Genomic DNA, 72,089 nt, shown 5'->3' with positions numbered 1-72,089 from the left:
GTAAGTGGTATATCGCGTGGAAATAAAATGGTAAATGGTATTTTTCCAAATCATGTGATTAACCTAAGGTGTTGACACATAGCATGGGAAAACCAATTTTCTCGAGTGCTCTCAACTTGATATTGGTTGTGCAAGAATTCACATGAGATTGTGCGATAACCATTGGATCGAATAGTACAGATTTATGGTGGGGACCATTCGGGCTAGTTGGTATGTGATACGATGCGATATTCGTTGGATATGAAGAAGCCAAATCAACGGTGGAGATTGAAGTGTTTGGGAGTAAGAAGTAAAAGAAAGACCGAAAGTGATTGGTCAGACAAGTGAGACCCTCGGGAGGAAATATAGGTACAATATTTTATTAGCACACAACTGATTGGTTTTGAAGTGAACCATTAGTCTAGTTGTAGACTATCACAACAATTTTGGTAATCATCCACATCATTTTGGTATTACAACAAAGGATTAAGTCTGCTACAGTAAACACGCCACCTAGGAGAGGAGATGGCATAGGTCGGGGGAGACCTGTAGCGAATGCAGTTCTACTGGAAGAGATTCAAAACTTGCACACAAGGATGAAGACAATGCAAACTTCCCAAAGGAGAGCACCTGATGAAGGAGATACTAGTGTTGTAGAAGAATCTTCTGAGGAAGAAGAAGGGGATGAAAGTGAAGCTACCAAAGTTCTCAAGATATTGCCTAAAGCAAGTGTAAGAGAAAAGTTAGAAATATCTTTGAATGACAGGAATCTCATTGTACAATATTTGATGGACTGGATCAATTCATAGGACAAATATTGTGACTATGAGGAGGTTGATGACAAAAAGAAGGTGAAATTTGCATTTACCAGATTGAAGGGTCAAGTAGTTATCTAGTGGGATGAACTACAAACATCCAGAGCAAGAAAGGGGAAGCCCAAGATTAAACAATGGGATAAAATGGTGAGTAGGTTGAAAGGTAAATTTGTGCTAAAATATTATTAGTTAAATCTTTTCAGAAAGTTACAACATTTGAGACAAAAGTGGATGATTGTCAAAGAATATACAAAAGAATTTTATAAGCTAAGCATTAGAGCAGGACATGCAGAGGATGACATAGAAAAGATAGTTAGATACATCAATGGTTTAAGATATGACATACAGGATGAAATCATCTTGCTGATTCTGAAGACAATTGAAGATTCCTATCAAGCAACTTTGAAAGTAGAGGAGAAGATGTTGAGAAAACAAAACTAGAGGAATAGAGGGAAAAGTTCAGCAAGAGGTAGAGGAACTACCAAATCAAGATTTCAGCACCCTCAGGGTGAAGTAGGAGGATCAAGTAATAGATCACCATAAAGAGGAGACTTTATTAGAGGAAACTTTACACCCAGAGGAATAGGCTAAGGAAGAGAAATTCAGTGTTATACATGTGGGGAATGGGGACATGGATCATGGGACTGTCCTCTTAATAAAGCAACAAATCAACAAAATGTGAATGTGGCTGAGGCAAAGGAAGAAAAAGCTCAAATTAAAAATAAGGAAGAATCACCCGAAGTAGGAGAATCTTTATTATTGAAAAGGGTATTGCTTAAAGCAGAGAAAGAGACAGGAGAACCAGCTCAGAGAAAGAGTTTATTTAGGACTACATGCAAGCCCAAAGGAAAGTGTTGTAAAGTGATAATTGACAGTGGAAGCACTAATAACCTGGTTTCTACAGAAATGGTAGATAAGTTGGGATTGGAGAAAAAAGTGCATCCTACTCCTTACAAAGTATCATGGCTGTAAAAACAACATCGGCTTATTGTGACAAAACAATGCAAAGTAGAAATCCATATTGGTACTTATAAGGATGTGGTATTATGTGATGTAATGCCAATGGATATATGCCATGTATTGTTGGGAAGACCTTGGAAGTTTGAGTGGAAAGATATACATGATGGGAGAAGAAACACTTCTACTCTAGAGAAGGACGGGAATAAACATACACTTCTACCATTGAAGAATGAAGCAGACAAAGAAGCACCTGGAAACAATGTTATGATGATAAGTGGGAAATAATTGTTGCGAGAAGTCAAGAAGGATGAACAGATACATTTTTTTATCATAAGGAGACCTAAGGTAATTTTGACCTCCACAAACTTAGATGATTTATCTGAAGAAATCAAAACTCCGTTGAATGATTTTGCTGATATTATTGTGGATGAGCTACCAAATTCATTACCACCAATCAGGAGTATTAGTCATCACATTGATCTAATAGCTGGAGCAAGTTTGCCAAATAAAGCAACATACAAGTTAACTCCACAAGAAAATGCATAAGTTGGATGATAAGTGCAAGAACTAATGGATAAGGGATTAATCAGAGAGAGTCTTAGCCCATGTGTTGTACCAACAATGATGAGCCCAAAGAAAGGTGGTGAGTGGTTCATGTGCACAGACTCTAGATCCATCAACCAAACCACAATCAGGTATCGTTTTACTTTAGCACATATGCATGATTTGATGGATTGTTTAAGTGGGTTAGAGTATTTTACTAAGATAGATCTAGAGAGTGGATACCATCAAATAAGGATTAGAGAAGCAGATGAATGGAAGACTACATTTAAAACAAACATTGGGTTGTATGAGTGGTTAGTGATGCATTTTCCACTCACTAATGCACCCAACACATTCATGAGATTGATGAATGAAGTCTTGAAGGAATATGCAAGAAAATTTGTCATTGTTTATCTTGATGATATTCTAGTTTTCAGTAGAAGCAAGGAAGAACATCTGGAGCATCTTAAGTTGGTTCTAAGAACTTTGCAGAAGGAGAAACTGCTGATAAATCTGAATAAATGTAGTTTCATGAAAGAAGAATTAATCTATTTGGGGTTTGTAGTTTCTAAAGAAGGTTTGAAAATGGTTCCAGAGAAAGTCCTAGGGATTTGGAACTAGCTTATTCCAAGAAACATATTTAAGGTAAGAAGCTTTCATGGTCTTGAATTTTTTTATAGAAAATTTATTAGAAGTTTTAATCAGATTTGTGCACCAATTATTGAAACAATCAAAGAGACTAATCATCCGTTCAAGTGGACAGAAGCAGCAGACCAAAATTTGAAGTTGCTGAAAAGCAAAAACTACATAAAAACCAATTTTAGCTTTGCCTGATTTTGGAAAAAAAATCATGTTGAAATTGATGCTAGTGGAGTTGCAATTGGAGTAGTTTTAAGTCAGGAACAGAGACCAATAGCATACTTTAGTGAGAAACTAAATGAAGCTAAGAAGAAATATTCTTCTTACGATAAAGAATTTTATGGTATTGTGCAAGCTTTAAAAAAATCGAGACCTTATTTACTACCAAAAGAGTTTGTATTGTATTATGATAATCATGCATTACAGTTCATAAACAACCAACCAAAATTAAACTAGATGCATGCCAAGTGGGTAGAGCTTTTACAGAGTTTCACTTTTGCGATAAAACATACAAGTGGTAAGTTGAACAAAGCTGTTGATGCTCTAAGCAGGGTGAATTCCATTGTGCAAGAATTAAGACTTGGTGTTGTAGGATTTGAAGAAATGGTTGATATGTATAAATATGATGCAGATTTCAAAGATATTTATGCACTTGTACAAAATATAGTAGTCCATAATAGAAGCTAGTGGTTAGATTATCATATCCAAGGAGGTTTAATGTTTAAAGGTAAGAAATTTTCCATTCCCAAATGTTCTATGAGGGAAAACATAATCAAGGAGAAACATAGTGGAGGCTTATCTAGGAACTTTGGGAAAGACAAAACCTTTGCTTGGGTAAATTATTTTTATTACTCGCCAAAGATGCAAACTGATGTTAAGAGATTTTTTGAAAAGTTCAGGATATGTCAGCATGCTAAGGGGAGAAGCCAAAAAATAGGATTGTGCCATCCATTACCAATACCAGACCAACCATGGGATGCAGTTAGCATGGATTTTGTTTTGGTATTACCTAGAACCCAAAGAAGAAATGATTCCATCTATGTTGTGGTAGATAGATTTTTTAAAATGGCACATTTCATTGCATGTAGAAAGACTAGTGATGAAACACATATTGCTAATCTATTTTTTTCAAAAGTTGTAATATTATATGGATTCCATATAAGTATTGTGTCTAATAGGGATACAAAGTTTGCTGGGAATTTCAGGAGAACTCTTTGGAAGAAACTAGGTACGAACCTTAGCTTCAGTTCAACATATCACCCTCAAACAGATGGATAGACCGAAGTGGCAAACAAAATCTTGGGAAACATATTGAGAAGTTTAGTGATTCAAAATCCTAAGCAGTGGGATTTAGCACTTGCTCAAGCTGAGTTTGCTTATAATGACACTCCAAACCGAAGTAATGGGATGAGTCCATTTCAGATTATTTTTGGAATGAATCCAAGAGGTGTCTATGAGCTCAGAAATTTGGGCAAAGAGGAGATAAGAAGTGCAAAGGATGAAGAGTTTGTAGAGCAGATACAGAGACTACAAGAAGATGTCAAAGACAGATTGCAGGAAAGCTATGGCAAATACAAGCAGAGAGATGATATGAAGAGAAGAGAAAAAGAATTCCAAGTGGGAGAGTTAGTAATGGTACACTTGAGGAAAGGAAGATTTCCTATTGGGACTTATAATTAACTAAATACTAAAAAGATAGGGCCATGTAGAATTGCAAGAAAGTTTTCGACCAATGCTTATGCAATTGAATTGCCAAAAGGGATTGGAATATCACCTATCTTCAATGTTGCAGATTTATATCCATGCAAAGATAAAGAGTTGGAGCTATAGAAGGAACCTGCAGAAGATGAAGTTTAGACTTCAAATTGGGAAGACAAAATTCCAAAGAGAGTCAAGAAAGAGGTGGAAGTTGTTTTGGAGAAAAGAGTATCCAAAATAACCAGAGGACAAGATTACTTTCAATATCTAGTCAAATGAAAGGGACAACCAATAGAGGATGCCAATTGGTTTACAACAGTTGAATCAGAGAAGTACGGAGTCAATCCTGACAGTTTGATGAATGATTCTTTTCTTCCCTGGAGTCTGATGCAGGAGCATCCAAACTTAGCCAACAATGTGATTGTATGTTCACATGTTGTGGCTAACATGAGATGAATTTCATTGACCTGAGTGGTCAAAATCAGTTTTAATAGAGAGAGTTGGATCTCTTGAATTTATCTTTACTTCAATTGTTGTAATAATTAAACCATTGTATTACTTTTAGAATAGGAGATAAGTTGTTAGGATAGGTGTGTATCAGTGCTTCAGAATAGGGATTTAATAGCTGAGCTCATAAAAATATAGATTGAGTTGTCAATGTTGTTAGGATAAGATTCGATCCATAAAAGAAAGGAAAAAATGTAATGAGAGGGTAAATGGAATAGGAGAGTGAGTAGGTGAAAGATTGAGAGAGAGATAGGGTTTGTGTGTGAAACAGAGGTTAGAAAAATTGTTGTAATCAATACAAGAGGCCAAGACTCTGTAATTTCTATGTTATTTAATAATTGATTAAGTGTGGTGTTGCGTGTTATTCTTGGTGCAAAAATTCTCTTGAATATGTGGATCAACATTCTAGACCCTAATCGGGTATTATTTCCATTTATGTGTTTTATTGTTAATCACTATCAATTAGCGTTAAGGATCTATTTTTTTTTTTTTTTTTCTCGGCAATACTAACTACTATTATATTGATATGTACAGAGAAAACTTTACATCCAAGGAAGCTGGTTGCCCAGGGCCATTTGTGGCTCCATGGGTGGCATTGACCGACTCATGTGATTTCCTCGCAGGGTGATTTTTGCAGAAAGATAAAAAAACACGACACTGAGAGTTTCCAGAGTAACATCGTGACAACCCACGCAGGGGCACCTCAAAAAGGACTTGTGGCCTAACCAAACTATAGAACACGTAAACATAGCTATGAACAGACAAAAAACGATCCACGACATAAACCCCGTATCAAACAGACGACTCCGCACCCACTGTAACTGTGGTGTCCGCAAGCAGGACTTAGTTACATAAAGAACATAGATCATGATATAAAATAGGAAATTGACAAAGACCGGAAACCAGGACTCGACTTGAGAAGACCCAACCTGAAAAAAGGAAGCAAAAGCACGAGAGTGACATTGGGAGCTAGTCCTCTGGCTCTTTTTCCTCACTTCTGCTCCAGCCCTCTCCCTCTGGAACGCCCATGGGATTCCGCGAGGGGGATGGCTGTTCAGGGCCTCGGAATTGGGAGGGGACCTGAGGATGTTCTCTTCCAGAAGTGCCCGCCGCAGTAGACGGCTCCCCCATTGGGAGCTTTCCCTTGCCACTCTCTGAGTTGTCCACTGTTTTTGACGGCTCCCCCATTGGGAGCTTCCCTTTGCCGTGCCCCGTGTTGTCCTCCGCCATGACCAGTGATGACTCCTCTTTGTGTTCCTTTGGAATTTTGGTGAAAAGCACAGATATATGTGCATTAACTCCTGCATTCTCCCTGGAGCTACCCAGTGTGAAGATAACCGAGCCAAATGCTGGGAGCATAGGCTCCCCCTCAGAAGAGCCGCCAACTTCCATGACTTGGCTTGCTGGAATTATGGGTGGCTCCCATTCTTCGGTAACAATAACAGCAACAACAATTGTGATGAATGTCCGCTGCAGGGGGACGGGAGGGTTCTCCATGCCCAGGACCTCTCCTGCAAGGCATTCGTTCGCGCACCATGATATTCCTCCATCCCTCGTACTGTTCACAAGAAGGCCTAAAGAGTATGTTGATCCTTCCCACCGCTTGTTGCTCCCAAAATGTGACTGAGCGGTGTTCAAAAGAGTGTAGACACAGGCCAAGAGGCGCTGGTATGAAGCGAACCTCTCCACAACACTCCACCCCCAAATCATGACATGGACTCTGAACGTGCCATGAATTCTTCTCCAAGCATTGTGCGCCCATCGCAAACCAACGCCCATTCTTATGCTCATACCCAATTCTGATGAAGTGACCTGCATTGAATGCAAATCGCAGGCTAGCCATCACCTCCTCCAGCTCCATTAAGGATGCCCTGAAGCCTCCTCTGGTCCGGTGTATTGATGGCTTGGGGCATTAAAGGCCTCTTCGTTTTCACGTGGCAGCCCGTGCTCGTCATGTGGCACTGCCTTGTTTACTACGGTGACACCCGCATCCGGGAGCGTTAGGGATCTATTTCGAGATTAAACTAAACCTTCATTAAATTGTGGTTCTTAAAGTTATGTATTGAGAACATGAGTGGAATTAAAAAGAGGTAAGTGGTATATCGCGTGGAAATAAAATGCTAAATGTTGTTTTTCCAAATTGTGTGATTAACCTAAGGTGTTGACATGTAGCACAGGAAAACCACTTTTCTCATGCGCTCTCAACTTGATATCGGTCATGCAAGAATTCACACAAGATTGTGCGATAACCGTTGGATCGAACAAGACATATTGATGGTGGAGATTGTCCGAGCTAGTTGGCGCATGATACGACGTGATATTCATTGGATTTGAAGAAGCCAAATCGATGGTGGAGATTGAAGTGTTCAGGAGTAAGAAGTCAAAGTAAGACCGACGGTGATTGGTCAGACAAGCATGACCCTTGGGAGGAAATACACGTACGATATCTTATTAGCGCACATCTGATTGGTTTTGAAATGAACCATTAGTCTAATTGTAGATGATCACATCAATTTTTCTAATCATCCACATCACCTTGTCTATCCTACAATGAATAAAATTATGGTTACTATCCGAATCAATCAACAATATTTCCTTTTTCTTCTTGATATGTCCTTCTATATTGAGAGTTTGAGGAGTGGTAATTCCTATCAATGCATTACAAGATATGGTTAGATTCATTTATTCTTTCTCTAGGGTTGGTTCCTAGTGTATATCCTCTTCTTTTGGCATTTCTTATTCCTTTTCGTCCTCCTCTTCACAATCTATGTAAAATAATTCCTTGTCATCACACTTATTAAATTTAGTGTATATTTGTTATCACAATTGTAATAAAGATTTTTTTTCCATTTTTTCTTCCAATTGTTGTGGTGCCAACATTGTAGGTTGTGGAAGGCTAAGGAAAGTAACACTTCCATATTTATAGTTGTTAGTGGTAGGCTTCCTTATTGCCATAATTTTTCTTTAAATTTTTCTTGCCAACCTGATTCCCTTCTCCAATGAATTAGGTTCCCAAAGGTGAACCTCATGTTGGATGTTATCCTTTAAAGTCCCTATGAACACATCAATCCTATGCTCTTCTAAAATATCATTTACCCTTATATTCAATTTTTGGAATTCCTCAATGTGCTCCACCATTGAACCCTTTTGTTTTAGATTTATCAATTGGCTAAAGAAGGTGTTGCCCTTTGTATCCTCATAATGTGATATCATTTCCTCTGTAAAAATTGACCAGGTAACAATTTGTTTATGAGAGAAAATCCATCGGTACCATAAAAAGTAATTGGGTTCCAAATATAAAGTTTCAATGCATACCTTTTGTGTGTTTTTCACATTATGGAGACCAAAATATTTCTCCATCTATAGACTTATCCATGTTATGAGATCCTTGGCATAAAAATTTCTCATATCGATCTTTGGAATAGGGTGGGTCTTCAATCCAACGTTAGAGTCTATGAAATCATGATTAAAATTTATTTTTTTCTCATCATGCATTTCCTCTACTACCTTTTCGATATTAGAAAGTTTTTGTTGTAGCAACTTTGTCAAACCTTCCATGTTGCCTTTCATTTTTGCTTCTATACGATTGATCTTAGCTTCCATTCCATTATTCAAACCATTAATCTTAGCTTTGATTCCTTTGATCGTATCTTCCATTCCATTCTTCAAACCATCCATCTTAGCTTCAGTTACCTTTTGTGAGAGTGAAATTTATTGCGCTTGGTCTAGTAATTTTGATATACCATGTTGTGTTTCTTCCTCTTGTTCATGTGTCATAGTAGAGATTTTAGATTGCTTACTCGGTGTTTCCATTTTATTCCTTCAGGTCATCAATTAATGATAATTGTGCTTCAAAATTCCCTTTGAATCAATTAAAACTACTTTCTCAAACAAAACTTATGCAAATTTAAAAAAACATTGCACACCTTTGTTTTTTCTTTCTTTGTAGGAGCTCGATATTGGATTTTATGTGTCTATGTAATTTTAGTTCTCCAAGGTCTGAAATTTCATCTGCTATTATCCCTCTAAGTCCTCTCTCCAACCCTAAAAGTATGATCGAGATTGGATTCTCCATGAAATAGTTATGCCCAATATCCCACGATGACCTTATTATAAACTAGTTCAATAGAGAGAAATTGTCTAAAGTTCCACATGTCACTGTTTCGACCTTCGGCTCTAAAAATGATACCCAACAATATAAATTTCATCCTCTTTCTTACACTTCTTACGTAATTTGAATCTGATGCTCAGATAGAATGTTATGATCATTTTCCCAAGATCGCATGTTTGAGATCAAATTCTCGAGCCTACAAAAACCCTAACTTTCTCCAATAATATCTCTGAAAATATAGTAACATAAGATCTGAAATTCGTACACGAGGTTTCCTAAGATTTCAACTCAAATTATTTTTAATTTTATCTCCTGAAACTTCATAGAAAGAAATTTATGGAGAAAATTCCATGATGACATGTTTGAAGCAGGGAAACCCTAGAATCCAAAGCTCTGGTACCAAATGTTACACAACCGGCGCAAAAAATATAATAAGAGATAGATCAACTACTTCAAAATTAGCCTCTTTGAGGGGAAAACCTCCTTTACATTATACAAATGAACAATTATTGGATGAAAAAAATGGCAAAACCTCCTTTCTATATATAGGAGTCTAAGGGGTCACAATATAATCAAAGCCAAAACAACAATAATAATGTAAAGGCACAAAAATAACAATAAGGGGATACAGTGAGAATAATAATTGGGGAATACACTAGTATTATAGCGACCTAACAATCCCATTGGAAATGTTCCTTTTTGGACTATATCAAATTTAATAAATAATTCCAATTAAATAATTAATATGATTTTAAACTGAATTTACTACTTTATACTTTATATTCTTCTTGCATGGAAGGAAGTAGATTCATTTCTCTTCACGTAATGAAAAAATGATTTCTATCACTAGAGAAATCATATAACCATGGTATTTATTAGTTCCTTAACATAACCATATTATAGTAAGCATGTCTTTCAGATTAATCACATCAGTATTATTTGGTCGACGTTTCCAACTAGCTAATGTGGCTCATCCTTAGGAAAAAGGTGAAAAAATCCATAGATCCTAATGAATAAATAGAAAGGATGCATAAGGGATTAGAATTAGTTGTTAGAAATTAACCGTTAGGAAATTAGTTAATTAATCAATACAATTAATATATTTTATATTAAAATTATAGTCAAATGACTAGTTGTTATAAAATTTAACTGTTAATTATAAATATCTAATTATATATATATATATATATATATATATATATATATATATATATATATATATATATATATATATTATTTATTATAATAACCCATTAAGACCAAATCAAGTAAAATGAAACATAAAATATTTTGTTTTTTCATGATTTTAGAATATTATGGCAGTCAAATGATACTTTCCCTTTTACCTCCACACATTCCTGAGTTCTACCTGTTTTTTACTTAATAAGATTTTTCTGCAAAATGAGGGAGATTGTCATTACTGACTTTACACTTAATATTTATATAAATAGCATTGAAAATCCTTCTGAGTTGAATATATCAAATTAAATAGATTATTCCAGTTATATAATTAATGTGAATTTAAATTGAAATTACTACTTTTGTCTCTATGTTTGTCTTACATGCATTGAAATGGCTAGATTTCTCTCCACATAACCCAAAAAGGAATTCTACAACGATAGAAATCATATAACCATGATATTTACTACTTCCTTAAAATATCAATAATATTCCTTATCTTCTCCCAATATGCCAGGTCTAATACCAAACGCAGGAACATTCAACTTTTCATAAAATTCAGCTTTAAGTCATACATATTTCTACAAAATTTGGAACCTCAATAGCTTCTACCCAAATTCATCCTTGATCTAGTATTAATTCGTAGTGGGAATTCTACCCAAATATGCTCTAAATGAATTCTATCAATCTTGTTAATTCCTCTACAACTTCTTACACAGATGAAATGTATTCTAATTTGGATTACATGCACAAATTCCATTATTCAATCAAATAAATTCAAAAATGACTATTCATTGTTCAAACGAACATCTACATGATTGATCAACTCAATCGATTGTTCCATTCCATAATTTCTTGTTGAGATACTGACAATTTCCTTTAAATTTCATTTCCACTCCAATGATTCAACCCTTTTAATTTTACCACACATTGGTCAAGACTTATTTTCTTGCACACATATTGTTATCATCCTCTTTTGGTGTTCGATCATTGCTTGATATAAAGAACCTTGGACAGTGGCCTCACGATGGTTCAATTATTTGTCCTGCAAAACAAATACACATGCACAAATATTCCTTCTCTCATTCACTTAATCATAAATTGTCCATAATATATACCCAAGATTACGTCTTCACATGACATATTTATAGTTTCAGGCTTCACATAGATTTTGAAACTCTATTAATTCCATCTTTGACAAAGAATAGAATTCTTCTAAAGCACATAAACACATAAAAAATTCATGAACACAATAAATGTATGAATAATCCAATCCATTAATTAAAATACCTACACATAGAAATACTCAAAAACTGTCTTCTTCCTCCCTTGGCCTCATTCTACTTTCATTTAGCTATCAACCTTGCCCATGGGCTTACAATGATTCACTGCAAAGTTATAAGAAAATTATATGCATAAATCACTCCCTCACTTATTCCCTAAAATCTCATGATTTATTCCCTAAATCTCTCATTCCTTTCAAGGTAAAATAGGTTTTTCCTTATTCACAAAATCTTTCCAATCCATAGATTTTTTACAACTATTCTATGATAATTAAAATAAGCTAAGAATATCTACAATTAAGGAATTATAATTACTTTACAATATTGAAGCCCTTTTTTTGAGTTTTTCATTAAAAAGATTGATGGCTTGGAAGCTCTAATGCTCCTGAATTAGACTACCAAGGTAGAAAACATTCATGAAATCTTGGTCATGTTTCATTAATGCTTGAATCCTCATGGATCCCAGACTTTTTACTGTAACTGATCACCTTATTCTTCATGTTAGTGCTTTTTTTCGTTGTTTTTGTTTCCATTAACCTTCCAGGTTCCCAAAATTTATATTGTAGTTGTCTACTTTCTTTGTCGATGCACTCTTGTACAATAATTTTCCTTCGCCAATTGAATTCCCTTCTTACATTAGTGGGAAATTTATCATGCACTTTCATCATCAGTATTATCATCTCGTTAATTTCCATGTTTAAATTTTCCTCTTTCTAGGACATGCTATTATCACCACTTACTTGTAACTGAATATATGTTTTTAAATTTTTTATGATCTTAGTGGTCATTTCATTGTTTTCATAACTTCTAAGCTAACACTCTTCATCATCATGCAACTTTTATAAGATGTTTAAGACACTTGAATGTCTGGTCCCATGTTGCTGCTCAATTGATAGAGTATGTTCTTCTTCAGAATTATCAATTATGACTTCATGTTCATTATTGTCTTCAAAGAAAATTCCTTGATTTATATCTTCTTGATGAAAATGAAATAAATTTCATTTTTATACATTTTTTTAAGACAAACGTGTCCCACCTTCCATCATTTTACCTTTTTCTCTATGCATCAGTTGTTATTTTTCATCATCTTCATTTACATCTCTAGATGGAATCTCGGGTTTTTTCAACCACCTTTCCAATAATTTTATTTCCTCCTTAAATTTCATAAACATTGCATCTAAATGTTTTTCTTGATCATCTACTTGATCCTTATTTTCGATTTTTGCATTAGCCAATTTTATCCTATTTCCTACGCTAATAGGTTCCTGCAATTATGCATCATTAACTGTATTTATCCTCTGTGTATGACTTCCACTCTAACTTCCTATATAAAAAAATGTCGTATCATCTTCCCTCATAATAGAAATTTGTTTATGTTCTTCTTTGATGACTTCGGAAACCATATATCCATCATCTTCATCATTCTTCACAATACCTTCAAATGTTTGGATTTCTTCCTTGTCTATGTGTTGTGACCACCAACAACCCCCCTCCTCCTTTAGTATTAGCAATAACGCTAAAGGAGTGGGGACCCTTAGTAATAAAAAATCCAAAAAGTTTTTATAAAAAACAATTTGTATTATACTTCTCAAAGATACATCGCACGGAGAAGAGTCAAGCATTCCTTTATGAGCACATTAAAACAAATGCGAAGAAGTGGCGCAAAATTCATCACATCGCATACATTGAGAAGCGCCCATAAATGACTAATCTCAAGAAAATCTCCGATGGCCGATATGCGATATCGCATATCGCAACGTCGCATAAGCAGCACACGAATAACTTGACAAATTGCAGCAATCTGCGATGCCGTGATACTGCGATAACTGCGATCTGCGATCAATGCGATCTGCAATCTACGAGTCACAGAAATCACCCATCGCAAATTTCCTCGGCTCAGTACCCAAGAAAAGCTGTCCCTAAACCAAAAAAATGAGCGCACAGCTTAAAGAAAATTAATGAATGTATGTCAAGGTATTCATGAAGGACAGTTTTTTGTTTTTCGAAGAGTCAGTTCACTGTGTGTGTCATGATTTTACACATTCGTAGAACTTGAATCTTTCATGTCAATATTTATTATCATTACTTTTTCCTTTGCGTGAACTGTGGGAAACATCTAAGGAAAAAGGGGAAAGCGCCAATGCTCAGAGAACAGAGAAGGGATGCTCTCATACACGGATGCCGCATACAACAGAAATGCAAATTTCAGAGTGTTACTGAATAGATACTAATATCAATAGGTGATTCGACACTCAAGGTTAAGAAACTCACAAAAGCAGCATGTTTACAAAATTCTGAAGCTCATGCCCGGTAAAGGAAAAAGTGCTAAAGGTGGAAAACGCACCAGAAAGGCCTGGATCAAAGAACGGAGGGAGTTTTTCGCTAAGAAAATTGTTCAGAAAGAAAAACCCCTAACTTGCTTAGTCATCCACGAGTCCGGAAGCCGAGATAGCAAAAGCAGAGGCAGTTGAAGAGTAATTTGGGCTATTACCAAGTATACACGCAGTAAATTCGCTCAACCAGAAGATAATTCTCAAAAATATCTTCCAGTTTACTAAACAAAGGTGCCAACGCTTGTCATTTCTATTTTCGTAGCTCAAACAAAAGCAGAAGACGACTAGCCGACTCTTCCCAGGAAAATGTTGCATACTCACAGCACTAAGGAGCAAATGCAGAAATAGTTAGAAATTAGATTCAATTTTTAGAAATAAGGTTTCTTAGATAAAGGGCGGTCATTTTGAACCGTATCCGAAATTTATGTAATTAAGTTGTTTAGTTAGCAGTATTTAAACCCTTCTCATGCATTTGGAGAAGGGTCCGGAAATTTTTCAAAAACTTGTCCTCAGAACATGCACTTCTGCACCCTGAGAGGAGGTTTTGACGAATGAATGGATCAAGGTTTATTAATTTTTGCATTTGATGTCTGCTACTGATGTTGCACTTCTGTACTCTTAGTAGATATTAGAACAAGGAGAGATAAATCATTATTACTTGAAGCTTATGAGTAGGACCAATCATAAATGGTACTTTTATCTCTTGGCCATTTCTGCTTATATTCTTAAAGTGATATACAATTTTTAGTTGTTTATATGTTATTGCATGACTGTGTGAGTTACCATTGGGCACTTTTGTACGGTGGAGTCATTTATTTATGTTTGATATATGAATAACTTATTATGCGATATGCTATTCAAAACAGTTTTTCCTAACGTTTTATGAAAAGTGGTTCATCTTAATTGATTTCAATTCTTATGATAGCTGAATGATCTTTATTACCAGTTATTGTTTTAAATCTCTTTAGATCGCATAATAGAAGAAATACACCCTGGGTTAGCATAGATTAGATGTGTTATTTTCATTAGATTACAATAGCATAGAATTAGATTAAAGTAGCTTAGATCAGAACTCTTAGATTAGCATAATCCAACTCTGCACACACACACCCTTAGATTGGGAAACTGGTCCCATTATCCCCAGTCAGACCCGCTATACCAAACGGATAAGGAGCTGCGAACCAAGGTCTAGACCGGGTGGGTATCCCCCTTGTTGTCGACCCGATTTTTGGGGCTTCAACATATTGGCGCTAGAAGGAGGGCCCGAACTATGAATGTCACTTAAATCTAAATCTAAATACCATTCTGAGAGTAAATCGCCCTTATCATCTCCCCCAACTTCTCCAGTATATTTAAATCCAGAATCAAAAGTCGCTCGAGTATCAATCGCTGTTGCACACCTTGATATTTTAGATCAATTTACCATTAAACCTCCTGGAGTCGAATCTCTAATTCACAAACTTCAGGGATTTTCCATTTCTCCTGAGAGGTCTGATAAATCTCAAAGCAGTGTGACTTCGCAGTACAATCCTGCTCATCCCCTAACCAGATTGAAAAGTGAAAAATTTGGCATCCAGCTGACTGAGTTGCCTCTTCCCACCAGGAAAAGAGCGAGGAAATCACCACAAGGGTCTGACAGTGAGATTCTTTCGTCTACATCACCCATTTCAACTACCTCACTGCGAAGTCAACCACCCACACCTCCATTCCAAACCATCATTCATCCGTCTACCACAATCCCTCTTCAATCATCCACGATCATAGTATCCTCATCTTCCCAACCACAGAGATCATCTCCTGCACTTTTCTCTACTAGCAGCTCAACGATGGCCCAATCTCCATGGAACAACCCTGGGGCAGTCTTGATGCCTGCACCCTTGAGCCCAATACTGGCCCATCCTGAGAAATGGCTGCCTAAATTCAATCCAGAAGCAGGCATGCTAGCAGAAGAACACATAAAAAATTTCATGCTTTCTATCAATCTCAACGAAGTTACTAATGAAGATGTTGTTGTCCGGATTTTCCCCTACACACTACAAGGAACAGCTGGGTAATGGTATTTTTCATTACCTTCCGGGTTTATCACAAGTTGGGATATCTTTCACAATCAATTCCTTATCAAGTTTGGTGATGACAGATCAACAACAACATTAATCAATGACCTATCCAATCTCAAGGCCCAAGCTAAAGAACCTATCAAAGATTTCGATTTACAGTTCAATAAAATTCTCAACAAAATTCCTACTGCTTCCCAACCTAGTGAAGAAGTACGATGTGAATGGTATATTACTGCTTTACCATCAAACATAGCAATCTTCGTGGATAGAGAAAATAAAACAACTTTAGTTGAAAACATGTCAGAGGCGATAGCGGTAGAGAAACGCGTAATAGCCCTGGAAAAGAGATCCGCGATAGAGGAACGAATGTCTAAAAAAATCACCTTCAAGGAAGACCCCAAGAAGAAACAAACAAAAGACCCTTTTGATTTGGAAGGATTGCAGAAAGTATTAAAGACCATGTCTAATGAGATGATTGACATAAAAAAACAAGTAGCAGAAACTTCTTTTAAAAAGCCCTACAAAACTTTTAAAAGAGGTCCTTCAACGAATGCAAAACCACCCAATGCCATCTCCAATGCTGAAACTGAGGAAAAGGAAGAAGAAGAAAGTGCCACTGAAGGGAAAAACGATGGCGAAGAAGTTGTGGAATTACAAGGAATGTGGGATTTCATCCTCCCACAAGAAGAGGATCAAGAAATATTTCCGATTAGCACACGAAGAAAAAATCAGCTTGATCCTCCCAAACTACCCCTAAGAAGAAGGGCGCAAGCCCTACAACAAAAGATAAAGTGGCAACAAAGAAAGCAACAACTAAAGCGACTCAGTCTAGCCCAGTCTGAGCAAATCAAACAACTCCATCAAAAACACTGATAGTGTCGGATGAAATGGAGTACAATATTGTCGATGACATGAAAAAGACTAGGGCTAATATTACCCTTTATGAATTGAGCAAATTGAAGCATCAACAAAAGATAATGATGAAAGAATTACATTGCTGTGCCTATTGTACCTTTGCCTGCCGCTGTACTCTCTCAAGCTTCCCATAATATGGGAAGACCTCCAACTAACGTGATCAATAAGATTGATCTAAATGATATCGCCTTAATTGGAGGAAGATCAAGATCTCACACTCCCCCGTTTCTTGTCACTTACGAGATTTTCAACAAAAATGTGCACAATTGTTTGGTAGATTCCGGTGCTTCTTCGAATATTTTACCCAGATCAATATGTGCTAAGCTAAATGTTCAACCACAAAAATCCGCAGTGCGTATAGTTCAGCTTCATCGATCTCAAGTCGAAGTGATTGGTGAAATTAATCAAGTAACCATAAGATTGTCATCTAACCCGAAGGTATGTCAGATTATTGACATTCTAGTGGCCGTTATCCCGGAATTCTATGGATTAATTCTTAGCAGGGATTGGTCCAAGAAACTCCATCGATACTTTGCAACTGACTAGTCGCACATGTGGTTACCCTATAACGGTAAACCGAATAAGATAAAGGTTGAACAAGAATTACACCAGAAGTACATAGTAACGGAATTAGAGGGAGAAAATGAAGCAGTATCATATAACAGCAGTATCATAGGCAATTACTCGGTAGATTCTTTTCTCGGTAATTTCAATGCTCACCCATCACCTTACTTAGAAAATTCAGTTTTGTCCCAAGTCAAAAAATTTTCCCAAACTGATAGTTCAAAGTGTGTTAATTTTGTAGATGAACGTGTAAATACATCTTTGTTTTGGAAATTATATTTCGATGGCTCTAAATCTAATGAAGGAGCAAGAGCAGGATGCGTTCTGATTAGTCCAGAAGGAAACAAGACCATGCTTACATGCAGACTCGAATTCAATTGCACAAACAACACAGTAGAATATGAGGCCTTGGTGCAAGGCCTATACAAAGCAATCGGGTTAAACGTCAAGTATCTTCAGGTCTTTGGAGACTTTGAGATTATCGTCAAACAGGTACATAACACTATACATTTCCTATCAGGTCATTTAAAACACTATCAATCTTTAGTACAAGATCTAACTGAGCATTTCATAGCATTTAATATGTCTTCAATCCCGAGACTCCAAAACGCGAGTGCAGACCTTTTGGCTAACGTAGCCTCTAGGCTTATTCCCTCCGAAGATTTTAGTCCAGATAGATTCTCAATAGAATTAATCTTTAGACCATCCATCCCTCACAACATTACAAATTGGAGAGTATTCAATGATGACCCTGATATTGTAAATTTCCTCACTTCTGAAGGATCCTACTCTAATCAGATAATTGACGAAGACCATCACGATCGACAAACACAAAAAAATAGCATTGATAATGCTATACCTAAATCGGTGGTTAAGTTAGAAGACTTGTACGATTTGAAAAATCGGTTTAAAAGGTCTACCAATTCAAAGCTCTACAGTTCAACTCTGAACTACGAATTAGTAAACCTAGGAACTGATGATAAACAACAAAACATTAATCTAGGCATAGGACTGGCCCCTGAAGAAAAACTAGCGTATATTCGTCTTTTGAGACAATATAAAAACGTTTTTGCCTGGAATTAGGATGAGCTGAAGACATACGACACTTCTATCATTCAACACACTATTCCTATGATTGACAACGAAAAACCTGTCCAACAGAAACTGAGAAAGATCCACCCGAATTTAGAAAATCAGATAAATACTGAGCTAAGTAAGTTATTAAAAGCCAGAATAATTTTCCCCGTCAGACATTCGAAATGGGTCTCCAATATCGTACCCGTTAGAAAGAAAAACGAAGATATTAGAATCTGTATCGATTTTTGGAATCTTAACAAAGCCTGTCAAAAAGACAATTTTCCCCTTCCACCTATGGAACAGATATTACAGGCAGTAGCAGGCTCAGAACTAATGTCTTTCTTGGATGGATTTTCAGGATATAATCAAGTGCTAGTGCATCCCAATGATCAGTTGAAAACCACATTCAGAACTAAATGGGGCACATACGCATATCGGAAGATGCCATTTGGTTTGATTAATGCCGGCGCTACATTTCAAAGAGCCATGGACATCGCATTTAAGGGTTTAGTCAACAAATATGTAGTGATTTATTTGGATGATATAACAGTGTATTCCAATAAGCGAAGCGACCATCTCACAGATTTAAAGCAATTTTTTCAACGATGTTTAAGGTATGGAATTTCACTTAACCCAAAGAAATCTTTTTTCGCATTAAGTGAAGGAAAACTTCTAGGATTCATACTGTCAAAGTCCGGTATTCACATTGATCCTGACAGAATCAAAGAAATCTCAGAAATATGCCTGCCTCATAATAAAAAATCCATGCAATCTTTCCTTGGTCAAATCAATTTTGTAAAGAGATTTGTACCATATTTTTCGCGAATTGTGTCTCCTTTCCAAACCATGATTAAAAATAATTCAACTTTCAAATGGGGTCAAGATGAACATGAAGCATTCAACCTGATCAAACAAGCTATTATTAATGCTACATCTTTAGCAACCCCAAATTTTTCAGAATCTTTTGTTTTATACACATTTGCCTCAGAAAAATCATATGCTGCGATTCTAACCCAAGCGAATCAAGAAAAAACAGAAGCTCCAATTGTGTTTTTTTATCTCTAATCTACAAGGTGTTGAACTCAATTATTCAGACGTAGAGAAATAGGCGTATGCTGTTTTCAAAGCGGTTAAATATTTCAAACCTTTCTTACTCAAAACCCATATTAAGATCATAGTATCATTTCCAGCGGTAAGAAATCTTCTAGTACAGAAGGATATGGGTGAGAAAAGAGCGAATTGGATCACTACTTTACAGGAATATGATCTTGAGATCAAACCAACAAACATTGTAAGAGGTCAAGGCAACTGCAAGATGTTGGCTGGAGCATCGCAAATCCCCGAAAAGTCATCCGAAGAGGTACAAATGTATGAGGTAAGCCTGAATGATGTAGAATCATTGTATGCTGATATCATTTATTATCTTAAGAATGGGTATGCTCCATCACACCTAGATCACACTAAGAAAAGAGCTCTGAGATTGAAAGCTAAACAATATCAGCTCATAAATGATATTCTCTTTAAAAATAATTATGATTATGTTCTTCTTAGATGTCTTGAAAAAACTGAAGCCGAAAAAGTTTTGCAGGAACTCCACGATGGACCAGCAGGCGGACACTACGCTGGAGATGCTATTGCACATAAAATTTTACGTGTAGGATATTACTAGCCTACGGTGTTCAAAGATTCACACAGTTACGTGAGGAAATGTCAAGTCTGCCAAACTACTGCTGGAAAACAAAAGAAGCTGTCCCTGCCACTACAACCGGTAAACATCAAGCAACCATTCAGCCAGTGGGGCTTGGACATAATATGTGAGATCGTTCCTCACTCTTCGAAGCAGCAATATTTACATCCTCATGGCAACAGATTATTTTACTAAATGGGTAGAGGCAGTTCCTCTCAAGACAACTAATTCTGAAAATATTATCGAATTCATAGATCAATTTATAATCACTAGGTTTGGATTGCCAACGACTTTAATATTTGATAATGCATCATACTTTTCTGGAAATTCAATGGCTGAGTTCGCACTTAAAAGGGGATTCAAACTAAAATATTCGGCTAATTACTATCCGCAAGGTAATGGGTTAGCTGAGTCAACGAATGAAAACCTAATTAGGATTATTAAAAGAACAGTTGACTAGAACCAAAAGAATTGGCATAAAGCTTTGATAAACGCTTTATGGGCAGATAGAATAACAAAAAAAGCTTCGATCGGCACTTTCCCCTTTAATTTAGTTTATGGGAAAGAAGTGGTTCTTCCAACTCACTTAGTCATTCCCTCTTTGTATTTAATACAGTACATTGATGAAGTACCTACTTCCTCCATACAACTAAGACAAATGGAAATAATCAAATTAGAAGAACAGGGAGAACAAGCTAAAAGAACCCATGCTCATCATCAAGCGCTAATAAAATCCTCTTTTGATTCAAACAAAATGACCAGAAATTTTTTTCAGATCGGAGATTTAGTTTTAAAATGGGATAAAGCTCATGAAGAAAAGGGCAAACATACAAAATTTGAAAAGATGTGGCTTGGTCCTTTTCAGATTGTTGAAGTCATAGGTCCATCAACGTTTGTCTTATAGGATCTAGCAGGTAGAAGGGATTCTTTTCCTGTGAATGGTCAAATCCTTAAAATATATTTTCCATAGAAGATTATTCTTCTCTTTTGTAGAATAGTTTTTTTTTTTTTTCTTTTTCTTTCTTTTATAATAAAACTTGTTGTTAATGGTTATTATCGATATTCGCGAAGAAGGCACCAGTTCTCTTTCAGATTTTGAGCTTTTCGCTCGTATAAACATAAATTTTTTTGAAAATCTGATCTTTATTATTGACAGACACAGTTAAAAACTTTAGCCTAGATATGATATTAGTTTCAACTTCAAAAAATTTGATGAAAGCAACCTTTAGCGAAGGAATTGTTTTATATCAGCACAATGAAAGGTATCAATAACAAAATAAAGATTCTCTGTAAAACTGCTATTTGCTAACTCTGTTGTTGTCATCCAGAGCTTTCTTAAGGAAAACAGTGATATCCTCCCTGTTAAAGAAAATCGCAGCATTCAGAGGGACAATCCAAGAAACACTATATCTCAAAGAATAAGAGGTCCCATCACGAGCCGGCTTATCATGATCACAGATATTATAACTTTGCTGACTTTGCCAAACACTGTCCATCAAAACAGGGCAACGACTCAAGATTATTGAAATCAAAAGATAAGGGGTCTCATCATGTGCCAGCTTGTTCACCAAAAGTGTAAATCAAGTGAATGACTGTGTCATAATTTAGCTACCAAACCAAGACATTGTTCTTTAAGAATAAAAAAGGAAAAAGTGTGAAAATGGATTTTTCTTTGAGGGTTGTAGATAACCTTAAACAGGAAAAAGGATCATTGCTGGGTAACAGGTAACCCTGTCGAGGCTATGGACACGTGCTGGCAGCAGAGGCTCTACCTACGCAAAACGAGCATATTTTAAGGCTAGCACACAGAGAAAACTTTATTTTTTCTTTACACGACCAAGTAATGGCTGATGTAGATACAAGGACGAGACTGAGGAAGCAAACAATTAGAAAAGAAAGAAGTTTAAACAAAATATCATTGATAGAATAAGGCATAATGTACTCTGTCTGTCCATAACGAAGTTTAGATTTATGAAAATTTTTCTGTTTTGGAAGTTCAAAGAATTCAATAGAAAAGCAGAGATAACTAGTTCTTCCAAGTGAATCGCCATTGTTGTGACCACCAACAACCCCCCTCCTCCTTTAGTATTAGCAATAACACTAAAGAAGTGGGGACCCTTAATAATAAAAAATCCAAAAAGATTTTATAATTTTTTTTTTGTATTATACTCCTCAAAGATACATCGCACGGAGAAGAGTCAAGCATTCCTTTATGAGAAAATTAAAACAAATGCGAAGAAGCAGCGCAAAATTCATCACATCGCATACATTGAGAAGCGCCCATAAATTACTAATCTCAATAAAATCTCTGATGGTCGACATGGGATATCGCATATCGCAACGTCGCATAAGCAGCACACGAATAACTTGACAAATTGCAGCAATCTGCGATCTGCGATTTGCGATGCCGCGATACTGCGATAACTGCGATCTGTGATCAATGTGATATGCGATCAATGCGATCTGTGATCTGCGAGTCACAGAAATCACACATCGCAAATTTCCTCGGCTCAGCACCCAAGAAAAGTTGTCCTTAAACCAAAAAATTGAGCTCACGGCTTAAAGAAAATTAATGAATGTACGTCAAGGTAATCATGAAGGACAATTTTTTGTTTTTCGAAGAGTCAGTTCACTGTGTGTGTCATGATTTTACACATTCGTAGAACTTGAAGCTTTAATGTAAAAATTTATTATCATTACTTTTTCCTTTGCGTGAACTGCAGGAAACATCTAAGGAAAAAGGGGAAAGCGCCAATGCTCGGAGAACAGAGAAGGGATGCTCTCATACACGGATGCCGCATACAACAGAAACACAGATTTCAGAGTGTTACTGAGCAGATACTGATATCAATAGGTGATTCAACACTCAAGGTCAAGAAACTCACAAAAGCAGCATGTTTACAAAATTCTGAAGCTCATGCCCAGTAAAGGAAAAAGCGCTAAAGGCGGAAAACACACCAGAAAGGCCCAGATCAAAGAATGGAGGCAGTTTTTGATGCGCGATTAGCGCCTAGCGCTAATCTCGCATCGCTAAGAAAATTGTTTAGAAAGAAAAACCCCTAACTTGCTTAGTCATCCACGAGTCCGGAAGCCGAGATAGCAAAAGCAGAGGTAGTTGAAGAGGAATCTGGGCTATTACCAAGCATACACACAGTAAATTCGCTCAACCAGAAGATAATTCTCAAAAATATCTTCCAGTTTACTAAACAGAGGTGCCAGCGCTTGTCATTTCTATTTTCATAGCTCAAACAAAAGCAGAAGACGACCAGCCGACTCTTCCCATGAAAATGTTGCATACTCACAGCACTAAGGAGCAAATGCAGAAATAGTTAGAAATTAGATTCAATTTTTAGAAATAAGTTTGCTTAGATAAAGGGCGGTCATTTTGAACTGTATCCAAAATTTATGTAATTAAGTTGTTTAGTTAGCAGTATTTAAATCCTTCTCATGCATTTGGAGAAGGGTCCGGAAATTTGTCAAAAACTTGTCCTCAGAACATGCACTTCTACACCCTGAGAGGAGGTTTTGATGAATGAATGGATCAAGGTTTATTAATTTTTGCATTTGATGTCTGCTACTGATGTTGCACTTCTGTACTCTTAGTAGATATCATAACAAGGAGAGATAAATCATTATTACTTGAAGCTTATGAGTAGGACCAGTCATAAATGGTACTTTTATCTCTTGGCCATTTCTGCTTATATTCTTAAAGTGATATACAATTTTTAGTTGTTTATATGTTATTGCATGAATGTGTGAGTTACCATTTGGCACTTTTGTACGGTGGAGTCATTTATTTATGTTTGATATATGAATAACTTATTATGTGATATGTTGTTCACAACTGTTTTGCCTAACTTTTTATGCAAAGTGGTTCATCTTAATTGATTTCCATTCTTATGATAGTTGAATGATCTTTATTACCAGTTATTGTTTGAAATCTCCTTAGATCGCATAATAGAAGAAATACACCCCGGTTTAGCATAGATTAGATGTGCTGTTTTCATTAGATTACAATAGCATAGAATTAGATTAAAGTAGCTTAGGTCAGAACTCTTAGATCAGCATAATCCAACTCTGCACACACACACCCTTAGATTGGGAAACTAGTCCCATTATCCCCAGTCGGACCCGCTATACCAAACGGATAAGGAGCTGCCAACCAAGGTCCGGACCGGGTGGGTATCCCCCTTGTTGTCGACCCAATTTTCAGGGCTTCGAAAACTTATTGATATCTGGCATCCGAAATAATCTACAAAGCATGGCCGCAGCAAAACAATATGGAGAGGTGAGGGAACCAGTGTTGTACATACCATTCTTATCCTTTTTGAGAGGTTCATCTTTTCTGGACCAATGTTCAGTGGTCTCTGATAGGTTCGGGTTCTCTGCCACAATTTTTTTAATGAATTGTGCATTGTATGTTGCCTGTGGTTCAGGAAGATGATACATGAGCTTTAAGTCTTGTGCAGCGAATGACCCGATGAGCCCATGTCCTTGAATTTTGAACTGTCTGTCGTTCATTTCTGCATTGTCAAGTATCCACTTGATCATATCCATATATGGGAGAATTTTAGGCCTTGCTGCTATCCAATGAAGGAATGACCATGCCAGTTCTTCTAAGGATGCTTCGGAAGAGCCCTGTGAATTTGCAACAATGGTGACCTTCATTATTCTGGGGTTTTCTTCTTCAAGGAGTCTGTACATGCTTTGAAACTGGTCCCATTATCCCCAGTCGGACCCGCTATACCAAACCGATAAGGAGCTGCCAACCAAGGTCCGGACCGGGTGGGTATCCCCCTTGTTGTCGACCCGATTTTCGGGGCTTCAACACTATGCAACCTGCAGACATACAGAAATAATTACCTTTAGAATAATAAGTCTTTGTGGTCTTATTGATGTTTTATACATAAAATTGTCATTTTGATTTGAACTTCCACAATAGTTCATGAGACTTGTAGTATGTCTCATTCTCTTCATCCTCCTCTCCAAGGATGTTTCCTTTCTGTGCTGTAATAATTTCATCCACAATTCTAATAATTAGAATTTCTTCAGTATTTCCTTCATGAGGCAACTTTGCATCATCTAAACCTACATGACCTGCATTAAAAAACATTTCATTAGTTTTAAAATCATGAGATCCTTGGATCTCATCAACTTCTTCAACCTTTTCTTCACCAAGGCTAGCTCATTGTTCAGGTTCACAATAGTGAATATTCATCCCTACTTCGCTCAACTCTTCATCCTTCAATTGAGCATTCCACCTATCCTCCAACTTCACTTGTAACCTAGGCCACTTCAATTTCTTCTCAAAATCCATCTACACCTTTGGTCTTCCTCACCTTCGTGTAGCAGTTCTATTAGTATATTCAATTGTACTTTTATCTCAACAACTTCTTATTCAACTTCCACTTCTGTCATTCTACTCGTTATTCCATTTTTGTTTGTCATCTTATTTTATTCTACAGTGGCTTCTCCATGAACCCATGAAATTACCATCAATAGTCATCTTCTTTATTCCTATGTAAACTTTACCTTGTCCACCTGTAGACTACCTCCAAGTCTCTGCAATAACAAGTTACTTAACATGTTATAATACCTCGCCAGGCTATATTTGAACCTGTTGATGGTTTGAAATGTCAGAATCAACATTGGGGGAATCCACCATGTCAAGACCTTACAAAAGGTCCTTTTCCATTTGGGATGATGACTCTGACTAGAATTATGGGTCCAGTTTCGCCCTATATGAACTTACAAGAAAAATATTGAATAAACGTATAAAGCCCCAATATAACTAAAACTAAAAACAAATATTAATAAAATTAAATATATCTCGAGAATGTTGTTTGTATACGTGATTATAGATATTTCATAATTAACATGACAATGTGCATTATCTTGTAACTATGAAGTTAAAGCAAATAAATATAACTAATTTAATTAAATATTTAATTATAGTAGCTTATAAATTTGTCACAAATTGAAATCTCGCTATTCATACATATAATTTATGATTGCAATCCAACATATCAATAATGATAATGCACTTTTGTTATAACACATATATAATGAATAAAATTAAAGTGTCATTCAACTCTAAACAAAATAATAACACAAGGATAATAGTACATGATATATCATTTCTCTGCTCATGAGAAAAATGGTGATGGTTCAACTATATATTAAGAAAAAACTTGAGTTACAGTAGCGCAATATTAAGCCTTCTTTCAAAAGTTTAGAATCCCTTCTTATGAAAGATGGAGTGGATTTATAGCTTCATGGTAAAATACAAATATAGAAAATACAGTAACAACTTCCATTGGTTTCAATAAGCATAGCCAAAATAAGCAAGAAGGGACAAATTTAGAATCTGTTGCAACAAATTTTCTAAGCCTGGTAGGAAGATTGCCCTTTGATTCGTTGTTGCAACTCGTAGATATCGACCATGTTCTTTAACTTGGGTGGAGACCTTAGTTGTATTACTTTGGCTGATAAACATTGTGTCCCTCAACGTTGGCAACATTTGTGTGGTGGTATGGGATAAACATAAGAGAATCAACCATTGAATGTGTGGTTTGCGAAAAATTTGGCAGAGTTTTGTTATCACCAAAAATTGATCATCTAGCCATAATTTACTAGATGGATCAAAGTACACCATGTAGGGCCAATTTTACCATAATAAAATTGCTTTCACTTTAAGAAATTACTTAATAAACCACATCTTTTAAGCTATTTCTGGTTAAACCCATGAAGAGTAATTAAATAAATCACTATTTATTTAACTATCTTTTAGGAATAATTAATTAAACCATTGTTTAACTAATATTCCTTGTCATACTTGACCCGGTTATGAAAAATAAATAGGTAAATGATTATTATCTTATTTTTCTCTAGGAATAATTAAGTAATCACTAATTATTTATTATTCCTTGTGAGGAATGACTAAATCCCCTAGGAATACTTAAATAAATCACTATTTTCTTATTATTCCTTAACCATATTGCTATAAATTGGTGGGTTTTACATTCATTCTTCACTTTTGATCATTTTCATTGTTGCACCCACTGTTCTAAATTTGATTATTATCATTGTCGCACACCCTTTTCTTCTCCACTTGAGTTCTCATTGAGCTCAAACATTTTGTGTGCCAGGTTTTACACATTGTAGAGGAGAGAGACTCTGCAAAACCTGAAGACATTGAGGATAGCCAAGAACCCATCCCATTCAGGGGGACTGGTAACATTATTTGTTCCCTTCACATGCACTATTTAATAAAATATATTCTTTATATATCTAGTTTCCATTGGATTATTGGAGTTACTTGTTCTTATTTCATTCTCCTATTTAACTATTTTTTTTTTGCATAGATCAGGGCTTTGGTAGGTTTTATTTCTACCATTTTTTGTACATTTACAGTGTTTAACAACCATTTTTACTGTTAATGTTTTTTTTCATCCACAACTTAAGGTGGTTTCTCTTCTTACACCTTCGAGAAGAACTCCACCCAACAACTTTCCAAGTTGATCTTATTTAGCTCGTCGATAATTTTGACTCTCTTAGTAGAGGATTCTTGCCACATTTTGGTAAGCAGTTTGATATCAGGAAATCATCCTTCGGGGGAAATTGTTATGAGATTGGCTTGAAACATGATATTTCTAACTACTTTAATGAGAATATTTGAAATATCGCTTGCATGAAATATTGTTTCTTCCATTTGCTTGAGATGGACTTCTGATTCTCTAAAAACAATTTCTTTATGCGATTATTCAATTCTAGGAAGATTAAATAATCTTCCATCTGTGCTTTCTTACCATGTAAGGAAACCAAAAAATTTCTCCTTTATGTCCTCAAAGTAAGTCTTGACATCTGATAGTTGGTCTACTTGGCAACTAGTTGTGATGCATAAATCATGAATAGTCATCAATTTCTGGTAAAAGACAATCTATTGTTGAGAAAGAAAAGTGTTCAACTCTTTTCCTCCTTAAACTCAGTTAATTCAGGGCTAACAGTCAATTATTCAATCATCGTTTGTAGCTCCTAGATGTGAGAATCTCAGTCCTATAAACCAATAGCATATTTAAATTTGAGGGAGTTAAAATTTTTATGGAGTTCAATGACCTATCCTTGCCATTGTTCAACAATATTTTGTTGCCAACTTCAATACTTTGTTCCAAACAGGGAAAATTTTAAGAACCCCCCCTAAATTTATAAATATAATAAATGGGCGAATCTCCATGGTATATAGGAAAAATGGAAGGCGATTTTATCAATAATATAATATGTATATATAATTTTTTGGCGAATCTCTCACCAGGCATGGCGAATATTTTACTCAATTATAAAATCTTGTAAGATCTTGGCGAGTCTTTCACTAAATAATAAAACTTTGTAAAGCCCTAGTGAATCTTAGCATAGGCTACATGCTGGTTTAATTCCCCCATTAAAATAGGCTACATTCCGGGTGAATACCATGGGTCAATACCATGTGCCATTTTGGTGAATACCATGGGTCAATACCATGTGCCATTTTTAGTTTTATTAATTCTAATATTAGGGTTAAGTATGGTTTTTTGCATGGTATTAATAACAATCTAGTCCATGGTATTTGTCCCATAGTATTTTGGCCATAGGTTTCACCTAAATATAACCCATTTTTTGAGTGTTCGTACATATAAGATGACTTATGGAGTAAACATAAAAAAAAGTTTTATTTGTTTACCATACCTCTCGTTTATTTATATTTTTATTAATTTACCATACCTCTTTTACAAATATGGTATTTGGCCTATAGGATTCACTTAAATAAAACCTCTTTCTTGAGCCTTCATAAATAGAACGAGGGTTATGGACTAAATATAAAAAGATGCTTTATTTATTTACGATACGTCTAGTTTATTTATATTTTTATTTATTTACCATACCTTTTGAGTAAGTATAAAAAGACGTTTTATTTATTTACCATACCTCCACTTTACTTATATTTTTATTTGTTTACACCCTTACATGTATATAAGGTGACTTATGGAGTAAATATAAAAAATGTTTTCTTTATTTACCATACCTCTCATTTATTTATATTTTTATTAATTTACCATACCTCTTTTATAAATATGGTATTTGGCCCATAGGATTCACTTAAATAAAACCTATTCTTGAAAATGGGCGAATGGATTCACTTAAATAAAACCTATTCTTGAAAATGGGCGGAAGGTTGTAAGTCCTAATTTCAAGGGCTAAATTTACCTTTTTTACCCTCTCCCTTAAAATAAGGTGGGCTATTTGAGGTGATTTGTAAAAATGTACTATGATACAAAATATTCGCCCACTAAAAATTTAAAACCCCTTAATTTCGCCAAAGGGCGAACATTCGCCCCTAAAATTATCCTTGGTTCCAAAAGAACAAAAGAACAATCATTTCTTCTTTCTCACTTAACAATTGTTTCACTTCTGTAGCTTTGTCCATTGTAGATGAAGCACAGGCACCTGTGAATTGGGTAAGCCTACCTAACTCCTATGAAGTAGTTTCCAAAGAGCCTTTGAAAAATACCTCAAAACATACATTTCTAAGACCAAAGACTGAGACTGATCAATTTTCATTTTATTCCTCTCTCTTTTGACCACAACCTTGTGCTGAGGGTTGTAAAAGGTGTCAAGAAGAGGAATTTCTTCAACTCTTAGGTGAAGGGAAAGTTATTATAATTTAAACATCTTCATCTTCCAAAGGCTTATCAGGGGTATATGTTGTTATAGGAGTCTATAGGGGTATATGTTGGACCTTTTCTTGTAAAGGACTTTTAACAAATTGAGGTTCATCGACCTTAAAATTTAGAGCCTCATTATATCATTCCCATATCTCTTTTAGCCTAGCATTAGCTTGGGAAGAATAGGATGTGATTGTGTCTCTTGAATGAGAAAAATTAGGTGATTGTGTAGAACCAACAACTATGACATCTTCATGGATTGTCCTCTCTTGTGGAATCTGTAGTGAATCCATAGGAAACTTTTGTAGACTTGAGGCCTTGTACTGGGTGACCTAAATCATTTCTTGTGGAGGTAATCCTTGCTCTTGCTAGTTCAAAACCATTGAATAAGTAGAATCATTCTCAAACAAATCATCAAACTTATTTGGCTCATTGGAAAATTGCATCGTGCTCGATGTTGCTATAATATTTCTCACATATTGATGAGGGTCATACTGTCTATTAATAATAGTGGGGAAACTGAGCTCTTAAACAACATTAATTTCAATTAATGCATGCTTGAAGTTATCCAAGGTATATATACCACATAGGATAGGAAAAACAGACCACACCATTTTTTCGATTTCTTTAAAACTTTTGAAATACTGTTTGCTACGGCCTGATAGCCTATCGCTCAGGCAATAAGCTTGTCATGAATGAATAGAGCTAACACATGAGAATGAGATAGAATACAAAATACTCGAACATAGGAAAATAATTATTCAACAAACTAGTTTCCTACTCGGGGCAAGTCAGTTTCAGCTTCTAGAGATACTCGTGGGGTCCTTTTATAAAAAATAATCGGGTAGATGAGTAGCATGCTTCCATGACAGATTTTGTAGAAATGTGATATATATTATGATTCTAAAAGAATATCATAGCAGATGTGAATAGGGATTGGTTCTTCCAAAGCCCAATTCCAACTGATAGAGGAAAAGTCTGTGGTGAAATATAGGGCATCGATTATATAAGTGCTCATCTAAAAGGGAGGAATTATATTCTCATAAACTTTGTGCTTGCTTCCAAAAGACAATATGTGGGTTTCCAGGTTATTGTTATATCCTATTTTATTACACTCCCAGTCTCATCTCCTAAATGTCACAACTTGTGTCATCAATGTCCCAAGTGTTGCAAAGTGACAAAAGCTATCAAAAACAATGTATTTACCATCAAACATGTTTAGAAGCATCCCTAAAGGAAGAAGATGACTTGTCTTGAGTAAATTCTGAAGAACTTGGCCAGAACATTGTTTTGAAACCCCAACACTACTTTTAGTAGGCAAACCCATGCTGGTGAACTTTTGTCTAACTAGTGGCTAGTGCTGGAAGTATGCCTTTTGATAGGAAAATTTGCACTATCCCTCTTTAGGCTTTTTTTCCTACAATGGAGGAGAAGCTTCTCATACTATAAGTCTCACGAATGACGAGTTGGTTGTAGTTGAATGAGGATTAGAGCAAGACTTCCCATTATCGGTTCTTGATCCTACTTTAATGGATTCTCCCCTTGAAATCTAGAACCTCTCCTACCTTTGATGGATCCTCAACTCCCTCTCCTTCCCTATCAATCAAAATCCTACCTTCTACTTTTGGTTAGATACTGGTTGGCTATTGCTTGGTTTCCTTCCTATGTTTGAAATTGTGCCTAAATCTTGCCCATTTTTCCAAGGAGAAAGGAATTCTTGAAGGTCTTGGCTAAGAACTGGAAAATCATCCAAATGAGGCTTCCAACATCAAGGCTTAAGTGGTTTTATGCTTCCCTTAATTTCTATTAATAATACATTATGTGTTTTCTTTCCATAAGTGTGTAAATCATTACTCATTTAGTGTGATACTCCGTGATATGCCACATAGTTTATGTTAGAATGAATTATACTATGTATGCCTTTTTCATCTCTGTGTGATCTTCCTTGCAGATATTCATCCACAACGACATAGAGAGGATTGAACATGGAGGGAAGAAGATTGAGGATGACCTCAACAGGTGTTAGCATCAGAGTGAGGTAGGTCATCTATCCTCCTTTGTATTTCCTGATATAAACTAGCAAAGTTTGCACATATTTGTCTAGTTTATTGATAGATCCTCCCATAGGAATAGAGGGATCGTTTCTGCCCATAAGAAGCATTTCCTACACAAAAAAACTACGTCTCCACTGAGGAGCTTATAACCATTCAAACCTTCTTTTTATGTTTTGTCTTTTTTATTAGATTGACCAACCTCCTTGTGATTTGTGATTTAGGGTGATTTTGGGTCTCCATTCTAAGTAGTACGTTCTTCAGAATGTCAATTCTAGATTTCTCTTTGGATTTCTGCTCATTTTCATAAGTATTTCTTGCTTGGCATGATTTTTTTCAGAAATAATCACATTGTTAGCATTGATTTTTCTCATTACAATCACACTGAATACCCTGTCAGCCTATAAGCATGGGCTTTGACCATAAAAGTGGTGTTGATTCACCTTATCGGCATAGGTTCTGACCATAAAAGTAGCGTTGTTCCAAAAAATGAGATTTTTTTAGGGTTTTTGTCAGAAAGACCTAGTGTGCCTTGATATCTAAACTGTTCTCCTACTCTCCATGCATAGAGTTTTCCATTATTTTTATTGATTTCTTATTGGTTTGTAAAAGCCCATCCCATTGTTTGAAGTAGTGAAAGTGAATTTTGGTTGACTCTTTAGTTATTGCGTCAATTTAATTTATTGTTTTCTTCTCATATGTGTGGAAGGAATAGTGATTTTATATTGATTAAAGCATTATTACTTCTTTTGGAAATCATAAAAGAAACGACATTTTCATTTTCTTAGCTTTCATCTCAAGGTTTACTTTTTGGAATTGCATTAGGTTAAATTTCATTGAAAATTCATTTTTGGGATTATAATTGAGCATAGATTACATTACTTAGTTATAAAAGCTCGAAAGAAGTGCATTCTTATTCATTGAAAACAAAAAAGTGAAAAAAAAATCATGTAAGTTCATTTGAATTGAATTTAATTTTACTTTTGGTGAGTGCATTGAAAAAGAAAAGTGAACAATTCATGTAGCTCCATGTTAGTGAATTGAAATTTATTTTAATTTTTATGGATGCGTTGGAATAGTGAAAGTGAAAGATCTAGTTAGAAAGATTTGTTTGCCAAATACTTTGTTATTGTATCAGTGTGTGAACTTCTTCCCTATGTTATATAAATTTCATTGAATTGAAAAGAATCATTTTTCCATACTAGTTGCTTCGTAGGTGTGCTCAGGTGACATCGATATTTGAGTCTTAAAACCCAAACTTAATTGAATATCAACTTAAAACTTAACTCAATTAACCTAAGGAGAATTTTTAACCAATGAAAACATTTAGAGGTCTACGCTAGAGACATGTTTTAGCATCATTAACCATAGGATCTATCATTTATTTCGAGCGTTGTATCCCAGGGTTGAAATATTATTCCACGTATGGAAGTGTATAGGAAAGTACTCTAGTACTTTTGAGTATATCAGAGGCACTCCATGCATGGTAAGTATATGGGAATGCTCTCATTGAATGATTACACATTAAACAACACTATTACGCACTACACTCCCACATACCATTGTGTATACTTTGGGAGTACCCAATAGGTTGCTATCCATCCATATGTAGGTGAGTTGGCTACCTTGTATACCGTGATACACCGAACATAACATTCAGGGAGATTGGCTACGGTATATTAAGTCCTTGGTTTGCCAAGGTGTATATTGCAGTTCACGGTTGCTCAGTAAACCTTTATGCCTAGTTACCTCTTTTTGATCTCTTTTTGTTAAGTTCTAAAATAAATTAATTGAACGTGGAAAAACATCCTTCATGTGGAAATACTCCTCAGTAGATCTTAGATTGAGACTAATGGTAATAGTTCACGAGTTCATTAACTAAGGAGACCCCTCTGATTGGAACTCTAGTCCTTTTCCTTCCTTTGGAAATGTTGGTGCTCCATATATGGCAATGTTATCCCTTCTTGGGTTTACCATTGGTTCGCAAGTTTGGTTATTTTCGAACCCTATGGTTCCGAATGTCCAAACTTCTCCTCAATCAGGCTCTCCTCCACCTGAATAGTATCGACTCCAAATTGAGCCTAAAGTTAACTCTTTTTCTTCTTTGTCTATTTTATCTTCTTCCTCTTCTTCATGTTCGTCTATTGAAATCCTACAAGCTAGTAACCAGGTGGATAAGAAGAATAAGAAAAGAAAGATTAAGAAAAAGAAAATTAAGTAAAGGGTAGACCAAACGACCATTGCTAAAAATGCAACTAATGTTGGAAAATATTCCAATCAACCCTATAAATTGAAATTCCCTTGCAATCCTTGTAAGGGTGACCACCTTCTCCAAGAATGTCCTAGTATTCCTAACATACTAGAAGTGTGGTCCACAAGTTCACATCGACCATTTTCATCTTCCTCTGGAGATCATGCTGGTGACAAACCTACAAGTAGTGATAGTAAAGTCCATGGGAAAAAGGGAAAAGTCAAATTTTCGTGCAGGTTATGTGAAGGGCATCATCTTATTCACCTTTTTCCTTATATGGATGAAGCCTCTAACATGTTGGATAACCTTACCGCTTCTCAACCTTGTCTCTGACTGGTTATTAGAAGTTTTTCTTTGATCCTCCACTAGCTGATCAAGTGATTAATCAGAACTCATCTCTGGTCACTCTCACTCTCTCTGAAAGTGAAACCCATGAGTCTATATCTAACTAACCATTGCTCAAAAAAATGGTTAACCTAATTCCACTTTCAATTGATCATATCTACCATGTAGAGATTGAATTTTGTATTGCTCAAGTTCTTTTGGTTTCTTGAGATTCCAAAGAATTAGGGAGAAATCCTTTTGTTCCCATGGTACAGGGGGGAAATCCTCCTATTCCCATGGTACAAGGGGGGATCCTCTTGTTCCCGTAACGCAAGAGAGCAATCCTCTCATTCTAATGTCACCCTCTCCAAGTAGACCAGTCACTTTATTTAATTGAAGTCAACTGGGAGGGTATTGTCTTCCTTCCTATGTTCCCTTTCAGATCACGGTACAGGCTTATAATATACCAGTATCTGGAAAAATCATAGATGAAGGCGCATCTATTAGTATTTTGTCTTTAACTACAGAGGAACCAGTAAACCCTTAGGGATCCTAGTGAGCACCAATATTGCAGCAATAATGTTGGAACTCTTGGGCTTCCTACTTTACTTTTTTCGACCCGGTAGTTCGTAACAAACTTGGAAGTGACTGTGCCATATGCACATGTACTAGTTCTTACTACAAGTTCTCACTTGGTCAGCCAATGCAAGATCACTAGGAGCTCAAGCCAACTTCTATGGATTCTAGAAGAAGCTCTATATGTGATGAAAGGAAAAAGAGAGATTACTCTACTGATGCTATTCTACTTGGAGAAAGGAAGACTGAAATGTAAAGCAAACGAAGGAAATCCTAATTAACCAACTAATCCTACTCTTGCAGAAAGCACTATGAAAACCATGACAAGAATGCCATTACCTACTCAAGGAAGTAAACAACATCTAACTAAGATATTTCTAGAAGTAAATGAGCAAAAAACATCTTTTTGGATTTTTATGTGTTTCTATGTGAATTTGACATGCATGTAATTTATTGTTTGTGAATGTGGCAGCAAATAGGTGGCATTGGAGGGTGGTTTTCGGATGTGAGAGGATGTAGGATGGTGTGGATGGGTCCTAGGAGGTCTCGGGTGGCCTTCTAGAGGCTTCTCCCAAATTCGGCCTTCAAAAGGAAGCCTAGAGGAAAATCTACAGGAGGACACAGGAAATCTACAGGAGGAAAAACAATGTTCTACAGGAGGCCTACAAGACGAGGCCGAGAGCAATTTTCATTGTTTTGAAGGTGGGAGAGTAGGTGGTGAAGGTATATGAAGGTTGAAATGGAGTGTTAAGGCACCTAGTGTCTACCAAGAATCATTAGGAGAGAGAAAGATGATTGGATTTGCTCAAGGAGAGAGAGAGGAAAGTCTATGGAAAATGTAGGCACTAAGGCAGAAATGAGGGGAGACTTGGGCAACCTGTAGGGCATGGATCAGATGGAGGATGGAATGGATGATAGGTTGGATTGCTACAAGAAGATATTTTCTGCATAAACAATTGACAATCAATGGATGAGATTAAGCAAGCAAGGAAATAAGTGCATCTAGAAAAATAGAGTTTTTGCATTAAGTAAACTCTGATCTATGAAAGGAAATGCTGATAACCATTGCAGGAAAATAAAGCATGAAAGAAGACTATTGAAAATAAGTAAATGGGCATGATGAAGAAGTTTTGAAGCAAAGCTAAGCTAGACTATGAACCAACGAGAAAGCTGCAAACACTAGAAGTATTATGAATGAGGAAAATCTGTGTTTTTGGGGCAGCAATAGGGTCTCTGCCTCAAATAATTGTCCCAAAGGGAGGAAGAGAGGCCAAGGAATTATTGCTAGCCTTTTTAATCTTTCCTTTACCACTACTTAATCTTCTATAGAAGGAAAAAATGGAAGCAAACTATTGAATCGTCAAAAGCAACCTACTCTTAACCATTAAAGGAATGCATCTAACAGCAACCTAATCTGCCAAATGAAATGAAACATACAAATGCAAGTAAAGAGGTTCTTGGCTACTTGGATTGGGCCCTAACCTAAGAGATTCAGCCCTCTAAGGTGACTCAGTGCTAACTCAAAAATAATTCCATCTTTATTCTCAAAACAATAATAATATTACATGAATTGTCACAAGATAATAAGCTCGAAGTTGAGCAGAGTTTACATAAGCAATGCTGCAGCAAAAGTTCAACAAAAAAATCAACCAACTCCTAGTGAGGCCATAGGCCTCTCTACTTATACAAATGAAGCTCCCAACAGCTTCCTCAAAATTAGGGAGGCTTGGCTCCCAAAACTCAAGATAAACATCAGTTATCCTCCACTTTGCTCGACTGCCTGCTAATGCATGACTTCAATGCTTGTACTCCAAGCTGAATGAAGGGAAATTCAAAGTGAGGAGTAGTAAATGAGGGGGATTCCCTCCTATAAGTCCTCTCCTTTGTCCACTTGAAGTTATTGTAGCCATTTTTCCACTGGATCCTTGACTTTGACGACAAAAATAATCAATAATCCGCATTAAACACATATTAAACATCACGACATCATAACTAACTCAACTCACTCTATAAGCATAAATATAATTAGAAAACCATGCAATAAGCTAAGAGAATGGTTTATTTGACTAGGTTAGGAGGTAAAATGAGCCCATATAATTACCCATTTATGAGGCTCATCATCACCCCCTACTGAAAGTGTTACTCATCCTCTGAGCAACTTAGTCCATCTCCTCATATTTGATGGCCCTGGTGGCCTCCCTAGCATCGCATCCTTTTGATGTGGTCTCCTCCTCTATTTCATAGTATCCTACCTTTCTGTCTACCTCTTCCCACTATTTTTGCTCTTCCTCTTCTTTTCTGCCTTCTAGCATTCCTAACAGCAGTGGGGGACTCAATTTGAGGCCAATCCAATTGACCCGCAGCCTCTTCATGGAGCGCTAGTACATTAGCACCCTCCTTAATGAATCTTTCATCCTTATTGGGGAGTGATACTCCTTGATCTGCAGACTGTGTAGTAAGGTGTTCCATCTCCTCATACAAGAATGCACACAGTCATCCCTAGGTAACCTTTCCATATCCTCAAAATGTGCAATGGCTTAAGCCTGATCACTGATATATCTAGGGGCAATCTGAGGATATGTGCAAGTAGGTTATGTGTGCGGATGAGTGCCACGGGATCTGATGGCTTGGCTCTGATCATTAAGGGCTCATTCTACTCCTTTATCATCAACTTTCTTATTTCTGTTGCCCTTAACTCTTCATGGTTCATCCATGAGGCCATGGCCAATAGCTGGAGGTCCCTCTAGCCTAACATAGGGGTCGCATTCATGTCTGTGAGGGCCATGTTATGTAGATAGCATTCTGCCATCTTTTCCTTATCTTGTGATGTGCTTTGGTCACACAGGACCATAAACTGCCTGTAATCTTGGAAAGGCATTGTACCTCTTTGTGCCAAAGTCTTGATCTGAAATTGCATCCATTGGTCCTTGAGATACATGCCATAGGATTTTGTTGGTGTCCTACATTGTAATGCCTCCATGGACTAGCTATCCATGCATGCCAGTTGGGTCTCTTTCTCTTGTTGTTGTCTTCGTAGAAATTCATTTTTAGTTTCCAAGTGACTTATTGTGATTTCTTCTCTGTGTCTAACAACGCTTAATTCTCTGCCCATTTCTCTGGGTTTGTTCTCCATGTGGCCAATATCCTCAAATCCCTTGGATTTGGCTATTTACATCCACCTATGGGTTCTTATTCTTTCTTTCTCCAACTCAAAGAATAGTGGAATTGCAAATTTTTGTGGAATGATTCTTCCCCCTCAAGAAGATTGTAGTAAGAGCGAAGACTAGGCTGGGGGTCAGGTTCTTGTGCCTCTCTTGCTTCCTCCTTTCCCTGTGGCCATCCTTCTACCCATTTTTCAAGTTTTTCAATCTCCTATAGTTTTGATAGGGTCTCTTGTAGAACAGTTTGTGCCTCCTGTAGAACTATTTTTTAGTCTTGTAGTTCTGCTTTTTCTTTCCATGTGGGAGACCTAGGAGTCCCCCTTTCATAAGTGATAGGTGTCTTGGAAGGGGATTCTTTTCCTTGGATAAAGGGTGAATCTTCAATAACAATTGGAACTTTGGAAAAAGGCTGGGATTTCCCTGTTTTGATCGTTGTGCTCTTCCTAGCCCTGAAGTACATTGAGGTCTTTCTCTTCCTCTTTTGTTTTTTTTTTAATTGGGGTGCTAAGGGCAGTGATAGTAGCTGCTCCCTCTCTTTCTAGGGTCTCAGGAGACACTTCTGTCTTTTCTACCCCTTTTTCTCCTCCTTTTGTCTCTTTCTCCGTCTCTGTTTGATTTGTTTCTTCAGCTTTCTCCTCCTCTCTTTTAGTTTCTTCTTTCTTCCCTTCCTGTCCCTCTAAATCACCAGTTTCTCCACCTTCTCCTTCTTGCTTCTCTTCCTCCTCACTACCAGTGGGGCTAATATCATAGGTCAGGGTCTCTATGTCATATTCAGCTATCATGTTTCGGAAAATTTCCCATGCTATGGGGATTATAAATGTATGGAGGGCTTCTTCCACTAAAATTTTGATTAACCCATGGTGAGCTAGTTGGTCTGGATTTCCTGCTTTTACTTTAGTACTAGAGTTAATGAGGGACTATAGGAGGAAGTAAGGGATGCTGAGCTTCTGAGGAGCTAGAGTGTCCATGCCATACCTTAATTCATGCATGATTCCAAAGTGGTAACCATAGACAATGCTATACCTCCCCTCACAGGAAATATACTTGATTATTTGATAGCTAACTTCATCCCAAGGGTATGGTATGCTAGCCCTTCTTATGCAATTCTTATCTTCTATATGGATTTCATTTTTTTGGAAGAAGTTATTCCTGGCAGCCTAGCCAATTGATTTTTCATCCTTACTCCAAGGCAATCGAAGAGGAAGGGTAGTGACCCTATTGATAAATTTAGGGGTTAACTCCATGGAAACACCTCTAAAAGTGATAGTGGCATGTGTTCTGGAGTGAGGGACCAAAGAGTGGGCAAATTCCTGAGCAATTTCCTCATCAAACCCTCAAAATTTCTCAAAAAAGTTCATCCAATTGGCTCTTATGAATATGTCAACTACTTGGGGGTGTGCATGGAGCCTGGAAAATTTGGTGGGATCCTCCCTCATAAAACCTCCTGTCATTTTGTGTATTCACATTTTTTTTTTGAAGAAAAACAGAGAGACAGAGACTGTGTTTTTTTTAAAGAAATAAGCAACAATTCTTTTTATGAATTTCCTCCACCCAAAAGTTTTATTTTCTCCTCAAAATTAAACCACTGCTTGCATATTTTGATATTCAATGGAGGTATGCCAAGAACCTACCTCTTCAGCCTGAGAATTGTGCTAAAAACCGTGTTTTCCCTCTCCAAAATAGCTTACTGGCCCTGTTGTAGAACATTGCCAGCCCTCCTATAGGATTCCTGTAGGCTCCTGTAGAACCTGTAACTGCTCGTGTAGAATGCTGAAACCAGGGATATTGGAGATATCAGTGGAGAACGATGGGTACGAGGCTTGTGAGGGCACGAGAAGTTAGCAGGAGTGGAGTTTCGAGGATAAAATTAAGGAGAATGGTGATGAGAGTTCTTCGGTGAGGAGTACTTATGGCTTTTTATGGATATTTCTGGTGATGGAGGGTGAGCTGGTCAAGTGTACATTAGCCCCATTTGGACCGTTGGTCCCCACCTACCTTGTCATCATTTCCTTTTCCTTGTAATCACCCCTCATGATTGGATCGGAGTTCCCATCGCCTCTACTACATGTCCTTGACATCTCTCTTGAGTTTGACTAAGCGCACGTGTGGTGATATATTTAGATGAGTGAAGTAAACTGGATAAAGGTGGACAAGTTAACTAGCCCCCTCAACCCCAACCAACCTCAACCATCTCATCTTTGTTACATGCTCTCAAATTATACAAATGAAAACATAGGAGTGGGTTATTCACTTACTTGAGATCCGAATATGTTTTCTTTGAGGTGTTATACCCTTTCCTTCTGCTGCATGCCTTTATTTGTTTTGATGCATGCTTGTCTGCCTACTGATATATAGTTGTGTTATGTGCAGGTTCCTTTCTGGCTAGATATGATATTCAAGTTTCTAATTCAACCTTCAGATTTGCACCCTCATGCTGCTGATGCTAGATTTTAATGGGATCAACTGCTACATGAATTCCTAGAGGAGCTCCTATAGCTACTTCTCCCTTTGAAAATTTTAGCTTTTTCTGTGCTTTTAGCTGCGAGGATGATGCCAAAAATGAAGATAGATATGGACAGGTAATGGTTAGGATTCAAGTGAGGTGAATGGTGCCGTTCTTTTCTCTTATGGTTTTGTTTTTTTTTTCTTTTCCTAAAAAACTATTTTTTCTATATGGACAGGGAGAAGAATGGTGCTTGGGATATGATGCAGATCTAGAAATGATGGGAGAGAGGTTTGAATACTGTAGGAGGATTATAAATCCCTTATGAAGCTTCCCTGTTCATCAAACTACCTTTAAAATCCATTTCTAGCTCTCTGTAATTTCTACAGGAGTCTCCTATAGAAAACACAGTGCCTCCTGTAGAAAACATAGTTTTTGAAAAAGAAGCACAGTGAGGTGAAAAGAATGTCAAGAATTATGGAGAAAGGTGAGGGAAGGTAGGATAGGTGTTATTATTGGTTTCAGAGCTCCCTTGGCACCTGGTGCTACTTCCTGTAGTCCTCCTGCAAACTTGCAATACAACTGGAAATTCATTTTTCTTTTTCTTCTTCTCTTTTTCTTTTTTTCTTTTTTTTCGAAAACAACTAGGCTGTCTCAAGGAGGTTTTCACCCTAGTTGCCTGCCCTGGGCACCTCCAAGGGATGTTTTCACCCAAGGATCTTATTTTCATTCTTATCTTTTATTTGACACCACCAGGCCGCCTTAGGAGAGGTTTTCAACCCAATGATGGGACTCAAGCGCCTCATGGAGGTTTTCACTTGAGTCATTATTTTTTAGTTTTTATTTTTTCTCTTTAGTGAATAGGTGAAGTGGAGGCTAAGACATGCTCCACTACCATCACTAACTTATTCAATCCTTCAACGAACGCTCACTTGGAGAGGGGTTTCTTGTATATTTTCAACCGATGTCCATCGACAAGCATGGGGATGGCTTCATCATCAATGGTTTTGATCAGAACTGAACCATTATCATTGCATTTCTCCATAGTGTAGGGTCCTAGCCATATTGTCCTCAGCATGCCCTTGAAATCTTTATACCTTGAATCATAGAGTAGTGCCCAATCTCCCTCTTGAAATTGCTTCTCTTTGATGTTTTTGTGATGCCATATCTTCCTCTGAAGCTGAGCTACCTCTACATGGAGAAGGGCTTGCATTCTGTGTTCATCCAATACATTAAGCTGGAGTAATATTTATTTTTGTGCATGGCTAAGGTCTAGGTCTAGCTGAGATGTCATCCTTAGGGTGTTGAATTTAAATTCTATTGATAGCAAAACCTTCTTCCCATAGACCAACCTGTAGTCTGTGAACCCTGTAGTGGTATTCCATGTTGTGTTGTAGGCCCAAGTGGCCTCAACTAATCTATCCACCCAATGTTTTCTGCTACTGTTCACTACCTTTGTCAGGATCCCTTCTAATGCTCTATTAGCCACCTCCACCTGCCCATTGGATTATGGATGGTAAGGGGTGGAAGTCCTGTGCTTGATTTTATGATGTGTAAGCAGGTCTTTAATTATATTAGAAGTGAACTGGCTGCCTTGATCTATGACCAATTCTCTTGGATACCCAAACTTGTAGAATATGTTCTCTCTCAAAAATTCAGCTACTTTTTCCTCTGTCGGTGCTTTAATTTTTTTTTGTCTCTGCCCACTTTGTCAAATAATCGGTGCACAAAATGATGTATTTCTTCTGTTTTGAAGGAGGGCTGATAGGCCCCACAAAGTCCATGCCCCACTTCTCAAATGGCTCAAATGTCACTTGAGGCTGCATGGGAATTTCATCCTTTGGTGTAGGTTTCCCCATCCTTTAACACCGATCACACTAGCTGGTATATCTCCTCACATCCTGATGAAGAGTGGGCCAATAGTAGCCTACTTGCAATATCTTGAAGGCAATTCTTTTCGCTGCAAAATGACCTCCACAAGGCCCATCATGACAATTCAGGAGGATGTCAAAAAATTCCTCCTCCCTAAGACATTTCCTCAAGATATGATGTAGGCCAAGTTTGAAGAGATTTCCCGCAATCCAGGTGAAAGGGGTGTTTATCCTTACTATTTTTCTCTTCTCCTTTGAGGATAAGTGTGGTGGGAACTGTGCTGAAACTAAGTAGTTTGCTATATCAGCAAACCATGGAGAGAGTACTGAGATAGCAAACATGTGCTCATTTGGCATTTGATCATCCACCATTTCTTCTTCACCTGCAGGAAAATTTATTCTAGACAAAAATTTAGCAACCACATTTTCTTTACCAGGCTTATCAACAATGGTCAAATCAAACTACTGCAGTAAAAGAAACAATCTAATAATGAAAGCATTCAGATCTGGTTTGTTCATTAAATATCTAATTGCAGCATGATCAGTGCATAAAGGTTTGATAGATGTGATATAATGTTTGAATTTGTTTAAGGAATGCACGATAGCTAGGAGTTCCTTCTCCGTTACTATATAGTTCAACTCTACCTTTGACAACTTTTTTCTTATAAAGTATATGGCATAAGGTAACTTTTCATTGATTTGTCCCAAGGCTGCTCCTATTGCATTGTTCAAGGCATCTATGTGAATGTGGAAAGGTAGGGCCCAGTTTGGGCCTCTAAAAAATGGGGCAGTTAGAAGCTTGCTTTTCAAGGTATCTAGGGCTTCTTGACAGTTTCCTAACCATATGAATTTGACATCTTTACCAAAAATTCCAAACAATAGAGAGGCTAGCTTTCTGAAATCTTTAATGAATCTTCGGTAATACCCAGCTAAGCATAGGAAACTTCTGACATCTCTCACCATTTGGGGAGGTGGGACCCATTGGATGATGGCAATTTTGTTTGGGTCCACCTGGAATCCTTGTTGAGATATTGCATGCACTAGAATGGTCCCTTCAGTCATCAAAAATTCACATTTTTCCAGACTGAGGGACAGGTTCATCTCAATACACTTGTCTAGAACTTTTCCTAGGTTAGATAAGGCTCCCTAAAATTCAGAGCCATAAGGAGTAAAGTCATACATGTATATCTCTACTGCGTCATGAACTAATTCGGAGAATATACTCAGTACAACTCTTTGGAAAGTGGTTGGAGCATTACACAAACCAAAAGGAAGGACCCGATATGCAAAGGTACCACAAGGACAAGTGAAAGTGGTCTTATCTTGGTCTTCTGGATTGATTTGAATCTGATTGTACCCGCTAAACCCATCTAGGAAAGAGAAAAACTTTTTCCCTGCCAGACCATCTAACACTTGATCTATGAAAAGTAAAGGGAAATGGTCCTTCTTACTGGCTTTGTTCAATTCTCAATAGCCAACACAGATTCTCCACTTACCATTTTTCTTTGGCACTAGCACCAAAGGAGAGACCCATTCACTGTCAGAGATGGGATAAATGAAGCTTGCATCAAGCAATTTCTATAGTTCTTCCTTAACAATATCCTTAAGTGCTGGGTTCGTCATCCTTTGAGGCTACCTGACTAGCTTGCAACCTTCCTTGACGTATATATCATGAGTACAAACTAAAGGGTGCACTCCCTCCATCTCCTTAGAACTCCAAGAAAAGGAATCTAAGTGATTTCTCAGGAGGTTACACATTTCCTTCTCCTGGGAAGTGGATAGGGATGGATTGATTTTCAAGGTTCTTTCTGGACTGAACTCTATATTCGTAACATGGAGAGAAGTGGAGTTGGCTACACAGAGATCTGTTGAGGGGTTGTTTTGGGTTTCTCTTACTATGTCCTCTAAAGGTGATACACTGGGAGGTGGATTTTGAATTAGATTTTGAATCATATCATCCTCATCTTGCTGTTTTCCTCCCATGGCAATTTATAATGTAAAAAGCGGTGCAAAATAAACTTCATCCTCATATTCCTCCTCCAACCAGAGAGGTATATCATGTTCTAATGAAGGTTGGGTAGGAGGATATATGATCAACTGCTTGGACATATGCCCGTTCTTTATGGTCATGTTCCCAGCTCAACAATTGATGTAGGCATGGATGGTAGCCAACCAGGGTCTTCCCAGAATGATAGGATACCCAGTGAGCTTTGCCTTGGGTTGGAGAACTAAGAAATCAGCCGGGTACTCCCTAGAATCAATGGAGACCATCACATATTTCATTATCCCCTCAGGGGTCATGGTGGAGCGGTCTGGTAACTGTAGCATGGTTGTGGCCTTCCTCAATAAGCCCTTAAGGTTGAGTTTGAGCATTGTGTCCTTTGTCATTAGATTAATGGCAGCTCCCATATTAATCAGAGTATGTGGAATCATGGTGCCATTGATGTGGACATCGACAATTGGGCTTCCAGGGTTTACATATTTTGGATAGATTACCTGTCCCAACATCATGTTGAAAAACTACCCTATGACATTGATGGTTGGGACATCTCTCTTCCACCTTCCTGGATGCCTAAAGCACTTCTCTTTAATCAACCTATTATACATAGGCACATCCTTTATGACTTGGAGAAGTGGTATCTTTACACATAGATGTTTCAATTCCCCCAGGAGCTGAGTTTCTTCTGGGGTAGGCTATACTGTCACGGATAGCCTCTCAAGAAATGGTGGAATTGCTTTCGGTTCGCTTTCCTCTTTATCTTCCTCAACCTCCCTAGGTGGAGGTTGAATATCCGGGAGAGCTTTCCCAGATCGCAGGTTGATCTCCTGAATCTCCACAACATAAGTTGGGTATGATGGTTCCCCACTATACACTTGCTAAGCCTATCTGTTGTTCAAGTTTACATTTGGCTGGGCAGGCATTTAGGGTTTCTTTGGAGGAGCAGGAGGTAATGGTTGTGGTTGGGCAGGTGGAGGAGGCAAAAGAGTAGGGACAGAGTTGTGTTAGGGCCTCCACCCCTGATGAGGTGCATTCCATTGAGGTGATGGTTGAGTATAACATTGAAATGAATGGTTGGCTAGTTCGGCATGATATTGAAATGTGAAATACCAAGGAGGAGGCGTGGACCAGGAAGGATGAGTAGGGGGACCCCAAGAAGGTATGGAAGTGACTTGGTTGGGGTGGTAGTATGCCTGGGATGTCCCTTGCATCCTCTGCCAGTATGGTCTAGGTCCATGCAACCTTATTTGGTTTATATAATAGAGTTTTTTCAGTGACTCCCTCAACCACTTGATATACAGCTTTAAGTCCAGGTAAGGAAGGGCACTTATCTGTGGAATTATTTTCTTCACAGACTAAACAAACCTCTATAGAGTTCAATGGGCATTCGTTCCTAGGATGCCTCGTAGTGCATCTAGGTAAAAAGATAGCCAAAGCCCTCTTTGCTTCCTCTTGTTTCCTTTTGATATGAAAGGTATCCATTTGCATGGCAAGAGTCTGCAGCGTCTCACTCTTGAAGTCTTCCAACATGTTTCCAATTTCTCCTTTGATGGATGAGTTAGAGGAAGAGGTACTAGCTATGGGTTTACTCCGCCTAACTTTCTTTCTATCTGCTCTACAATGGTTTCTAAAAACAATCTTTATGTCTTCATATGATAGTTGGTAAATGTCTCCCTCAGCTAGTAGATGGAGGGTGTCTAAAATATCTTCCTGAATTCCCCTAAGCAAAACCATCTTTAGGGACTCAGGGTCAAGTGTACGCCCGACCCTTTTGTAACTGAGCTGGAACCTCTCCTCATAGTCTTCCAGGGTCTCATTACTTCCTATAGTCATTTAGAAAATTTCTTCTTTAGTATCTTTTGACCTACAATAGTCTTGATACTTGTTGTTAAAGGCTTGCTGCATCTGAGCCCAAGTTGTGATACTATTTCTAGGTAATCCCATGGACCAGAGCAATGTTGCATCCTTGAGAGTAGAAGGGAACAATTTCAACTTTTTCTCATCTTCTACATAGTCGTAGGTTCAACAGATAACAACAAAATCAAACAAGAAGGTGTTATGATATTACATAGTCAGACCATGGAAATGAGGTAGGGCGAAAGGGCTTATATTCTTTATTTTGGCGTCCCCATTGGTCACTCGAATGGGAAGGGTACCCTCTATTCTTTATCCGTTCCCCCTAGCATTTCTGTGTTTAGCCATTGGATCTAAAGGAATGTTTTCTTCTTCTTCCTCCCGTATAAGTTCTTCAAATATGTCAAGTTGTTCACCTAAGGGCTCTTCTTGATCGCAACCACCAAAGAAGAGAGAAGGTCGGCTGTGTGGAGTAGTGGGGGTGTTGGAATATTTTTTTCCTGAATTATATCTATTCCTACGACGCATGAAAGGAAATATTTTTGGTTGGCTTTTGTTTCTTTTTCCCCACACTGATAGTACCCGCAAAACTGAAATTGATTGAACAAACAACTTTGCAACTAACTGAAATGAGCTTGCGGAAATGAAATTTGCAGAATTAAAGAGGAAAGAAAGGAAATGCAGAACTGAAAGCAAGGAAATGACTATTCTACTTTTGATGAAATGGAAATTGTAGAATTGAAAAAGAAAGAAAAAGATATGCAGAACTGAAAGAAATGAAATGTTGATTCTACCTTTGCTGAAATAAACTATTAGCAGAATGTTGCAAGAGAAAATAGAAGAAAGCAGTAATCATAGAATACTCTGATACTTTCCTGAAAACGGTGCCAAAAAGTGGTTAGCACCAGTATTGCAGCAATAATGCTGCAACTCCTGGGCTTTCTACTTTACTTTTATCAACCTGGTATTTCGTAACAAACTTGGAAGTGACAGTGTTGTATGCACAAGTACTAGTTCTTACTGTAGGTTGTGACTTACCAGCGCAAGATCACTAGGAGATCAAGCCAACTTCTATAGATTCCAGATGGAGCTCTATATGTCATTAAAGGAAAAAGAGAGATTACTCTACTGATGCTACTCTACTTGTAGAAAGGAAGACTGAAATGTAAAGCAAATCAAGGAAATCCTAATTAACCAGCTAATCCTAATTTTGCAGAAAGCACTATGAAAACAATGAAAAGAATGCCATTACCTACTCAAGGAAGTAAACAACATCTAACCAAGCTATTTCTTGAAGTAAATGAGCAAAAAACATCTTTTTGGATTTTTATGTGTTTTTATGTGAATTTGACATGCATGTAATTTATTATTTGTGAATGTGGCAGTGAATAGGTGGCATAGGAGGGTGGTTTTGGGATGTGAGAGAATGTAGGATGGTGTGGATGGGTACTAGGATGTCTTAGTTGGCCTTCTAGAGGCTTCTCCTAAATTCAGCCTTCAAAAGGAAGCCTATAGGAAAATCTACAGGAGGACACAGGAAATCTAAAGGAGGAAAAACAACATTCTACAAGAGGCCTATAGGAGGACGCCGAGAGTCGTTTTCACTATTTTGAAGGTGGGATACTAGGTTGAGAAGCTAGATGAAGGTTGTAATGGAGTTTTAGGGCACCTGGGGTCTACCATGAATCATTAGGAGAGAGAAAGATGATTGGATTTGCTCAAGGAGAGAGAGGAAAGTCTATGGAAAATGGAGGAAACTAAGGCAGAATTGAGGGGAGACTTGGGCGACCTATAGGGCATGAATCAGATGGAGGATGGAATGGCTGATAGGCTAACCTGCTGCTATAAGATATCTGCTGCATAAACAACTGACATTCAACCAATGAGATTAAGCAAGCAAGGAAATAAGTGCATCTAGAAAAACAGAGTTTTTGCATCAAGTAAACTATGATCTATGAAAGGAAATGTTGATAACCATTGCAGGAAAATAAAGCATGAAAGAAGACTATTGAAAATAAGGAAATGAGCATGATGAAGAAGTTCTAAAGCAAAGTTAAACTAGACAATGAGTGAACGAGAAAGCTGGAAACACTAGAAGTCCTATGAATGAGGAAAATCTGTGTTTTTGGGGCAGCAAGAGGGTCTCTGCCTCAATTCATTGTCCCAAAGGAAGGAATAGAGGCCAAGGAATTGTTGCTAGCCTTTTGAATCTTTCCTTTACCACTACCTGTTACACTAAAATTTGTCACCATGACTATTTGCAGTTAGTATGGCTCCATCAACTATCATACTATCCTCCTTGGCAAGTCTTATACTTCTACTCTTCATGTCAAACTCCAAGAAAGAGAGAAAGTCTTTAAAAATCTATATAACTCTGGGTACGCAGTTTCTCTTAGCCTTTCCTGCGTGTACGCACCTCAAGTTCACATTCGCTGCGTACTTGTACGCTCTGTCTGTAAAGGGGTGTGTGCGTACCCCTGTAAAGGTCAAAAGGCGCGAGTTTTACTTCAAAAAAGTTACTTGTGGTCGATTCTAGAGTATTCTAGAAGTTTGTTTGACGTGTATTGAGCTCCTCGAGATGGTTCATGTATCCCTATGAAAGAGGAACTTATCCCATCAAGACGGGAGCTATCCCACTCAAAGAGGGGCTTATCCCATTGATGGTGGACCTGATTAACTTCCTCCAAAGCACTATAAATACAGGCATTGGGCCAGAGGGAGAAGAGGTTGAAAGCTGAACATTCCTAAGGGTAGATGCTGCTGGAATTAGGACTCCCTTATAGAGCTTGAGAGGAGAGATTCCCATCCTTTCTTAGCTTCATTTGGAAGTGGGTGAGTTGATCAAAGTAAAGGAGAACTCTTGCTGGACCCTGAGAGGGACCTGCACAACACCAAGGCACAGGTTGTAATGGTTTCTTTTGTTTCCACTTAATACAATTAAGCTCATTTTTCTCAACAGGTTGTTATACATGATTTGTTTCATATACTCCTTGGTCTGTATGATGAATATGTTTTATTTTATGAGTTATTCAGGTGCTATGTAATCGTTTGCTTGTTAGTGAATGCAGGTTTCGAAGAGAAGGAGGAGCTCATCCGGATCGGCGAGGCTGGAATGCTACAAAGCTTTGGACTAAAGGTATGTTATAAACACCTGATTACTTGTATTCTAAATGCATATTTAGGGAAAGGTAGTGATTAATTGTCTTGTTTGTCACTAGAAAGCCTTAGCTTCTAGGGAGGTCAGTTTTGTCCGCAAAATTGACTCTTTCTGCATGACAAAATGGCGACTCCACTGGGGAATCCATGGATTTGATTGATTTCTCTTTTGATTGATACTTTGATTTGAGAAAAGTCGTTTTCTTTCTGGTTTTTGGATGATTTACTATGAATTTGGGTGGAATAGCTTAGGGTTAAGTTAGATTTTACTTTTCTTGGTTTTGCTAGAAGTATGCAGCCTCTGCGTTAAGCACAGTGCGTACTTGTACGCACTGCAGCTTTGTACACAGAGCGTACACGCACCTGTGCAAACAGGCTGCCTGCGTACCCTGTCAAAAGTTGAGAAAATTTCAATTTTTCCTTTTTGCCTCTTAGATTTTGTTTTTAATTTGTTTTTGCTGCCCAGATCCACTGGTTACCTGTCAGAAGTCCTCATCTAAGCTTGTTTCATTAGTATCAAGGGTTTTAGTGAAATTCATAGAAGTTCTAGCCTTAGGGTTTGATTTTTGTATTGGTCCTGTAGTGACTTTGGCTTTAGAAGTTGTAAAACCTTGGATCTCCTTGGTCTTTTCAGTCTTCTTAGGAGTCGGACCTTTCATAAAATCCACCTGTGTGAGAAACCTACCTTTGTGTTGTCTCTTTGCGGAATTTCGAGAAAGCTTGTTGGTTAAAGTTGTGAATTTCATTCTTAAGAAAAAAAACCAAAGATTTGTTTTTTGTTTTTGACTGGTTTATGATTCTGCATGAACGAGTCCTTGGTTGAATTGTAACTGAGTAAAACATCCTGGAATTATACTTTGTAGGCTTTTGCCTCATTAGATTTACTTTTAGGTGAATTTCTCTTAGATTTGCTTTTGGGTGAAATTGAATTGATTTGATTGTCATAGATTTTTATTTTTTTTTAATTTTGATTTTTGTTAAGTAGTTTTACATGCTTTGTTAATATAGGAAAAAATACAAAAAATCTCTTTTGAAGAAAAGTTTGTTTTAGTAGCATTTGAAGTCTTTGAGAAGAAAAAGGAATTTTCGTAAAATAATTAGTGGTCATGTGTTGTATGCTTTGGGAAAGATAAAGAATTTGTTTCTTTGATTTTCATTGCCAAGAAAGTTGTCTTTATATCAATTTTGCATTCTCCAACTCTCTTAGCTAAGGAATTCATTGAAAAATAAAAATAGTTTAAATCATCCTAGGTGCATCTTTTTAGTGGATTTGAGTCGAGTCTACACACCATCAGTTTCATCTCCACTACCTTTTGTCCTAAAGAAAAGCCATAAAAAATTAACGCTTAAAGTAAAATTTACTTAGTAACTTTTAATTTACTAGGGCTCTGGAACACCAATATAGATTAGGCTAGTGTCTTGGAGTAGGAGAGTAATTAACTCTCCAAGACAGCAACACCAAACAAGTAGCTCATCTTGTGGTAGGATAAATCCAACTGTTACATTTATGCTCTAGGAAAGCTCCTCTTAAAGGAGAAGCACGAGACCGTGTCCGAACCAGTGAGGGGATAAATCCTCCTTCATTGGGAAAGACTCCAGATATGCACGTACTACAAACGGTAAACCTCGGATTATTGTCGAGGAGCCTGGGGTCACTTGTCAGTAAACCTTGGATTATTGTCAAGGAGCCGGCAAGGGGATTGAGCTTGTTACTCTGCCCTTGCGTGCTATCGGGTTGTAGACTATTCCCCTAGGTGTATTTGTTGTTGTTGGTGACCTTAGTGACCATTATCTTTAGGGTTATACCCAAGGTGACGGTGGAGGGAAGATCCCACTGTACCTGGAGCAGACGTCGGCTAGACTCACTTGGATTTTCTGGGAGGTTCACTTCACTCGAGACGGTTAAAGTGGAGGAACTTGTGCCGGTCTATTCATTAAGCAGGTTGCCGGGGTAACTGTTCCACCCGCCACTTCTGTACTGAATTCGACGATGTTGGGCTTCATCACCAACTAGTGTTTTCGGTCTAGAAGGCTACTATTTGTGTATGGTTTGACGCCCTAGATTCTTTAGGCGTGTGATTCGAATTTGTTTGGTTCTTTAGAGACTTTAGGTGGTTTGCTTTGAGATTTTACTTTGTTTGCATGTGCAGTAGTTAAAAGTTTTTAACTGTGGCTGAATTACCGAGACAGTCCCGTAGACTTCGGGGCCAATCACCTGAGATTGTAACCGTCGCCGATTTGTTGAGGAAGTCCCGTAGACTTCGGGGCCAACCTCCTGAAGACGTCCCGGGTCATTACGAAGGTTTGAAAGTCCTTGTAACTCCTAGCGGCAGTAAAGTAGGTTCACCTGGAGAAGGAGAGTCGTCGTTGGTAGTCCATCTAGATTACCAAGGTCTAGAAATAGGTTATAATCCCGAAGCTATTGCAGTTTCCGAGCTTGCTGGTAGTTTTTCATCTACTAGTGATATAGGCGAAGAACCTGAGATATCTGAACCTGTTACTCCCAGTTCTAGTGCTCCTGATTCACCTAGGTTAGAAAGAGTCATCACCGAAAATCTTCCTTCTGGTTTGATAGCTATTGAAGAACTTGCTCCAGAAGAAGAAATAGGCGTCCCTATCCCTGAAGATCAACTTACTATTGATCTAAGGGAGCGTGAATCCATTTTTTGCAGTCCTCCTAGAAGTACTACTTGGTAACTTTCGTTAACTAATTATTTGGACAACTCAGGGTCAAGTTTTTCTCCACCTCGTACTCCTTATCCATCTGGAGGTATTTATACTCTTGTAAATATGTCTGGTCAGTCGTCTATGTTTACTCAATCTCCTGAATCTTTCTTGTACGGCGGTCCTTCTGTTCCCTCTAGGTATCAGTCACTTTCTGGTACTTTTGCAGGAGCATCTCCTCAACCCATTGAACATGGGTTATTAACTGGAAACAATGGTAATAAACCGTTGGGTGTAGGAGACATTTACATGATGTCAGGTTCAATTCCCAGTTCTCAACCTCAAGGTGGCCAGTTACCGCCTGGGGGATAGCCTCAATTAACGCCTGGGGGGTAACCTCAAGGTACACAAATTGCGTCTGGGGGGCAACCTCAAGGACAATATGTACCCGTGGTGCAATACATTCCTCAAGGTCAACCCCAGCCTCAATATGTACCTCAAGGTCAACCTCAATATCAATTTATACCTCAAGGTCAACCCCAGTATCAGTACTTACCTCAAGGGTATCTACCCAAAGGTCAGTAATCGAGTCAAGGTTATCAACCACCCCAAGGTCAATCTTATGTTCAAGGTACGGGAAATGTACCTTTAAATTATCAATCCTACCCTCAATCCGGTTATGGATCTCAATATCCTCAACCTGTTATGGGTCAATACCCCGGAATGAACATAGTGTGGGATCCATCGCAAGTTCAACAGGTATTGCAGCCAAGTGTACATTTGTCATCTCAAGCTGGACAACCCTTAGTTTCTGGTTCACCCTAACAACCAGTCCAGTCTAATGTTCAAACTTATGTACCTTTGGTAGTTTCTCAGTCTGGGCCTATTGCCCCTAGTACTCCATCTCAAACGACTGCTGCAACTACCACAACATCTGTTTAGTCTACCACACTCACTTCTGGAGTATCGACAGCGCTGGTTTCTACTGTCTCTGCAACTACTCCTCAGACATCTTTACCATTGTCCGGATCCACGATTCAAACTACGGTTCAGATGCCTGTAGGACAACCTGGTTTAAGTACGGTTGTCACTAGTCAACCACAATTCACTTATCAACCGTACCAGGGGAAGTACCAATACGGGCCTGCTGCCCAGCAGCCAGTTTACCAATATCAACCGTATCCTGGGTACACTTATCAACAACCTCAGCAACCCTAGTATGGTCCGGTTAATCCTGGTTTTCCAGGAGGATACAATATCCCGAATGCGATTCCTATTCCAAGTTATCCTGGATATCCTCCTCGTGGGACTGGTCTTATGACCTAGAACTTTAGGGATCCTAATCGGCAATTACCGTTTATCGCAACTTTGGATTTACCAGACTTGTCGTGCCTAACGAACGATCCAACAAATTATCTTCCGTTTTGGCTGCCAATGCAAAATAAGTTGCCCAGTGACATACCCAAGTTCGAAGGTAAGTCTAGAGAGGACCCGTCGAATCATGTGATGACTTACCACCTCTGGTGTGCCTCTAATTCCATCTCGGATGATTCGATCCGCTTACGTCTTTTCGAGCGTACTCTCATTGGTCTCGCGGCCAAGTGGTACATTGAGTTACCACAGGCCTCTTTTTATAATTTTAGCCAGTTAGCTACCTCGTTCTTAACTCATTTTCAGTTGCCAGTCAGATATGATAATGGCATGGAGTTACTAACTTCATTAAAACAATCGACGTCCACTTATCTTTCCAATCATATTCATTTATGGAAATGTCGAAGGTGATTAGTGAAAGTTTTTATCCCGGACCAAATCTTAGCTGAATGGTTTGTTAAATCATTATTACCGAAGATTACTGAAGATGTAGCTAAGGCCGGAGTAGTTACTGAGGAGCAAGTGATTGCTCAAGCGCAGTACCTTGACTTAATTTATACTCAGTCAGGTACGTCACACGAAAAGATCCCAGATATTCCTAAGTCGAATCAAATCGCTGCTGCTCCTTTGGTGTCTCATGCCGCTGATGGCATGATCGGTACGGTAAATACTAAAAGAAAGAAGAAATCCTCAAAGAATTCTTCTCCTATTATTACCTTACCAGACTCCCCGACAGGAGAATCTTCTGTTGAAGTTTCCGCTGATATTCACGCTGTAGAGTCATCTACGGCTAAATCAAAATCCGGTGGGAAAAAGAAAGGTAAGAAGAAGAGTAAAGTAGACAAAGCTCCAAAAGAGAAAACTGAAAAGTCGGAAACCAATGACGAAAAGCACAAACCTCGATATCCTTGTCTTATTTGTGAAGAGGATCATTTTACAAGAGATTGCCCTCATCGGGCCGAGGTTGTGAAAATCATCAAAGGTTCCCCAACTCCTGCTGTTTTGAAAGATCCATTTCCAAAGTAGGAGAGTAAGATGATAGATTCTTCCTCGAGTGCCAGTGAAGAACCCATATTGATTATGTCTCACGTAAGGATTGGGACTCGATCGCAAGATTATGGTAGTAAAAGTCCTATTGATGGCAAAGAAGCAGAATCTTCTCATTCTAATCCACCAACCTCAGCTCCTGGTTCCGATCCACTACAGATCGAGAAGCCTAACTCGGACTTAGTAATCAAACCGGCTGCCAAGGGTGTACTTCGAAGGTCTGCTTTCAATCCACATGCGAGAGCGCCCGAGAATTACAACATTGTTGAGGATCTAGCTGTTTCACCCTCAACAATGTCGGCTTTGGAAGTGCTGCAATCATGTCCAGCACAACACAAATTACTTTTGTCGGCTATAGGAGCTGTTGATGTTCAGGACCCGAACCTAATAATCTTTGATTTAGAAACTAGTACACCGCGTTTACCTCATCAAATGGCTTTCCAGATTCCAGTGATAGTAAAAAACAGGCCCATTCATCGGACTGTAATTGATGAGGGAGCTTCCACGTGTATTATGTCGATACAGTGCTGGAGATCGCTTGGTTCTCCTTCACTAAATCAATCCCCGAACATTCTTAAGGCCTTTGAGGCCGTGGGTTCCATCCATTTGGCATTCTACAGGATTTGCCTATAGGGGTTGAAGGAAAAACCGTTAGTCTAGATGTGGAGGTGGCTGATGCCCCTCTAGACTACAACCTTCTCTTGGGTCGAAGTTGGTATTACGCTATGACAGAGGTCGTTTCATTAGTCTTCAGAGTAATAAAGTTTCCATATAATGGCAAGATCGTAACAATAGACCAGCTGGCTTACTTTTCATCCGACCCGGCCTCTTTAGAGAGTATCCAGCATGTCAGTAAAATGACTATCCCTTATAAGGATGTTGGAGTAGGATTAGTTAAAGATGCCGGTTTACTGGGAACTTTTCCTTTTCCTCCAATCAACGCCTTGTCTTCATTTGCATCTATTCATATGATTACTTAAGACACCATTGTTTATGACGATCCTTGGATCGTTCCTTCTGAATTTGAGATAGACTCATTTGGTGATGCTATGCCTTTGAGTCCATATGAAATTGCCTATGAAGCCGTGCAGTCTTTTACCGACCCGAGTTCAACCAAAATCGACCAAATGAATGTGGTCCGTGAGGAATCACTTTTCACGTCAACCTCGGAGTTAATAGAGTTTCCCGAAGTTGTGTCATCTGACGAACAACTTTGTGAAGTCCTGTGTGTAGACGATTCACCATGGGAAGATATCCATCATCGATATTCGTTTTTACCTGAGGATGATCATTTTGAAAATGATTTCTCATCAATCTTTACAGCTGAATATGTCAAAGAAGCTCAGATTCAATGAAACATCCTAATTCAGAGCTGAATTTGGGAAACATTTCTCGCACTATTCCCATTGACATTTCAGTCAAGCCCGGAATTGTTGAGTACATTCATATAGGTGCCTCGTGTTCAGATGACGAAATTCATACATACAAGGCCCTATTTCAAGAATTCTGCGACGTGTTTACCTAGTCCTATGAGGAAATGCCAGGGATTGATCCCACGATTGTTGTCCATGAGATCAAGACTTACTCGGACGCTAAACCCGTCTGGCAAAGTTTGCGGCAGATTCACCCACGAAAAGCGGCTGCAATTAAAGCAGAAGTTGAGAAGCTGTTGAAAGCAGGTTTCATTTATCCGATCCCGTTAACGGATTGGGTATCGAATATTGTTCCGGTTAACAAAAAACAGGGAACAATAAGAATATGTATCGACTATAGGGATATTAATTGTGCTTGTCCCAAGGACAACTACCCAACACCCTATATCGATCAAATAATTGATGATTGTGCTGGCAGTGAAATATTTTCCTTTATGGACGGTTTTTTCGGTTACAATCAAATCAATATTCTACCTGCCGATCAACCAAAAGCGGCTTTCATTTGTCCATGGGGGACATTTGCTTACTGAAAATTACCTTTTGGACTTAAGAATGCCGGAGCCACTTTTCAAAGGGCGATGTCTTATGCGTTTCATGACATCAAACACATTGTGCAACCGTATCTCGATGATTTTCTAGCTCACTCACTACATCGAGCTGATCACCTTGTCCATTTACGGGCAATCTTCATGAGGTGTAGGCATTATCGGATTCGGTTGAACCCACACAAATGTGTCTTCTGTATAGAAGTGGGACGATTGCTGGGATTTGTAGTTTCAAAAGTCAGCATCTGCATTGATCCCTCGAAGGTAGAAGCTATCATCAAATTGCCTCCTCCTTCGAGTCTTCGCCAACTCCAAAGTTTGCAGGGGAAAGCAAACTTTTTATGATGATTCATTCCTAACTACGCCGAGATTATCAAAGGTTTTACCCGGTTGTTGAAAGAGAACGCTCAATTCTCTTGAGATGAGATAGCTCAGAAATCTTTTGATGCACTCAAGCACGCGTTAACCCATGCACCGTTGCTGCATCCTCCCAACTACAACCAGGATTACTTTTTGTACCTCGCCGCCGCTCATTCCACCATTGGAATGGTCTTAGTACAGGAAGACGAATTCGGAATGGAACATGTGATATATTACCTTAGTCGGACCTTAAACCCGATGGAGCTCAAATATTGACATGTGGAGAAATTGGCATTGGCAGCCGTTCAAGCTGTCCAACTTTTTCGTCACTACATTCTACTCCGTAAAACTACAGTTATTTCAGATTGCAATGCTATGATCTACATTTTGACTAAATAATTGCTAGGGGGCAAGTACTCTAAATGGATCGTTATCCTGCAAGAGTTCGACTTGGAGTTTGAGAAATCTAAGTCTAAGAAATCCTTAGTTTTTGCAGAGTTAATGTGTGACTTCCCGCGTGCTGACACAGAAACTGTGGTAGAGGAACCCATTGTGGACGAAGCTTTGTTTCTCATCAGCACTTTAGATCCGTGGTATGGAGATATAATCGTCTATCTCCAGACCCAATCCTTTCAGCCCGAAGTTTCAAAGTCGGAACGTCGGAAAATTCGATTCCAGTCCCAACAGTACAAAATTATTGGAGATACTCTTTATCGACGTGGGGCGGACATGGTTTTTCATCGTTGCTTAACTCACAAGGAAGCTAAAAGGGTTCTGAATGACTGTCACTCTGGAGCGTGTGGCGGTCATATGTCTGGGTATGCCACAGCCCAAAAGATATTGCACGCTGGCTACTTCTGGCCGTCCTTATTTAAAGACTGTATTATTGCAGTCCGGAAATGCCACAACTGTCAAGTGTTTGATCGCAAGATGCGCGCTCCACCTGCTCCTCTCCACCCTATAATTGTCGTTGGTCCTTTTGCGAAATGGGGTATTGATTTTATTACATGTAACCCTCACTCGGCCGGGGGGCATGCGTATATCATCTTTGCGGTTGATTATTTTACTAAGTGGGCCGAGGCGATGCCTACATTTCAGGCAGATGGCAAGACAACTGCAATTTTCGTATTCAATCACATTATTGCTAGGTTTGGTGTCCCACAAGCGATAATCTCTGACCATGGGCGCCATTTTCGAAACGATATGATGACAGAACTTACAGGCCAGCTTGGTTTGTGTCACGATAGCTCAACTTCTTATTATCCACAAGCGAACGGTCTGGTTGAGTCCATCAACAAAGTTTTAGTTATCATGATCCGACGAATAATTGGTATTCATTGGTCGAATTGGCACAACATGTTATTTTCCGCGCTTTGGGCGTACCGAACCTCAGTGAAAACATCAACAGGGTTCACTCCTTTCCAACTAGTTTATGGTTTGGAAGTTGTGCTGCCCATTGAATGCGAAATCCCGTCACTTCAAATGGCTTTCGAATTACTTCCAGCTACTTCCGAAGAGGAGAAGCATTTATTATACTTAGCTCAATTAGATGAGACTCGACGTGATGCTGCATTGGCGATCGAGACTCACGCAAAACGTATGAAAGTTCAGTATGATCGAAATATGACCCCACGAAATTTTTCGGAAGGAGACCTAGTGCTATTATATGATCAAGCTAACGATAAATTAGGTGTTGGAAAATTCGTTCCTATGTGGCATGGGCCCTATATTGTCAAGCGAAAGCTAGCAAAAGGGGCCTATGAGCTGGTTGACTTTGACGGGGACTCGTTGGGTAAACCCAGAAATGGACTTTACCTAAAGAGGTATTATGCTTAAATGATGGGTATGGAGATTTTAGTTAGGTTAGGTTTTTCTTTCTAGCTGGTGTGTTTGTTAGTTTAGACAATGTGCTTAGCTTAGAAAGTGTGTTTCTCGTCGTTATTCTGCTTATCTTGGTTTTACGCTTGATGTTTGCAGATGTCGATGCCTCTCCAAACATACATTGGATTTGCTGATGGTTCTTGTCGTAGTACACGGAATATTTCTTCCGCAGCTTGGATTATTTATTCACCCTCTGACGAGTTAGTTTCTATGCATGGGGTGAGCCTTGGTCAAACAACAAACAACATTGCAGAATACAGTGCAGTGATTGAATTATTGTCTGAATCTATTTCATTTGGGATTCGGAGTTTGATAGTGAGGTTAGATTCTGAACTCGTTGTATTACAGCTTAAAAGAGTGTATGCCATTAGAAATCCAGTGTTATTAAGGTTATTTTTGAGAGTGCGTCTCTTGGAACTTGAATTTGATTACATTGAATATCAGCATATTCCAAGGTCTTTAAATACATTAGCTGATGCAATTGCTTCTCGAATGTTAGACAGACATTTTCGATAATCATACATGTAAATTTAAAAACATTTAATCACACATGTTTAACAAGATAAGCCGGTAATAATGATATATATAGATAGGAGTGTGTCAAAAAATACATCGTCTTCGATCATAGGTTGAAAAACACCTTATGATCGGCAAAAATGATAAGTACAAAACACCAAAATGTCACATGTGTCTACAAAAACGACCATCCAATCACTGGTGATGCTCTCTATACGACACCACTGCACGAGCCACCCTACACAAGAACCTCCTAAAAGGTCCTGGGACTGCGACTACATAGCGCTGAAGCCTGATAGGAATATCGTCTATAGTAGTCTCTGGTATATCTGCCGTAAGACACTCTAGGTCTTGTTCCAACTCAGCTAAGGTCTCTGCGGCCGCGTCCTTTGGGGCCAGTGCCGGTGCAACTGGTAGTCTCCTCTCGAAAGGCCGGAGATTGGCTGGACGGCATGGGCCTACATCTGCATTTTGAAAATTATTACTGTCAGTTTTGAGACGATATAAAAACAAAAAAAATAGATAAATTAAAAACTTGTGAAAAATGAAGTACCTGTGTCATCCCATTGTTCTCCCGGTGGAAGAACCATGTCCGGATCTCCACGAAAATCAACTCCAGCATAAGGAAAATCCTGTATCGAGAAGATCTGGTCCTCCAACCAGTGAAAATACTGTGGTCTAAATCAGACAACCTCCGTGCCCTCGTCAGGATGACAGGCCATAACCGCAACCCATCGCGTCAATTTGGGCTCTCGGGGATGCCCAGCCTCAACAGTGAGATGCTGTGGGATCAGCATCAGAACCCTCTCTAAAGAAAACCTGACAACTAAAGCCCCATAACCAAAGGTCTTCAGCTGTCTGTTTTTGGTTTTAGTCAGTTGGCTTTTTAAGTTAGCCAACACAGCATCACACCAGTTGAAAATGGTGCCCCGATAGCAATCAATCGCCATCCGCATCTGGGATCCAGTGGCAATGTGCAAAGCGGCAGCCCCGCAAAGTCTGGTAACTGTAAAAGCAATGACCATAAGTTCAGGGCAGGATATAGTTTTGATCTCTATCCCCTTCTCCTGGTTCTGCATGTTGCACCACTCTAGTCGGAGACTAGCAATGGACTGGCCACCCTGCCTAGTCCCGGACAGAGTCAATTGTTCGCCCCTTTTGGGAAAACCAGTGAGAAAGTAAATATCTGAGGGCTCTATCTCAAGCTGGTGCCCTCCAATGTAAAAGCACTGGTCCTGGACGTTCCATCTCTCTACCAGCCACTCTAGAAAGCGCACCTAGGCCCTCATGCCAGGTATGGCCCAGTATTTGTAGAGGCCGCATGCCTTTAAAGCATCAATGGATGGTTGATGATTAATGGCGGCCAAATCTACATCTTCGTGCTCTCTCTCGCGCCAATCAAGCATGGTGGGCAATCTACACACCAAAAAACATCTGTTAGAATCAATGAAATCAAAAATTTTGGTCCATTTTGGAAGGAATTAGGGTTTGAAAACGCGTTTTGCAGGGTACGCACCCCGCCTTTAGGAACACGGCGTGTGTACGTAGGTTCCCTTAAGGCAAGGTGCGTACACTCGGCATTTTCCCAACTGAGAAAATGTCAGGGTACGCGGGTCACTTGTGGAGCACCTGCGTACCCCGAAAAGCGGACCTTGAGACCCCAAAACCTCCAAAAAATGAATCTAAGACCTAAAAACAAATTCTAAATGGATGGAAATGAAGAGGAGGATGTTGTAGAATACCTGATGAGACGACGTTCGATTTCGACGGTCAGATTCTCTATAATGTCCACGGGAATTTTCTTGCCAAAAGCCCTTTTTCTCTCCTCAACAGTAAAATGGTAAAAATGAAATGGTAAAAGCCCTTTTTATAGATTTTTTGGGTAAATAAATGCTAATTTGTTTATTTTTCACCATGAAAAGGTATTTTTCAAAGTATTTTTATCTATCTTAAAGAGGTATGAGTAATGTGTTGGTTTTTGTGCAGGATAAAACGATTTTCAGGGAAAATTGTCATTTTTCACAAACAAAAACATCAAAGTCATCTTTTAAGCCCTTTTCTCACTCCTAAAACATGAAAAGATTGTCGAGCGTTTCTTTTACACTCGTTAAAACGGAATTAAAAGACGGTCCCCTTATAACCCTTTTCTAACCGCAAAAACAGGAAAAGATTGCTGGATTTTTGTCGTTTCAAATTCGATACTGGAAATAAAATGACGTGTCCTTGATCACTTTTTACTTTTAAGGTCAAAGACACTAACTATGAAAGTAATCCTTGGTCGTAAAAGATCAAGCGGTTCTCTCAAGTATTATTTTGTACTTTTTCGGGCTTGGGAGACACAAATTTACGAAAAAGTTCAAACCTGGAGTCTTCTTAAGTTTTTCATACTCTCTAAAATTGAAAAACGCCGAGTTTCTCCTATACTAGACTTGTTAAAATTTCACAGTAAAGGACCTGTTCGATTACAAACATGAACGGACCAGTCCTTCTTAGGGTTCGAATCTAAACTAAGTTGGACTCATCCGAAGGATGAGCTTATAATCAAGCATATGTTATCCTCCTTAAGCTTGTAAAAAATAAAGAGGTACTTGCCAGAAATGGTGGGGGAAAAGAGAGAAAAATGAGCCTATTTGTTATCCTTTGTCTCAGAAGAAGCCTTATCACCACTCTTGAACACGACACTTTTCATTCACCTGGGTTGGGAAATCCTTTGCCTAACAGTTGATCAAACCACATTGAAAATTTTCAACCAGTTCCGGGTATTAACTTTGGGTCAATTGTCAACAAGCCATCTTTCATGTCGTTATGTGTTCAAGAGGTCACTGCAAATAAACCATTCATCTGCAAAATACCCATCATCCATCTTGACCATCCCTGAGTCAGTCCTTACAGCTACATTTCTTCAACTTGATCTATGATTTCGTGTTGTGGGCTTGCCTGCAATGGGTCGCTTTCTATCGACATCAACACATTATCTAGAAAGATGACCTAGAAATCATCAGTACTTTGCAATCTACATGCATCAATGGCAGGTTTCTCGCCTTTGACGACGGTTTACATCATTGACTTTTGATCGAAGGATTCCGTGAAATGTTCGACATCAACTCATTCATTCACATCTCATGGATTGTACTGGGTACTTTGAGAACCATTGACATCACTGGTGGTCTCTCTCACACTTGTTAACAGTTTACATCATCGACTGGTAATCAAGTAGTTTCTACCATGTTCGACATCAACTCATTTATTCGCATGGATAGAATCGTACCATTTCGGGAAGTAGAAACGAAGACCTTGGATCTAGTTTCCACCATCCAGGCTGCAAGGAGTTTTGTATTCATTATACAGTAGACTAATCATAAACAAATGGCTGCGTCCATACTGTGTCTACAAGAGTCTATGATTATGATGTACTGCGAAATCATTCCTATATCAGAGCAGTAGTTAGTTTGTTAGTTAAAGTTTTCAATCTGTGTATGGGAATGCCTACCTCAGCGATGATATGATCTTATATATGTATTTTGTGTTGAAAATTTGCAGGTTCTGACTGGGCTCTCCACAAGATAATCCTTGAAATGATAAAGTACTTCACCCTTCCTAGATGATATGAAACCCTAATCTACTACAGGCTTCGCACTTTAGGGGGCAATCTGTTACACTAAAATTTGTCGCCATGACTAATTGCAGTTAGTATGGCTCCATCAACTGTCATACTATCCTCCTTGGCAAGTCTTATACCTCTGCCCTTCATGTCAAACTCCAAGAAAGAGAGAAAGTATTTAAAAATCTATATAACTTTGGGTACGCAGTTTCTCTTAGCCTTGCCTGCGTGTACGCACCTCAAGTTCACATTCCCTGCGTACTTGTATGCTCTGTCTGTAAAGGGGTGGGTGCATACCCCTGTAAAGGTCAAAAGGCGTGAGTTTTACTTCAAAAAAGTTACTTGTGGTCGATTCTAGAGCATTCTAGAAGTTTGTTTGACGTGTATTGAGTGCCTCCAGATGGTTCATGTAGCCTTATGAAAGAGGAACTTATCTCATCAAGAGGGGATCTATCCCATTCAAAGAGGGGCTTATCCCATTGATGGTGGACTTGATTAACTTCCTCCAAAGCACTATAAATATAGGCATTGGGCCAGAGGGAGAAGAGGTTAAAAGCTGAACATTCCTAAGGGTAGATGCTGCTGGAATTAGGACTCCCTTATAGAGCTTGAGAGGAGAGATTCCCATCCTTTCTTAGCTTCATTTGGAAGTGGGTGAGCTGATCAAAGTAAATTAGAACTCTTGCTGGACCCTGGGAGGGACCCGCACAACACCAAGGCACAGGTTGTAATGGTTTCTTTTGTTTCCACTTAATACAATTAAGCTCATTTTTCTCAACAGGTTGTTATACATGATTTGTTTCATATACTCTTTGGTCTGTATGATGAATATGTTTTATTTTATGAGTTATTCAGGTGCTATGTAATCGTTTTCTTGTTAGTGAATGCAGGTTTCGAAGAGAAGGAGGAGCTCATCCAGATCGGTGAGGCTGGATTGCTACAAAGCGTTGGACTAAAGGTATGTTATAAACACCTGATTACTTGTATTCTAAAAGCATATTTAGGGAAAGGTAGTGTTTAATTGTCTTGTTTGTCACTAGAAAGCCTTAGCTTCTAGGGAGGTCGGTTTTGTCCGCAAAATTGACTCTTTCCGCATGACACTACTTAATCTGCTATAGAAAGCAAAAATGGAAGCAAACTACTGAATCGTCAAAAGCAACCTACTCTTAACCATAAAAGGAATGCATCTAACAACAACCTAATCTACCAACTAAAATGAAACATAAAAATACAAGTAAAGAGGACCTTGGCTGCTTGGATTGGGCCTTAACCCAAGAGCTCCAGCCCTATGAGGCGACTCAATGCTAACTTAAAAAGGATTCCATCTTTATTCTCAAAACAATAATAAGATTACATTAACTGTCACAAGATAATAAGCTCGAAGTTGAGCAGAGTTTACATAAGCAATGTTGTAGCAAAAGATCAAGAAAAAATTCAACCAACTCCTAGTGAAGCCATAGGCATCTCTACTTATACAAATGAAGCTCCCAACAGCTTCGTCAAAATCAGGGAGGCTTGGCTCCCGAAACATGATACAAACATCAGTTATCCTCCACTTTGCTCGGCTGCCTGCTAATGCATGACTTGGCTACTTGTACTCTGAGCTGAATGAAGGAAAATTCGAAGTGAAGAGTAATAAATGAGGGGGATTCCATCCTATAAGTCCTCTCCTTTGTTCACTTCGAGTTATTGCTGCCATTTTCCCACTGGATCCTTGGCTTTGATCACAAAAATCATCAATAATCTGCATTAAACACATATTAAACCTCATGGCATCATAACTAACTTAGCTCACTCTATAAGCATAAATATAATAAAAAAATCATGTAATAAGCTAAGAGAATGGTTGATTTGACTAGGTTAGGAGGTAAAATGAGCCCATATAATTACCCATTTATGAGGCTCATCAGATCCTTCCAAATTTTCCTATTACTTTGGGAGGAAAAATCGTCTACCTCAATGTGATGGTTGTCAAAGGCCCTTTGGATTTTAATTTACTCCTCAGCCTTGACTATGTTTATGTCATGAGAGCTATTATCTCCTCTCTATTTTTTGTCAAATGTTTCCCACATGAAGGAAGAATTGTCGCCATTGATCAACTTTCATTCATTGGGCATAATTTGACTCTTAATCAACCATCTTCCCTAAATGGTCCTTGTATGAAAGTGGCATCACACTCACCACGGGTTAATTATGTGGCCACATGTTCCATGCCCACGACTACTGATGATCTAGTAAGTGATATAGTGTGTCATGTGGTAGGGGCATTTGCACTTTATCTTTCCATTAGATCCCTTGAAATGTATCCCTTGCAGAGAATTGTTCTCCCATCTGATGAGAACCTATTGGAAGCTATGACCTTTTATGGGCCATAATCAAGATACCATGAGGATAGTTCTTTTACTATTTCAACATCGTTAATAAATGTAATAGTTCCCTATGGTCATGGTTTTTTATTTTTTCAAACTTGTTAAAAAACGAAACAAGGTGTCATGAGCATAATTCCTTACTTGATTCAAGCTTGTTAAAAAATTGAGCATGTTTCTTTTCCCATGTCAAGCTCATTAAAAAATTAAACAAATCCCCTTTTAATTCAAGTCTTTCATTATATCTTTTAAATTCCCAATCGGGTCTTTCACTTGATCTCGTAAGTGAAACTTCATTCCATCCACCTGTTAGTAACTAGTTGTCTACTTAGGTGAATGAAATGAAGCTTGGGGGGAATGTACGTCAAATTAGTTCATTATGCTAGGGGCATACAAACCAAACTCAAGCACAGTTTATCTTTGTTTCAAGCTTGTGTAAGAATGGAACCAAACTGAAGCATAGTTTGTTTCCATTTCAAGCTTGTGTAAAAATGAAACCAAATCCAAGCATATTTTTTCCTCATGTTTCAAGCTTGTGAAAAACTGAAATCATCTTCAGGTATGCTTAAGCCTAATTTCCCTTGTTTCAAGCTTGTGTAAAAATGAAATGATTCCCACTTTACCTCTTGCAATTTCCATTTTTATCAGCCTGTTTTTGCTAGATGAGCCTTGGTTTTTTCATTCAAGCGTCACCATCTCTTTGGTCAATCATACACTTTCACTTGGTTGTTTTACCCTTGCCTGAGGAACACCTATTATGATTTGTCTTATTTTCCAACCTCCTGAATTTTTACATGTTTTGAGCAGTTCCATCATGATGGGAACCAATTACTATCCTTTTATACTGCTCATTCCTCTAGGAGGAGTCATATTTCAGCCCTTTTCAAACTCCAAAAATATGAAAATATTGTCGAGCACTTTTATTTTCGAACTCATTAGAGTAAATGAAAATATGTCTACTTAGTATCAGTTTAAACCTTTCTTGCACTGAGATAGAATACTTACAAAAAAGAAATACCTTAGTCAAATATGGCTAAGAGGATTTCTTGAATATTTTTTTCTACCTTCTCGAATTTAAGAGACTATCTATGAAAAGGGACCACTCGAGTTTCCTTTTTGCCTCTTTTTCAAACTCTCTAAACATGAAAAAGAGGTCCAGTTAACCTTCCGTCAGACTCATAAAACTAAAATGACGAACGACTTGTCACCATGGCAAGACTGGGCTACTCCTTCGTAGGGCTCTTTAAAAATACTAAGATGGATTCATCCAAGGGATCAACTGAGATCCATTTTTTATAAGGAGATTTAATAGTCATAGGTAAACGATTCATGTGATATAATGATTATGCATTATTCGCATACCTGTAGCAGAAATAGATCATATATCATGTCCCTATCTCCAAAAATAGAAGAGAATGGAGTTTTAAATATAAGAATAAAAAGTTTGAGCATCAACAAGCATATGGTATCCTATTCAAGCTTGGGATTAAAAATAAAGAGGTACTCGCTAGAAATAGTGGGGGAAAAATGGAAGTAAACATATATCTTGTATTTTGGATAAAGGCATCATGTCACTCTTGAACATGACACTTATCTATTACTTGTGTCAAGTTTCGGTTTTCTTCACTTCATCACTTTCCTTTCTGGGTTTTTGGAATCCATTTTCCTCTCATCCGATTATATCCTATTGTCATCATGACCTTTGATCATATGTTGATTCAAATACTTCCAAAGTCTGGAGTCATGTCACTAATATGTTCAGATAAGTCCCATATTCACTTGAAACCACTCATACCCTATTTGACTTTTATGCAACAATCCTAAATCACTCTTACCAACTCTGCAAAATCCTATGTTTTGTGTCGATGATGTGGGAAACATTATGGACCTTCTTTGATGAATCACTTCTTGTCGAGTCCAACTCATTATACAAAAATATGGTCTAGAAACTCCCTTTCAGTATCTTAGACCTTGCATGCCTTAATGACACGTTCTTCACATTTGATGATAGGTTCACATTATTGGCGTTCGATCGGATGATTGTGTGAGTGTTTAACTTCCTCTTCATGTTAACATTTGTGAATTGTGTTGTTGTACCTTGAGAGCCATTTTCATTATTGATGGTTTCTCTTATGCCTGTTAATGGTTCACATCATTGGCCGGTAATTAGGTGGTTTTCTACCATGTTCAACTCCAACACATCTATTCACATGGTGGGATTCGTACTTTGGTTGGGTCAAGATAGAGATGAAGACCTTGGGTTTAATCTGATAAATCCAAGCTGCATGGAGTTATTAAGTATTCATGAATAACAGATGATCCCTTCTATTCAGATGGCTACATCCATGTCGTTGATCCATGCACATGATCCTTTCTAGTTAGATGTCTATCTCCATTTCATGGATCTATGTATTGTTAGATGTTTATACTTTGAGCATACTTACATCAAAGATGCCATATATATTGTATTATTTTTTATTTGTAGGTCTCCTGACAGTAGTTCTCCAAAGTCCTTGTCTTGGTTGTAAAGTATTTAATCCATCACTTCCCATTTTGACTTCATGCTTTAGGGGGCATCTATTATACATTATTTTGTCACACTCCCAGTCTCATATCCTAAGTGTCGCACTTTGTGTCATTAATGTTGCAATTGTTGTAAAGTGACAAAAGCTATCAAAAACAATGTATTCACTATGAAACATGTTCAGAAGCATCCCTAAATGAGGAAGAATACTTTCCTTGGAGAAATTATGAAGAACTTGTCCAAAACCTTGTTTTGCAAACCCAACGCTACTTTTAGCAGACAAACCGGTCGTTGTAACGTTTTGTCTAACTAGTGACTAACACTGGAAGAGCGCCTTTTGATAGGAAAATTTTTGTTGGCCCTATTTAGGAATTTTTTCTGAAAATGGACGAGAAGCTTCTCCTACTAGAAGTCTCAAGAACGGTTAGATGGTTGCAATTGAATGAGGATTAGAGTGAGACCTCCCATTCCTAGTTCTTGATCCTACTTTCATGGATCTTCCCATTGAAATGTGAAACATATTCCTCCTTTTATGGATCCTCAACTCCCTCTCCTTCCCTATAAATAAAACCCCAACCATCTACTTTTGGTTAGCTACTGGTAAGTTATTGCTTGGTTGCCTTCATATGCTGAAACTATTTTCTGAGGAGAAAGGAATGCTTGAAGGTCTTTGCTAGGACTTGGAGACTCATCCAAAGGAGACTTCCAACATCAAAGATTAAGTGGTTGTATTCTTCTCTTAATTTGTATTAATAATACATTATGTGTTTTCTTTCCATAAGCATGTAAATAATTACTCATTTATTCTGATACTCCTTAATATGTCACATAATTTATGTTAGAATAAATTATGTTATGTATGCCTTTTTTCATCTCTGTTTGATATTCCTTGTAGGTATTCATCCACAATAACATAGAGAGGATTGAAATTGGAAGCGAGAAGACTGAGGACGACATCAACGAGTGTTAGCATCAGAGTGAGGTAGGTCATTTATCCTCCTTTGTATTTTATGATATAAACTAGGAAAGTTTTCACATATTTGTCTAGTTTGTTGCTAGATCCTCCCATATGAGTAGAGGAATCATTTTTGTCCACAAAAAGGATTGCATGCACAATAGCTATCTTAGAGTATATTACCCCAATCAAATTTAAAACCCTTTGAAGTCCCATCAATAAGTGGTTTCCATGGATTAATAAACTTTGGTGGGTTAGGGTAAGAAAAAAGTCTCCACATCATAAAAGCTACCTGGAAATTGGGACCAACAAGGGAGTAAAAAATGTACATACTTGTTTCCACTCACTTGTGCTTTATTGGATCCCTCCTCCATTCTCTAATTGGTTCTGATGCATGGTCGTTTTCTTCGATTAATGCTTCCAGAAGTTTATTGTCATATTTACACTATGTCTCAGGAAAATGGTACATCCTACTCAAATATTTACTGATAAAGGATCATATGATTGTATACGTCATTGTCATAATATTCCTTTTGCGAATGCTCAAATTGTCTACCACCCACCAAACCATGTTGGTATAAGGAATAATTTTACGTTGGGCCACAATCCTATGCAAGAATGAATTAGCCATATCACTGTAGGTAGTGTTTGAGATAGGGGTAGAATCATCGGCAGTCACTGTCCTTGACCATGCATCCTTCATATTCAAAGATTTTATATATGGATTCCCATGAGGATTGTGTGGAGTCTTTAGTGTAGATTGTGTCAGAAATTAACCTTTGTTAATTTTTTTGTCTTCAGCCCTTTTGATTGGAGGAGTGGAAGATTGCTACTGCGTAGCAGTTTTCTTCTTTCCTTTCCTTGCTTTAGACATTTCTTCACTGTTACAACGATTAGGACTAGCCTGTAGCAGAAACCACAAGGATGAATAATAAACTTTTACTAATAGAGGACTTAGTTAAAATAATGAGTCTTTACACGAAAAATATTCTTCTTTAAATCAAATCTTGATAGAATCGAACAAAAATGAATGAATGTGTTTATGATTTTGAAAACAATAACTTCGGCACTCTCAAAAATTAAGTTTTGAAACATGAATTCACATGGGATTTCCAAATCGTCATATCAAATGTAAAATATTTGAGAAATGAATTGGAGCCATGCATTTAAACATTATGATAATAGGAACTTTTGATGAATGGACATTCTGATAAAGTAGCGGCTATTGAAAAGAGGCGAGAAGGAATATCGGGAAATTCATATCATAGGTGGCATATCGAAGGAATCATATTAGGGGCTTACGGAACATGCTTCCAATGTGAAACTTCTAATACAAAGGTTTAATGGGAATATTAGAAGTATCGACAATGGGAGATATTGGAAATGAAAGGCATCAAAGGTGGGAGATACCAGAAGTGCGAAATATCAGAAGTGTCACATTTTAAAAGTTATGATATTGGAGGTTCTGATATAAAAAATGATAGCTATGTGGTTGACGATAATTATAATATTTATTTTTATAGAGGTGTGCATGACTTATGATAAACATTTAGTAAGAGCCCTTTAATAAATAAAGTAATCATCGGGAAAGCTATATCGGAGAGGGACTTTATCGTAACTTTCAAAAAAGGAAAGTTACGATATAATAAGGATCTGATGGAAGTCTTCTGATAATGCTTTGACTTTTATGAGAGAGGTCTTATCAGTGTTTACATTTATCATAACATTCTAATGTTTAAGCTCTAATATGTGAGTTTTATAAGGGAAATTTTCAAGCCTATCAAATTTTATTTGAGATACAAAAATTTCCTGACTTTATTGAACATTGAAGAATGTTTTTAAAATAGAAGAAGGGTCCCCATTATTTATTAATAAGTAAATAAAAATTAATGGGGGTTTGTTGAAAACTACAACAATTCGCAACATAGTGGGTGAAATAGTTTTCTCTGTAAAAGTAAATGAAATTTTAATAGCTAAAGAAAAAGACTTAGAAAGATATAAATATTTGAAATTTAGATTGATTAAGATTACTCTAAATAAAATTGAACTCATTATTTTGTAAAGATTCAGAACTTGTTATTTATAAGAACCTTCAATATCTTTTTTAGTAATTTTATCAGTTGTAAATATAAAATAGAGAACTATAGAAGTTTAGCATGATGATAGACTTATTTGTCACTGGTAGAGGCACTATTTCCAGTAGGCATCCATATCCTTGATAGGGTTTCCCTTTAACTAAATAATACCAGTATCACAGCCACTTATAGTAATATTTTAGATGTATTAATTTTCTTTTTGAACTTTTCATTTATTTGCTTGAAATCATTTGTCTTGGTTTGGTATCCAGATAATGAGAATTCCATTCACAGGTTATAATGATCTTGAACAAGTTGGCTCGTGATGAGACCTCATGTCTTATAGTCATGTACCCATAAGCCATTATCATGGATTCGTGACCTGTCATGATAATGTCAACATCATCAAATCCCGATGATCATGGTAACTTGGCTCATAATGAGACCCCTTATCTTTCAAGTTTTAAATATTTTTGAATTACACTCTAACAAAATGTGAAATTAGTTTATGGGGAGGTAAAATTACTCCTTAAGAGTTGTGGATGACAATCAATGTCAAAAGATACTTTAAATTCAAAACAACCTTTATTATTTAAAAGAAATTGTACATGATAGATCAAAGGATAAGAAGATCTTTTAACATTTCAAGTCATGAAATATTTGAAAACTAATGGATATAAATATTTCAGAGATTATAATAGATGCAACACTAAACTTCAATGTTATAACTTCTTTATAAAAACTTCTCCTTTACTTAATAAAACTCCATGATAATGATGACATACCCCAATATGAAGTAAAAAAGGTACTATTCAGCATAGATAACTTAAAGACACCGATATGTACATATGACTATTTCCATATTTATATCAAAATATGGATTTTCAAGAAAATGAATTTTTCAAAACTAGCCGATTTACGAAAACAACATCGATCTCTCCCTACAAATATTGAAGGATAAATGTTTATGGGCGTAACTTTTCAATGATCTGAAATGGACTGTGCCACAATTTTTTGAAT

Source organism: Pinus tabuliformis, chromosome 3_2, assembly GCF_031772625.1.
Source record: "Pinus tabuliformis cultivar Carrire ecotype Pingquan chromosome 3_2, CPIR1, whole genome shotgun sequence".
Lineage (NCBI taxonomy): Eukaryota > Viridiplantae > Streptophyta > Pinopsida > Pinales > Pinaceae > Pinus > Pinus tabuliformis.
The sequence above is the reverse complement of the archived record's forward strand: the minus strand, read 5'-3'. Positions refer to the sequence as shown.